Source organism: Calliphora vicina, chromosome 1 (genome assembly GCF_958450345.1).
Source record: "Calliphora vicina chromosome 1, idCalVici1.1, whole genome shotgun sequence".
NCBI lineage: Eukaryota > Metazoa > Arthropoda > Insecta > Diptera > Calliphoridae > Calliphora > Calliphora vicina.
In genome coordinates, this window is record NC_088780.1 from 17,019,595 (window position 1) to 17,071,573 (window position 51,979).

The 51,979-nt window shown below is 26.5% G+C and overlaps 3 protein-coding genes across 6 annotated transcripts; 2 read left to right on the forward strand and 1 right to left on the reverse strand.

Moving 5' to 3' along the window:
- Nucleotides 1-322: 322 nt before the first annotated feature.
- Nucleotides 323-8,497, reverse strand: Dph4 (Diphthamide biosynthesis 4). Its single transcript, XM_065516489.1, has 2 exons — nucleotides 8,247-8,497; nucleotides 323-1,394 (listed from the first exon to the last, which is right to left on the reverse strand). Exon 2 carries the CDS (start codon nucleotides 1,324-1,326, stop codon nucleotides 526-528), a length of 801 nt encoding a protein of 266 aa, XP_065372561.1. The 5' UTR covers nucleotides 1,327-1,394; nucleotides 8,247-8,497; the 3' UTR covers nucleotides 323-525.
- A 711-nt stretch (nucleotides 8,498-9,208) lies between these two features.
- spn-D (spindle D) lies at nucleotides 9,209-16,714 on the forward strand. Its single transcript, XM_065498400.1, has 5 exons — nucleotides 9,209-9,404; nucleotides 9,464-9,570; nucleotides 10,331-10,665; nucleotides 11,288-11,476; nucleotides 16,624-16,714. The coding sequence occupies exons 1-5, from the start codon at nucleotides 9,244-9,246 to the stop codon at nucleotides 16,651-16,653; spliced, it is 822 nt and encodes a 273-aa protein (XP_065354472.1). The 5' UTR covers nucleotides 9,209-9,243; the 3' UTR covers nucleotides 16,654-16,714.
- A 6,239-nt stretch (nucleotides 16,715-22,953) lies between these two features.
- AnxB9 (Annexin B9) lies at nucleotides 22,954-51,602 on the forward strand. 4 transcript variants are annotated; one of them, XM_065499187.1, is made up of 5 exons: nucleotides 22,954-23,071; nucleotides 37,261-37,345; nucleotides 40,819-41,301; nucleotides 41,375-41,782; nucleotides 51,382-51,602. In XM_065499187.1, exons 2-5 carry the CDS (start codon nucleotides 37,316-37,318, stop codon nucleotides 51,433-51,435), a joined length of 975 nt encoding a protein of 324 aa, XP_065355259.1. In that variant the 5' UTR covers nucleotides 22,954-23,071; nucleotides 37,261-37,315; the 3' UTR covers nucleotides 51,436-51,602. The 4 variants fall into 4 exon arrangements, with proteins under 4 accessions (XP_065355259.1, XP_065355261.1, XP_065355260.1 ...); XM_065499189.1 differs by lacking the exon at nucleotides 51,382-51,602 and adding an exon at nucleotides 51,026-51,220; XM_065499188.1 differs by lacking the exon at nucleotides 51,382-51,602 and adding an exon at nucleotides 50,520-50,898.
- Nucleotides 51,603-51,979: the final 377 nt, after the last annotated feature.

Consider the following 51,979-nt stretch of genomic DNA (forward strand, 5'->3'; position numbering starts at 1 on the left):
GAGGGGTATATAAGATTCGGCACAGCCTAATATAGCTCTCTTACTTGTTTTTTAACAGAAGATGCCAAAAAAAAACATCATTGTGATGGAGATTCCTCCATGCCATAAGAGGATCTGGGGGTCTAATATCTAAAGACTGGTGAACTAAAGCCTGATTAAATCCAAAACAGATTAACAAAATGTTTAACATCAAGAAACAACTTATGTTAATTTAAATAAATAATTTAAAAAATTTATAAATAAATACTTCCTTGAAACACTACTACTTTTAAAACTTGTTTTTTCAATATCGCAACTTGGCAAGAAAAAGAAAACAAACGCATTATTTGTGGGCAATGCTTTTTATAAATGTAATAAAATGCTGATTTTTATTGGAATTACAGCAAAAAAAGCAACAAGAAATTGCTTAATCTTTATTATTTTTGTAGAATTTGTTTTTAAAATAAAACAAACAAAAAAAAAGCGAAACTAAAGAATTGATTTCTTTAACATTTCATTACAAAACAACAAAAACAAGTTGCAGTTTCAGCCATTCAATATAATCACCAAAGAACATTCACTGCATTCAACAATCAATTCGCCGCCTTCGTCGTCTACTTCTTGCTCATCATCGTCATCAGCATGATGGTTGTGTTGAACGAAAACAACGCCTTCACTACCAGCAACAGCAGCAGCAGTACTACCACCATTATTTTCCACTTTATTGGGGCTGTTTTTATTGTTTTGGGTGCTGTCTGCGTCATCATCAACACCATTGTTGTCGTTGCTTTTGATTTGTGTTTCACGATGATGATGATGATGATCATGATTGCCTGAGCCGCAATATTGTTCAGCTGACTCATCCACAATATATTGACCGCCACAACGGCAATCATATGTATAAAGATATTTTGTTTCGCTTTCCTCCTCACTTTCCTTTATTATTTTGGGCTCCACCATCACCTTCTGTTCTTCTTCATTGTCTTGAAAATACTCTCCCGTATTCAGTTGCTTTTTCATTTCACTCAATTTAATGTGGGCATAAATATTATTGTGCGTCTGAAATTTATTCAGCAATTGTTCAGCATCATAGTGTTTACGTTTCACAGGGTCTTTCAAACAATTCCAGGCCTCCGTTATGGCTACAAATTCCGAGTTGTTATTAGCTGCCTCATTGCTATTCTTCGTTACTAATTTATTGTGTGTGTTTTCCAATTGCTGTTGCAATTTGTCGGGATGACATTGTAAAATCAATTGTTTATAGTTTGATTTCAATTCATCAGCCGTTGCAGTGTTAGAGGCATTTAAAATTTCATAGAAATTACTAGGTTTCGTTGTGGACGACATGCTTGCTCAATTAATTGCGCTGTTATTCCTATATTTGTCTAAGTGTGATCGTTACTCGGTACGGTGATCTGTAAGTAAGAATAGTTGAGGTTGGGAATTTGTTTTAAAAGGCTTTTTCCATAGTTTATCAAAGTACTTACAGATACGAGTAGAGTGAAATGAATTGAATTTGGAATGAAGACGAAATCTAATGTTTTTTTTTTGTTTTTTTATTTGTTTTAATCCCCCTTGATATATAAACTATAATATGTTTTTAGAGAAATTGCCAAGTCGCGTGTGTAACACACCTTAGCGATGCGATAATAATTTTTAAAAAGGCCATACCTTTATTTTATTTTAGTTGGTTGTTTGTTTGTTTGTTTAATTTTTATTTGTCGTTGTTTCACTACCGCAAACTTTTCCAATTGCTCATCATACAAAGTTTATATTTTATACGTTTTAAGGATTATGTTTGGTTTGGTTTGGTTGATGATAGTATTATGCAGTGTGATATTTTAATGGAAGTTCAATAATAATGGTGACCGACCACTCACTCCTTTTAAAAGTTCAATGGATTTTTTTAACTTAACATTAAAGAAGAAATTCATAACGATGACCATACAGTGGTTGACAAAACAATGGAAACTTTTCCAAATATTTCATTAGTGGCCTAAAATCTGAAATAATTTTTTAAAAAATTTTAACATTTTTGTTGTATTTTATTTGTATAGGTACTTTTATTAACTTAATTTAACAAAAAACAAAGGTCATAATTAATTAAATTCTAAAAATGAGAAAACAAAATTAAAAGATTTTTTCTTTATTACGGCATTGACAAAACAATGGAAACTTAGGTATTATTTTAACAAATATGGTCAATATTTTGTTGGGTATCCCTTATTTTTTATAACTGCTACACATCGACGATGCATTGAACCAATTAAAGAGTCAATGGTCGGTCTCCTTTGAAATATTTTGCCATTCCCTTATAACCGCCTCCGATAAATCTTCCTTCCTGGTGTAATTTTGGTTCCTTATTTTACGATCTACAATTTCCCATAGATTTTCTATGGGATTGAGATCTGGCGATTGGGCAGGCCACTTCAAAACACGTACCTCGTTGGATTGTAACACTCGGTTACAACCCTAGAGGTGTGTTTCGGGACGTTGTCGTGTTGGAATCTCCAAACTAGGGGCATATTTTCCTCAGCGTATGGATACATAACATCGTTTAATAATGTTCTGTATCCTATACCTGTCATGGTATCTTTTATAATATATAATTGGGACCATACCTTGCCCTGAAAAACATCCCCATACCATAATATTGCCACCGCCAAACTTTACAGTCTTATTTGTGTACTTTGGATCTAATCTTTTTCCCTTTGGTCATCTTACGAATGTTCTCCCATCACTGCCACTTAAATTGTATTTGGATTCGTCGGAAAAGAGGGCAATATTCCATTTCTGTATCAACCAGTTTAAATGACCTGGTTCAATGGTTCTTTTTAGAAATGAGTGGCTTTTTCACAGGACGTTAGCAACCAACACCAGCCTCATTTGCCATGCGACTAACTGTTCGGGTACTTATTTCTAATTTTAGGCTATTAACAACCTCTCGAGGAGTTATTTTTGGCAATTTCTTGAACTCTCTCGCTATTAAATTATCTTGTCTAGGAGTAGTAGTCTTACGAGGTCTTCCACCTAAATGTTGAGTTTTTACAGAACCGGTCTCACGAAATTTCTTTATAATTTTTGAAACTGCTGATTTATTTATTGAATATTTGTCACAGATACTTTTTTGTTTTAAACCAGCTTTAAAATCGTTAATTATTTTATTTTTTAAGTCTTCACAAATCTTAACTTTAACCATTTTCGTTAACTTTGAAAAAAGCAATTATGCGAAAAACTTAGAAAAAGAAATTGTGAAAAATTACCAGAATTTAAAAATAAAATAACTGTAAACAGGATGCTTTTTACATCGTTTTTTAAAATATTATTTTCGTTTTACACTTCTTTCTTGCAGAAGTTTAAAAGATTCCATTGTTTTGTCAGTAGCGAAGAAATAGTGAATATTTTTAATTTTGTTCCCTTTTTTCAGAATATAATTAATTATGTTGTTTGTTTTTCAGTTAATTTATATAAATAAAACTATACAAGTAAAATATTTAAATATAAAATTTCAAAAAAAAACCCGGAAAATTGTGCAAGAATTCTCGGGAATTATTTTCTTTAGTTTTATGTGATGTTTTTTGAACTTGACTTTCTCTAAATACTACGGTATTCAATTAATCGGGTTTCAGGTTTAATCGGTTAATCGAGCAAATAATTAATCGAGGTTTAGATTTAATCGGTTAATAATCGGTTAATTTAAAATTATTCGATTAACCGAATAATTTATATTTTCATTTCAAATTGAAAATACAACAACGAATTTTGTATAGGTACAAAAACATAAAAAAATGGCAAATAAGGTATGTATTTGAGATAATTTTTGTAAACATATCGCCTATTTGCTGCAACAACATCATTATTCAAAATCCGTGTTTATTGAACTGAGTAATACAAAATATGAGCTGTTCTATAATCTTTCATATAGTTTTATCAGGTTAGAAAGATATTAAAATCTCCTATTTAAATTTCTGAAATCGCATGACTTGTTTAAGAAATAGTAAAATGTCATAAAATATTCAAAGATATTTTTCTCGAAACGACTTTTTTTGAATTATGACGTTGTTGCAGCAAATGAGCGATGTGTGAGTTTTTTATAGTTTTAGTGAGATCTTCTGAAATAATCTTTTATAAAAAGAATATAATTTAAACGATTTTTTCTTTAGATTTAATAAAACTTTTCTTGGAATAAACTGTCTCGATTGTATATTTTGGAGAAATCAAGAATATTCCTTTTTGGATTGTTTTAGATATTGATTAATTTAATAGTTTCGTTCAGTTATGATAAAAGACTCATTTCAAAAAAAAAGTTTACATGTAAATTAAATATGTCAGTTGTTATACATACTCACTAAACATGTTTATTGGATGTTCAAAAAATATCTAATTTTAATTTGAAATTTGTATTTGAATTGAAATGGAAAAATAAATACAAAATAAAATTTAAAGTGCAAAAAAAGGAATTTCGGTTAATCGGTTAATCGACACAAATTAATCGGTTTATTTGTTATTTGAAAATCGGCAATTTCAAATTATTCGAACAGTTAACCGTCCAAAATTAATCGGTTAACCGATTAACGGTTAATCGATTGAATACCCTACTAAATACGCTTAAAAAAATTTAACCCAAATAGACCAATAAAAAGTTAATTATTCAAATTATTCCAAAAACTCGTGAATGATCAGGGCTGTCACAGAATTCCATTCCTATCGAAAGTGGAATTATTTTAGTATTTTACTTTTTCACAAAGAGTAAACGAAATTTTTTGGAATAAAAGCAGCTTCCATGGAATTGAATTTTCTTTAATACTAGCTGTCCCGACAAACGTTGTTCTGCCATAGCTCACACAAAGTCAATATAATAGTACTCCAAATATGCAATAATAAATTTTTACTTTGTATGGGAGCCGCTGTGCCGATTGTTCCTATATAGGTCAAGTGAAACTAAACCATCCAGGGACCCACTCAAACACACACAACAAATTTCATCGAAATAGTCCCAGCCGTTAAGGAGCAGTTCAGTTACTAATAACACACGTACAGAAGAATTATGTATATACAGTGGTTGACAAAACAATGGAAACTTTTCAAAATATTCCATATGTAGCCCAAAATTTAAAATATTTTTTTAAAATAAATTTTTTTTTTAGTATTTTACTTGCATAGTTTTATTTATATAAATTAACTGAAAAACAAACAACATAATTAATTATATTCTAAAAAAAGGGAACAAAATTAAAATATTCACTATTTCTTCGCTACTGACAAAACAATGGAAACTTTTAGAAAGAAGTGTAAAACGAAAATAATATTTAAAAGAACGATGTAAAAAGCATCCTGTTTACAGTTATTTTATTTAATTTTTAAATTCTGGTAATTTTTCACAATTTCTTTTTCTAAGTTTTTCGCATAATTGCTTTTTTTTAAAGTTAAGGAAAATGGCTAAAGTTAAGATTTGTGAAGACTTAAAAAATAAAATAATTAACGATTTTAAAGCTGGTTTAAAACAAAAAAAGTATCTGTGACAAATATTCAATAAATAAATCAGCAGTTTCAAAAACTATAAAGAAATTTCGTGAGACCGGTTCTGTAAAAACTCAACATTTAGGAGGAAGACCTCGTAAGACTATTCCTAGACAAGATAATTTAATAGCGAGAGAGTTCAAGAAATTCCCAAAAATAACTCCTCGAGAGGTTGTTAGTAGCCTAAAATTAGAAATAAGTACCCGAACAGTTAGTCGCAGGGCAAATGAGGCTGGTCTTGTTTTCAATCGTCCTGTGAAAAAACCACTCATTTCTAAAAAGTCCTGCTCGTCTACAATTTGCCAGGAATCATTTAAACTGGTCGATACAGAAATGGAATACTGTCCTCTTTTCCGACGAATCCAAATACAATATAAGAGGCAGTGATGGGAGAACATTTGTAAGACGACCAAAGGGAAAAAGATTAGATCCAAAGTACACAAATAAGACTGTAAAGTTTGGCGGTGGCAATATTATGGTATGGGGATGTTTTTCAGGGCAAGATATGGGCCCAATTCATATTATAAAAGATACCAACCATGACAGGTATAGGATACAGAACAATATTAAACGATGTTATGTATCCATACTCTGAGGAAAATATGCCCCTAGTTTGGAGATTCCAACACGACAATGACCCGTTGTAATCGAGTAGTTACAATCCAACGAGGTACGTGTTTTGAAGTGGCCTGCCCAATCGCCAGATCTCAATCCCATAGAAAATCTATGGGAAATTGTAGATCGTAAAATAAGTAGCCAAAATTACACCAGGAAGGAAGATTTATCGGGGGCGGTTATAAGGGAATGGCAAAATATTTCAAAGGAGACCATTGACTCTTTAATTGGTTCAATGCAACGTCGATGTGTAGCAGTTATAAAAAATAAGGGATACCCAACAAAATATTGAGTTATTGCAAAGTTTAGACCATATTTGTTAAAATAACACATAAGTTTCCATTGTTTTGTCAATGCCGTAATAAAGAAACCTTTTAATTTTGTTTTCTCATTTTTAGAATTTAATTAATTATGTCCTTTGTTGAATTTGTTAAATTAAGTTAATAAAAGTACCTATACTAATAAAATACTACAAAAATTTTAAACTTTTTTAAAAAATTATTTAAAATTTTATGCCACTAATGAAATATTTGAAAAGTTTCCATTGTTTTGTCAACCACTGTAAATCGCTAAAAAAAAAAGCGATAATTTTAAAAATAACAATCAAAATGTTTAATAGTTGTTTTATTTTAATTAGATTTTCTCTAATATCGTCTCAATTTCATTTCGATAATTCTGTATTTTGCTTCTTTAGAAGAAGTTGAACATTTTTTTCGGAATGAAATCTGCAATTTTCCGAACAAATAAGTGGGTGGTTTAGTTGGCAAAGCTTTTTACAATGACACCAATCTGTATTTTTCAACATTAATATTATCAGTTTTATACTTTAAATTAGTATTGTCCAATCAAACAGTTTTTTATATTTCAAAAAATGCATAAAATTCAAAAAAAACAAAAAAAAAATTGCAAAAGTGCAAAATTTCTTTGCAAACCCACATGGTACCTTCCACTGTGCTAAATTTGTTATAAAACATCTTTTTTTTTTGTAAATAACCATCGTAATTAACAAAATTTTACTTTTGCTTTCGCAACAAGCTGATGGTTAAAATAACTAACTGTTTAAACAAACATTAAAAACAAAATTTAATAATTTCGCTTTTTCCAAATAAATTACTTTTCAATGACTGCTAGTAATTAATTTTGATGAAATCCTAAACAATATTAAACCAACAAAACTAAAAATTTTGAAAATAAAGAGGAAATTGACAATAATTACTGCAGTTTACAAAGAAATTGGGACAAAATGACATTTAAAAACAATTTAAACGAAAAACAACAAAAATCAAATGCCATATGAATGACCGATACAAGGACAGACGAACAGGCAGACGAAGAAAATTTAAAAAAAAATATAAACAAAAAAAACCGACCGGTAGTAACGGTACAGACAAAAAAAAAATAACAAAAAACATACAGCGCAAATGCAAAAGAAAGTAGTGGAGGTAGATAAATGATAGTAAGTGAAGTTGTTGTTGTTGTTTAAGTTGGGGCAAATGTTTTTGTTGTTTATTTGTTTGTAATCTACAATATAAGTTCCTTGTCGACTAGAATAAAAGTATGTAGTGTGGCTTTTTAACTGGATGTTGGGATACGAGAGTACGATATAATTTAAAATACAATGACCTAATTTTAAAATAGCAACATACAGGGAAACTGCTGCTACTGCTTAAAACTCGTAAAATAAGGAACCGAATAAATATCCAACTGAAAAAATCTATAGTAGACAATAAATTTATGGTAGAAAGCAAAAAAATAAATAACAGGAAATAAAGTAAAATAGACACCAAAGCCCCTACTATAATTAAGAAGAGATTTATTTACACCTATCTTGATCTTAGCTTTTTTTTATGCAAATTTTATTATAATAAAGAAATTAAGGAAGATAAATTCTCATTTGTAAACATTTCACAACAAAATGTAGAAAAGCAGAAAAAAACACAATGAATAATTACCACAAGAAATAAAAAAAAATGAAAGAACTCGAAGAAAAAATCCCACATTAATTATTATTAACTTAATACACTTATTTTTAAATGCCTTTCAATGTAGTATTAATTTATTATATATATGTATAGTTGAATATAATATAAACATAGCAGCTAACTAATAGTATTATATGCTTAGGTACTTGCCTTTTTAGGAAATTTCAGAAGAGATCAGTCGTCACACAGACAATTGGAAATATAAATGCAATAAATTCGATATGGTAAAGGCGGTAGTTAATATAGTTTATTTTTGTTTTTAATAAACATCACTTAATTAGTTTTTTCTTTTATTTGTATTAAGAAATTCACACACTTTTTATATTATGTTTGCGAAATAATATAAATTTATTTTGCTTTATTTAATAATTAGTAGTAGCCGTAATAAAAAATAAAGAATCACATTAACTAAACTCCATAAAATCACTTAATAGAAAGACGAATAATCACTGAAAAGAAAATGTAAAAAGATGTGAATAAGAAAACGGTAATTTCACAGAGTTGCAAAGAATTGTACTAAAAAATAAAAACAAAGCTGCCACATTAAATAAATAAAAACAAAACAGAGTAGAGTTGTATTTTTAGGTTAGGGTTTACAAAATAGTAGTAAAATGAAATAGGCTATTTTTAGTAAATTCTCGAATCGGCAAAGCTATTTTTCAATATTTTTCCGAATTATAAATGGCTGGATTCAAAGTAAATTAATAAAGTAGCGACAGTACTACAACAAATACAACATTTACAAAAACCACAAGCAATTTTGTTTTTGGTTTAAGGTCTGAGCTGTCAAAGTTGCCTGTTGTTGTTTTTGCTTTTGGGCTTGTTGTATTTTTCGCCACAACAACCACAAGTGAATTGACAATTCAGACCAAAGTAAAAAAATAGTCAGCTGTTCTACTGAGTCTACTTTATTAATTTACTTTGGCTGGATTGAAGAATCCTATTAGTCCCATAAGAAATACAAGGTTTTTATGTGTAAGGTGTTTAGTAGTGAGCCAGAGTGTGTCTACTACTACTTTTTACAGCCTTAAAGGCGCCTTTTACTTTTTTTGTAATAATTTTTATGAATAAAATTTATTTGGGAAAAATATATTTTAAAATATAACTTTATTTATATACAAAATATATTTCATACAATTTTAGCTAAATGTTTAAGACGACAGCCTTTGAAGTTTGGCGCCATGAACAGGAATTACCCAAGTTAATTACATTGATCAAGGAATTGGATGACAATTTGGCTGGCGGTTTACCTTTGGGTATTGTCACAGAATTGTGCGGAGCTCCTGGAACTGGTAAAACACAATTCTGGTAGGTTTTGTGAGCTAAATAATGATTTAAATGTTTTAATTTGGCTTTTCTATTTGCAGTTTGCAGCTGTGTTTAAATGTTCAATTTCCGGAACAAATGGGTGGTTTGGGTGGCAAAGCTTTTTACATAGACACCAATCAGGATTTTTCACCATATCGTTTGAAAGGTAGGGAATTTCTATATGAAAGTTATTTGAAGTTGATAATTTTAATGTTTGTTTATGTCCAATTAATGAAAAGTTTTTCCGGTGCGTGAAATTTGGACCTCCAGGTTAAGCCATTTAAGCGCTAGCCGCGGCTGCCTCAAGCCCGAAGACTTATTTAAAGATTAATGCTATAAAATTATCTAATGTATAAAGCCAATTGGAGGGGTATTAAAAATCTTTTTCTGTGTTTTATTTTAATTTAAAGTTCTCCGCCTCTATATTAAATCTCCCTAATAAACCATTGGTGTCAAAGTGGCCCTTTAAGTGGACATTTCTGATTTTCATGAAATGTTAATACAGTGAAGCTGGAGTTTGACATACATACCGAGTAAAAAGTTCTTGATTTCGGCAGAGAGCCGTCCATACAGAAAATATACATCTTGATTTGTTTCCATCTTTTTTTTTCTCCAACGGAATTGTTTATGTTGGCTTTGTTGCCCTCCTATATATATAGTCATAATTAATAAGAATAATAACGAATTATAAAGTCGTATGATCCTTTACTGAATACCTATAACCTGTAATTATACAGGCCTATTTCACGATGTCGAAAGAAAAATGATTAGAAAAAAATTGTATGGAAACTATTCGACTCATTTTTCTTTCGACATCGTGCACCAGACAGTAAGTGTTACGAAAACAAAGCTATTGAAGTTATTATCAGATTCCTAACCAATATTCTTATAAAAAATTTAATTTTTTTTTATTTTTTCCTCTACAGAATTAGCTGAAGACATGGAACAACGTTTTCAACACACTTTTAAGAAGCTATACTCCAATATAGCATCACCCTCAGCATCCTCCCAAATTCACAATTTTCAAGCCGGCAATTTATTAAAGAATGTTTCGTATGTCTACTGCACCAACTACACAGATTTAATGGCCATCATACACAATTTTCGTAATATTTTCAAAGAAGATCTTAGATTTAAACTCATCATTATTGATTCGTTTTCATTTTGCATACGTCAGTTGGATGATGTTAAACTGCGCACGCGTATAATTTATGAAATTTTAAATGATTTACAGATTCTGGCTGTGGAATACAATGTGGCGGTAAGTGGTTATAACAAGAAATTTGTAAATTTATTTTGTTTTAATAGTGATAATAAACAAATTTCAATAGTTTTGGTATTTAGTTATTTTAGGATTAAAAATTTCAAGAAAAAGTTGTTAAAACTAATAGTTTTAATACAAAAATATACAGATAATAGCATATCATAAATCCATCATAAACGCAGTTCAAAATAAAAAAAAATCTAACAAATTTTGGACTCCTTTTTATTTTATCACTAGTTGACCGCCCCGGCTTCGCCCGGTAGCATTTACTAATGTTAGTTCTTCAAGCTTCTCCCACATACAACTGCCTGTTCTTATTTATTAGCAAATAAAATATCTAAATTTGTACTGCATACTTTAGGGATCTTTTTTTTATTGCTGTTGACTGGACTCAATTTTTTCCAAGTTTTACCCGGAATTTTTTAATTTTTTTCCTTTACAAACCATCTCCTTAAATTTCGAATCGAATAAAAAAAATCAGCCAAATCGCTTCAGCCGTTCTCACGTGATGAGATGATAGATAGATATTCCATTATTTTGTTCTAAATTAAAAAAAACCCTTTCTTTTTTTATTTATCCAAGGATTTGTTCCCTTAATTAAATTTGATTCTTTTTTCAGGTCATAATCACCAATGAATTAACCACCCGCCACATAGACAACAACTGGATTGTGGCACCTGCCCTGGGAGACTCTCATACCCATAAAATTAATCAAAGATTGATATTATCTCAGGAAGCTGATAAAGAGCATCGTGTGGTGTTGATTGATAAATCGGTTTTATGTGATAAAATCGCTGTACGTTTTAAGGTAAGACGAATTTTACACTGTAAAACTAAATTTAGCAATTATTTGTAGATTAAGGGACCAAACGATTTATTTTTATAGCCTTCATTCCGTTTGTAATTTCCACATTTTTTATTTGCAATCCCATAAAGTGTATAGCTAGCGTAGTCTATACGGCTATGTCCGTCTGTATGTTGAAATCATTAAATTTTTAAAATCGAGATATAAGGTAAAAACCAGTACAACCTCGATTTTGGCCTATTTATACCCTACACCACCATAGTGGGGAGGGTATTATGCGTTTGTGCAGATGTTTGTAACGCCCAAAAATATTAGTCTAACACCCACTTTAAATTATACCGATCGACTTAGAATCACTTTCTGAGTCGATTAAGCGATGTCCGCCCGTCCGTCCGTCTGGTCGGCTGGCTGGCTGGCTGTCCATGTAAACCTTGTGCGCAGAGTACAGGTCGCAATTTTGAAGATATTTCGATCAAATTTGGTACATATTATTATTTCGGCTCAAGGATCAAGCCTATTGAAACTGGCTGAAATCGGTCCACTATTTCACCTAGCCCCCATACAAATGTCCTCCCGAAATTGGACTTTATCGGTCATAAATGTTTAATTTATAAATGTATCTCCACAAATTCCGCTCCAAATAAGTTTTATATATACAAAATTCATGTCACCAAATTTTGTTACGATCGGTCCATAATTAGTCATAGCTCCCATATAGACCCGCTTCCGAAAATCACTTTAACGTGCATAAATCGCTTAAAAATGTTGGTAAACACACAAAATTCAACATAGTTAACTTTAATATAGACATAAATCACACGACCTAATTTCATGGTGATCGGTCCATAATTGGTCATAGCCCCCATATAACCCCACTTCCGAAAATCACTCAAAAATATAAATTATTGAAATTTTAAAAGAAAAAAATTTTTTGCTCTTTTACTTAGTGTAGGGTATTATATGGTCGGGCTTGACCGACCATACTTTCTTACTTGTTTTGATCTACAGTGGTTGACAAAACTATGGAAACTTTTCCAAATATTCCATTGTAGCCCAAAATTTCAAATATTTTTTTTAAATAAAAATTATTTTTTAGTATTTTACTTGTATAGTTTTATTTATATAAATTAACTGAAAAACAAACAACATAATTACATAATTATATTCTGAAAAAAGGGAACAAAATTAAAAATATTCACTATTTCTTCGCTACTGACAAAACAATGGAAACTTTTAAACTTCTGCAAGAAAGAAGTGTAAAACGAAAATAATATTTAAAAGAACGATGTAAAAAGCATCCTGTTTACAAAAATAACTCCTCGAGAGGTTGTTAATAGCCTAAAATTAGAAATAAGTACCCGAACAGTTAGTCGCAGGGCAAATGAGGCTGGCTGGTCTTGGTTGCTATCGTCCTGTGAAAAAACCACTCATTTCTAAAAAGAACCGTTCTGCTCGTCTACAATTTGCCAGGGATCATTTAAACTGGTCGATACAGAAATGGAATACTGTCCTCTTTTCCGACGAATCCAAATACAATTTAAGAGGCAGTGATGGGAGAACATGTGTAAGACGACCAAAGGGAAAAAGATTAGATCCAAAGTACACAAATAAGACTGCAAAGTTTGGCGGTGGCAATATTATGGTATGGGGATGTTTTTCAGCGCAAGGTATGGGCCCAATTCATATTATAAAAGATAACATGACTGGTACAGGACATTAAACGATGTTATGTATCCATACGCTGAGGAAAATATGCCCCTAGTTTGGAGATTCCAACACGACAACGACCCGAAACACACCTCTAGGGTTGTAACCGAGTGGTTACACAATCCAACGAGGTACGTGTTTTGAAGTGGCCTGCCCAATCGCCAGATCTCAATCCCATAGAAAATCTATGGGAAATTGTAGATCGTAAAATAAGGACCCGAAATTACACCAGGAAGGAAGATTTATCGGAGGCGGTTATAAAGGAATGGCAAAATATTTCAAAGGATACCATTGACTCTTTAATTGGTTCAATGCATCGTCCATGTGTAGCAGTTATAAAAATTAAGGGATACCCAATAAAATATTGAGTTATTGCAAAGTTTAGACCATATTTGTTAAAATAATACCTAAGTTTCCATTGTTTTGTCAATGGTGTAATAAAAAAATCTTTTAATTTTGTTTTCTCATTTTTAGAATTTAATTATATCCTTTGTTTAATTTGTTAAATTAAGTTAATGAAAAAATAAAATAAAATTTTCAAAAAAAATATTTCAGATTTTAGGCCACTAATGAAATATTTGGAAAAGTTTGGTCAGAATAGGAAATAAAAAATTTAAACCGAATTTTTTTTTCATAAAAAAAAAAATTTTTTGTATAAATTAGTTTTCACTAATAAAATAAAAACAAACAATTTTGGAAATTTTTTTTTTTAAATTTTTAAAAAATTAAAAATTTTCCTTTTTTATTTTTCAACCCTTTTTTCGCTAAAACCCTTTACAAAAAACGCCAACTTCAAAATCTTACAAAAATTCAAAAATGCGGTGTTTTTTAGCTTTTATTTTGAAACAATTTATTCAAAGTATTAGCCATTGTAAGCTATGACCTTTTCCCATCTTTCTGGCACCATATGGATTCCGTGCCAAAAGAACTGCTCATCTTTTGAAGCCAAGAACTTATCAAGCCAATTTCAGATACTCTGTTCCAAAGTGAAGCGTATCCCAGAGGAAGCGTTCTCCAACGTTCGAAACAAATAGTAATAGGACAGGGCACGGTCTGGCTTATAAAGCGGGTGAGGCAAAACTTCCCAACCACTTCATTCTAAATACTTTTTAACTGGTATTGCTACATGTGGCCGAACGTTGTCATAATGGAATATTACGGTTTCATGCCTAGCCTCATATTCTGGACGTTTTTCGTCGCTTCAAACGAATCGGTTGCATTCGCTACATGTTCCCTTTGATGGTCTGGTCAGATTTCAGCAGCTCATAATAGATAGGACCATTTTGCTACCACCAAATACAGAGAATTACCTTAGCGTTATGGATATTTGGCTTTAGTAACGATTCGGCTGGTTGGCCGGGCTTCACATAAAATATCTTACGCTCGGGTTATCGTAATGTATTAATTTTTCATCGGAAGTATTAATTCGGTGCGAACATGATTTCTTTTATAGCGTTTAAGCATCATTTCAACGTCTTTAAGCTTCAGTTCGTATGGTAGCCATTTTCCCTGCTTTTGGATGAATCCTGCTGCTCGCAAACCTTATGAAATTGCTGCTTGAGTAGCTCCCAATGATTTTGCAAGCTCTTGTTGAGTTTTACAACAATCTTCATGAAGTAATGACTCCAATTCTTGGTATTAAAACTTTTTATGACTGGCTGGCCTGGGCGATCTGTGTCTTCCGTGTCAAAATCACTACTTCTGAACCGAACAAACCATCTCTCGCACTTTGAAACCGATGAAACACATTCACCATAAGCTTTGGTGAGCAATCGCTGTGCTTCAGCGTTACTTTTTTCTAAATTAAAGAAGTAAAGGAAAACTTCGCTCAAATGACGCTTTGTTGGTACAAAATTCGACATTCTCGATGTGAAAAAAAACTTTCTTGTTTACACTATAAATAGGCAACGACTTCTGCAGACGTTGTCAAAACGAGGAGAAGGAGCATTTTTCATCTTCTTTGTCCGGCATTAGGAGATCTACGCTTAAGGTTTCTGGGACATCGTTCCCTAAATAGTTTTTCTGAGCTCTCGAATATGAGGCTAGAGTGCATTAATGCCCTAATAAGGAATAGTAATTGACTAACCAGACCAGACATGAGAATCTCCATAGAGTGACCTAATAACTCATTAGCTATTAATAATCTCCTCTCTCTTTGTTTCTTCAAACCTCTTCCTGTACACTTTTCAATCTTTAAAAAAAAATTAAAAACCCAAGTTTCACCAAAAACTCCAAATCCAAAAAATGCTCTTATAAAATGGATCTTCAAATGGGGACTTCCGAACAGTTGTAGCGGCCATTTTGTTGAAGCTACATCTGTTGTATTGGCAGTCATTTATTCAGTTGGTTTTACCAAATCACTGGCCGTATGTAGCGTTCAACAACACCTTCAAATGATAAAATTGTTTTATAAAAATGGGTGTTCTGTTCGGACAGGGTTCCGCGCCCGAACGACTATTCACAGTGTGGAGGATAAATTTGAGTCTACTGGTTCAGTAAAGAATGAACCATCCCTAAAAAATCATTACAATTTAGGTCGTCTTCGATTTCATTCCACTCTTTTTTATGTTTATTTTATTTAAACCTCTATTAAAGCTTCTAGCCAAATACGTTTTCTTTTCCATTATTTTAACCAACTTAAAATATTGTGCTTGCATCGTAATTTTTAATCTAAAATGTTTGAAAATCATCTGAAAAAAATTTTATGTAAAATTTGTTACTTGTTTTCACTTTTTCTACTCTAGTCGTGAGTAAATTTTCTAACGACAGTTTTTTTTTCTGTTTTGACAGGCAAATACGCCAAACACGATACCGTTTTAACGGGTAGTTTGTAATAGATTTGTATACATAGTCGTATTTATTGGCGTATTCGCCAACCACGATACCATTTTATAAAAACGCTCAATAAACGACACAAAAACGCCAACTACGATAAGGGTGATTGTTTGGTGTGGATTTTGGGCTGGCGGTACATATTCGATTTGAGGGCATGGTCATCTCACATTGTGAACATGCCACTGAGATCGTTCGATTTGACCACGTTAGACTTTTTCATGTGGGGGTTTTTTAAGTCGCAGGTCTATGCGAATAAGCCACAAACCACAGCGGTCTTCAAAGCCAATATAGCATAACCCATGCTATCCTTACATAATGACATCGATAGGCCTTACAAACGAATATAAAATGTCGATGATATCTTACAAACACTTTGTTTTATTAAAATTTAAAGATAGAAAGCGCTTAAAGAAAACCCTTTAAGAACATTCATTATAAATCATTTTGCTAATTTGTTAAATTTAGAAAAAATATTTATTAAAAGGACTCTACTTTTGTTTTATCTAAAAAACAAATTTTTCTCTGATTCATTTACCCACCTGTTGCACAGTGTTATTTGTTTCCAAAGAAATTAACCAATTCTTTTTATCTTTTCATTATTTCTTTAGATAACATCAAATGGCATACGCAGTATATAACATCTTGAAATAATTGTTAAATTTGTAAGGCATTGCAAACAAGTTATAAGATGGAGGGAGGGTGAGTGATTGTTTTTTGTTGTTTAAATAACTAATTTATGATAAAAAAAAATAAAAATAACCGAAATGATACATTTTGATCTGGTTTAGTGTACAAGTATGTAGCCAGTAAGTAGTAAACGTCATTGTTGATTATTCACTAATGACGCATTATGATTGTATTGAAATCCAATGATATGCTGGATAAATGATCACGTGATTGTAAATGAAACTTTTTTCTCGCGCAAATCTGCTCTTTTGTTTTTTTTTTATTTTTAAGAAAGAGTATGAAGAGTGTTTTATAGAAAACTGGAATGTAAGTAGTCATTCAACTTTGTACTGGATGTTTTCAAATATACAATCTCACAACTCTGCCTTGCTCTATGAGATTTAAAGTGGAAAATTCTAATTAATTTGCAAAACAAAATGGGAGACCAGACAATTTTGTTATAATGTTTATAGAGAGAGAGATGGGGAAAAAACAATTGTTTATAAATCTAATTGCAATATCTGTTTTCTGTATTCTCATTTTCAAATTTTCGTTGAGAAAAAAAAAAAAACCTCAACTACAATGTCATTATTTATTTAACTACGTATTAACATGTTTATTATTTGATTCTTTTTATTTTATTGTACGAGTAAATATGTATATGACTGTTTGTGTAATAATTGTTTTATTGTGATTCATCAATATTCCAAGGTGTATCTTTCTTATTACTCAAATCGTTTGTATTCATTTATGATGCTGTTTAATTTCAATTTAAATTTTTTTGTTTATCATTGTAGCTATGCTTAAGAATTTAATTTCATAATTTGTGATTCAAAAAGGAAGTCAAATAATGTGAAATTAGTTTGTTAATTATTTTAATACTATTATATCATTTGTATGTGAGAATTGTTTGGTTTTTTTTATTTTGCTTAGCTTAAATAGTATTCATATTTGTAATTAAATTCAGGTTTGTTAGGAATGTATTCCGTAGACTTTTTTGCATTTTATTAAGAATTTTTAGTTTAAAGAGGGGGTTGCGTAGATTTGCTATTTCAAAATCATAACAAATTGTTGTATTTCTTTGATTCTTATACAGTGGTTGACAGTGGAAACTTTTCCAAATATTCCATATGTGGCCCAAAATTTAAAATATTTTACTTGTAGGTATAGTTTTATTTATATAAATTAAGTGAAAAACAAACAACATAATTAATTATATTCTGAAAAAAGGGAACAAAATTAAAAATATTCACTATTTCTTCGCTACTGACAAAATGGAAACTTTTAAACTTCAGCAAGAAAGAAGTGTAAAACGAAAATATTTAAAAGAACGATGTAAAAAGCATCCATCCTGTTTACAGTTATTTTATTTTTAAATTCTGGTAATTTTTCACAATTTCTTTTTGTAAGTTTTCGCATAATTGATTTTTTTCAAAGTTAGCGAAAATGGATAAAGTTAAGATTTGTGAAGACTTAAAAAAATAAAATAATTAACGATTTTAAATCTGGTTTAAAACAAAAAAGTATCTGTGACAAATATTCAATAAATAAATCAGCAGTTTCAAAAATTATAAAGAAATTTCGTGAGATCGGTTCTGTAAAAACTCAACATTTAGGTGGAAGACCTCGTAAGACGACTACTCCTAGATAAGATAATTTAATAGCGAGAGAGTTCAAGAAATTCCCAAAAATAACTCCTCGAAAGGTTTTTAATAGCCTAAAATTAGAAATAAGTACCCGAACAGTTAGTCGCAGGGCAAATGAGGCTGGTCTTGGTTGCTATCGTCATGTGAAAAAAACCACTCATTTCTAAGAAGAACCGTTCATTTAAACTGGTCGATACAGAAATGAAATACTGTCCTCTTTTCCGACGAATCCAAATACAATTTAAGAGGCAGTGATGGGCGAACATTTGTAAGACGACCAAAGGGAAAAAGATTAGATCCAAAGTACACAAATAAGACTGTAAAGTTTGGCGGTGGCAATATTATGGTATGGGGATGTTTTTCAGTGCATGGTATGGGCCCAATTCATATTATAAAAGATACCAACCATGACAGGTATAGAATACAGAAACATATTAAACTATGTTATATATCCATAAGCTGAGGAAAATATGCCCCTAGTTTGGAGATTACAACACGACAACAACCCGAAACACACCTCTAGGGTTGTAACCGAGTGGTTACATTCCAACGAGGTACGTGTTTTGAAGTGGCCTGCCCAATCGCCAGATCTCAATACCATAGAAAATCTATGGGAAATTGTAGATCGTAAAATAAGAACCCAAAATTACACCAGGAAGGAAGATGGCGGTTATATGGGAATGGTAATAAAGAAATCTTTTAATTTTGTTTTCTCATTTTTAGAATTTAATTAATTATGTCCTTTGTTTTTTTGTTAAATTAAATTAATAAAAGTACCTATACAAATAAAATACTACACAAAATGTTAAAATTTTTTAAAAAATTATTTCAGATTTTAGGCCTCTAATGAAGTTTCCATTGTTTTGTCAACCACTGTATATAGTGTTTGAATAAAGCAATTATTTTTAACCCTTCCCAGGAAAAATTTTGTGAATTTTTGTAATGACCACTAGTTATTTCATGCATTCTTTTGTAAGGAGTGGTGGTTACCCAGCTCATTATTTTATTTACTAGAATAAGTACTTATTTTTATGCAGGCTGGTAATGAACTTTTGCATTTAGCACAGCTATCTAGTGTGTTTGACTGGAAAACGGGAGGTTAGTGGTTCGCCACCTGTCAAAGCCATTAATTTTTTTGTTCATATCATATTCATTTATATGTTGATGTTAAAACTATTGTTAACTTACAATAAAATAACTCGTACATGGAGCAGTGAGTTAGCAGCTTGACTATCAAACACAAGCAAATAATGTGACTGTTCGATTCCCACACAAGGCAATATTTTTTGTGTTTTTTTTTTAGCTACATATTCTTGTTGTGAATTTACTACTTATTTCTCAACTGATTGTAAGTACATTTGTAAGCTTGACCACTGAATTTTTTAAAAATCTTGAACAACGGTAAGTAGTGTTTCAGTCAAATAATAAGTAGTTATCGCTTTGCTCCAATTATACTTGCTGGCTTACTAGGTAAGCAAAGTTTTTGCTGGGTTCGTTTAGATGCAACTAATATTGTGGTTACATGAATATACAATCTTCTATTTATAATGGAAGTTATAAATGGTTTTTTTTCTAGAGGCGGAGAAAATAATTGGAGTTTTAATAAGATTATTTTGTTTCCTCTTAACACGACCTTACAACATAAGGTGAAAGGTGTCAAATTCTTTAAAATTTCGAAATTTTTCTTAATTATATCTAAATCTATCTATATACAGTGACGGACAATACAATTGAATCACTAAATATAAATTCGATTAAAGCGGTAAATATATTAATGCTCATAACGTAAACAATAAATAGAAAAAAATAAAATAAAAAAATAACACATTCTTATGTTAAAAACGATGTCAAATCTAAAAGACTAAATAAAATATGCGACATTCAAATAGAATCAATCAGTCTTTAAATGATTAAAAATAAAAAATCATCATAAGAATTCGTTGTTTTCTTAATATTTTGTTGCATATCAATTATTTCTAATAAAGCATCAAATCTTTTGGGGATTGAATTTAACAAAGTTTCGCATGTAGATCGGGAAATTGCATACCTTATTTCCTGAATTTTCTGCCAAAGTTCTTCCTTGTTTTTCAATTTTTCAGGTCCGAGTTTGTCTTTTACTATTTTCCATAGGATTTAAGTCTGGTTATTGAGACGGCCATTCCATAACATGAATTTTGTTATATAAAAACCATTTTTGGCAAGACCTGACGTGTGCTTTGGGTCATTATCTTGCTGGAAGAGCCATTTTAAGGGCATATTCCATTCTGCATGTGGCTTTATAACATTCTTCAAAATATTTACATACAAGTGCTTATTCATATTTTCTTTAATCCAATAAATTGGACCAACGCAATACCAAGAAAAGCATCCCCATATAATAATATTTCCCCAACCATGTTTAAACGTTTTAGGTTTTTGCCATTTTTTGGACGTCTAACCCATGTCTTATCATCACTACCAATTAAATTAATGGTCGTTTCGTCCGTCCACAACACATTTTGCCAATTTTTTATATTTTCTGGCCCACACCAATCCTTATGATTGCTCCTGGTTTTAAATGAAATATTGGTAGTGATTCTATTGTAATGTCCGTCATTGTATATAAAAATGAAATGGTCCATGTATGTAATGTCATCTCGTGAGAACGGTTGGAGCGAGTTGGCTGATTTTTTTTTATTCGATTCGAAATTTTCAGGAGATGGTTTGTAAAGAAAAAAAATTTTAAAAATTACAGCTAAAACCGGCTTTTTTGAGTCCAGTCAACTGTAATAAAAAAGCTCCCTAAAGTATGCTGTACAAATTAAGATATTTTATTTGCAAATAAATAAGAACAAGCAGGGTTATTTGGGTTGGAGAAACTTGAAGAACTAATATTAGTAAATGCTACCGGGCAAAGCTATAGTTTTGAATAAATTTAATTAACAAATTTCCTACTGAGTTTTTAATTTCGAGTCAGTCCTTGAAAATATACAAATTTCATTTCTCATTTTTATCAAATTACCACGATTTTTCTTAATTTTAAATAAATTGAATAAAAAAAATTTCCTAAAACATCTAAATTTCGAATAATTTTTTATAATTCCAAAACTTTTTAAAAAAGTTCGAGAATATTTTGAAACACAATTCTTTGGCTTTTAATTTCTAGAGAAATAATTTAAAAATTTTAAATTTCGAGTAAATTTTTTTTTTAATTTGTGAACATAAAAAAAATATTGTTTTTTTAATAAACCTGGCCATAACCGGTTTATTCGATTTTTTTTTTAATTTAATTTAAAAAAAATAGGCTAGGTTGTTGAAAATAAATAAATAAAATAAATAAAAAAATAAACTTTTTCACGAATTTCGAGCTAGAGTTTTTGCTTTCGAATCAATCTTTAAAAAATTCCTAATTTCGAATAATTTTTGTTTTTAGTTCGAGAATAATATAAATAGGATTGACTTTTAATTTTTTTAATTTCGAGTCAATTAAAAAAAAATTATTCGAATTTTAAAATTTTGAAATGATTTTCTAGGAATTAAAAAAACTCTAGAAATAATAATAATTTAATGAAAACAAAAGCCAACGAATTTTATTTTGAAATAATCTCGAGATATTTTAAAAAATTCTTGATTTAAAAAAAAATTATACGAAATTTGGGAAAATTTTAATTTTAATTCCTAGAAAATCATTTCAAAATTTTAAAATTCGAATAATTTTTTTTTAATTCGAGAATATTTGAAAATAAAATTCTTTGGATTTTTTGCATTATATTACTACAAAGTTCTCGAGTTTTTTTAATTCCTAGAAAATTATTTCAATAATTTAAGATTCGAAATTTTTTTTTAGTTCTTGAAAATTTCAAAACAAAATTCGTAGGCTTTTTTCCATTAAATTACTATAAATTTTGAAAATCATTTTAAAATTCTTGTAAATTTTTTTAGATCTTGAAAAATTTCAAAATAATATTCCTTTGCTTTTTGCTTATAATGAGAAAATTGTCTATTTTCGATTAATCTAGAATAAATTTATAAAGTCTCTGACTAATTCCAAGTTATTTTATTACAAAGCTTGTGGTTATATGATTATAGCGGCTATTTATGGTGCAGGGTTTTTGGAAATTAAGAGCAAAAGTGAAACATAAATAAGACGTAGGAAAGTTCAAATAAAAAACAACTACTAAACCTTAAAACATGACTCACTTTTGGTTAGAATATAAATAACTAATAAAAACTAAAGAAATCTGTTTGAAAATAGGGGGGGGGGGGTTGGGTTTGGTTCTATGTACTTTGACATAGTTTTTAGCATACAACAAATATTTTTAAACAAACATTTAAAAGACAAACAAACACAAAATTTATTATAACAATAAAACAAACCAGTTTGTTAGTTAGTTCTCTTTTTGGATGATTATAACAATTTTATGCTCTTCTCTTGTGTATAGAAAATGTTGTAGTTGGGCCCCTTTGGGGAGCTGGCACAAATGTAGATACTCAATCTAATGACGTCATTTATCAGCAATCACACTCTCACCGGTACAATACTTGTACTACATAACAATTAAACAAATTCATATACATCCAGTGTAGAGCCGGCATTATATTGTTTGTATTTCAAGTTTTTTTTTTCCACTGCTGCTGCCCTCAGTTCGTTCATTCTCTAAAATTTATCAAAAATAATAAAAATCATGGTGCCAGAGAAAATCGTTTCAGTCTTATAGCAAATTTCAACGCGTTCACATCGCTGGTATATATTTGATATTTACTGGTAAATAGATTTCTGTTTTATTTGATTTTTGTTTTTTTTTATATATAAAAAAAATAAAAGATTTTAGAAAAGACATTTTTGTTAAACAAATAAATTGTGTTTTTCGTGTAGAGAATAATAAAACTCAAACAAAACATTAACAATAAAGTGAGAATAAAACACATAAAGTGCAAAAAATTTATAAATATAAAGAAAGAAAACTGCAAACAAACAAGTGCTAAAAAAAGTATTTAAAAAAAAAAAAAATTCAAATACTACTGATCTTTATATATAAAACTCGTAACATTTTTTCTTTGGGTGCGGCATTTTAAAAAAAAGAAAATGAAATAAAAGAGAAATAATAAAATTCCCAAGAATTTTAATTATATTTTTAACAAATATTTAAAATATATTTGAAATTTTTTGTATTTTTTTTTTTTTAAGAAAATTATTGAAATTATATTTCAATATGTATAATTTTTCGATGACATCATCATTTCAATGTTTTAGTACATAGCTGTAGTGACAGGCTGGCTGGCTGACAGCAGCCAACAATAATAATACAAAAAAAACAACATTCGTGGCTTGTTTTTGTATTACCCACACACTCTTACCCAATTTGTATTTGCTCCAACTTGTTTTTATCTGAGATTTCCATATAAAATGTTTAAAAAAATTCCCCCAATTTTCTTCAGAAATTCAAATTTTTTCAACGTTTTTTTTGTCACTTTAGAAAGTTTCTTTTTTAAAATCTTAGCTTGAAAAAGCTTTTTGATATGTTGTGCTCTTTTTTTGCTCTCTCAAATGACCTAATTAAAGAAAAGTTAATGCATTTTATTATACCTACAAAGCCCAGCCCATAGTGCAATGAGTTTCTGGATTGAAGGGCAGTATTGAAAATATGAATCACTTTTCCAAGTTAATCAATATAATTTTGAAACCTAAATTAAGAAAAAAACCTTCAATTTCGTAAAAATCATTTCAAAATTTCAAAATTTTTTATTCAGAATTTTTCAAAATAAAAAAAAAATATATTTTAAATATCGATATTTTTTCTAATTTCGAATAAATTTCAAAAATTTTTAATTTCTACTTTTATAATATTGATTCAAATATTTAAAAATTCCTAATATTAAAGAATTTTTTTTTCAAATCGAGAATATTTCAAAATAATTTAAGTCCATGTCAAATTTTCTTAGCAAATTTCTAACAAAATAAATTAAGAATTGAGAATTTTTCAAAATAAAAAAAAAAAAATATTTTAAATATCGATATTTTTTCTAATTTCGAATAAATTTCAAAAATTTTTAATTTCTACTTTTATAATGTCGATTTAAATATTTAAAAATTCTTAATTTCGAAGAGTTTTTTTTTAAATCGAGAAGATTTCGAAATAATTTAAGTCCATGTCAAATTTTCTTAGCAATTTCTAACAAAATAAATTAAGAATTGAGAATTTTTCAAAATAAAAAAAAACAAAATATTTTAAATATCGATATTTTTTCTAATTTCGAATAAATTTCAAAAATTTTAAATTCTACTTTTATAATATCAATTCAAATATTTAAAAATTCTTAATTTTGAAGAATTTTTTATTCAAATCGGTAAGATTTCAAAATAATTTAAGTCCACGTCAAATTTTTTTAGTAATTTCTAACAAAATAAATTGAGAATTTTTCAAAATAAAAAAAAAAAATATTTTAAATATCGATATTTTTTCTAATTTCGAATAAATTTCAAAAATTTTTAATTTCTACTTTTATAAAATCGATTTAAATATTTAAAAATTCTTAAATTTCGAAGAATTTTTTTTCAAATCGAGAAGATTTCAAAATAATTTAAGTCCACATCAAATTTTCTTAGCGATTTCTAACAAAATAAATTAAGAATTGAGAATTTTTCAAAATAAAAAAAAAATATTTTTTCTAATTTCGAATAAATTTCAAACATTTTTAATTTCTACTTTTATAATATCGATTCAAATATTTAAAAATTCTTAATTTTGAAGAATTTTTTTATTCAAATCGGGAAGATTTCAAAATAGTTTAAGTCCATGTCAAATTTTCTTAGCAATTTCTAACAAAATAAATTAAGAATTGAGAATTTTTGAAAATAAAAAAAAATTTTTTTTTAAATATCGATATTTTTATCAAATTTAGAATATATTTCAAAAATTTTGAATTCTACTTTTATAATGTCGATTTAAATATTTAAAAATCCTTAATTTCGAAGAATTTTTTTTTCAAATCGAGAAGATTTCAAAATAATTTAAGTCCAAATTTTCTTAACGATTTCTAACAAAATAAATTAAGAATTGAGAATGATTTCAAAATAATTTAAGTCCACATCAAATTTTCTTAGCAATTTCTAACAAAATAAATTAAGAATTGAGAATTTTTCAAAATAAAAAAAAAAAAATATTTTTTCTAATTTCGAATAAATTTAAAAAATTTTAATTTCTACTTTTATAATGTCGATTTAAATATTTAAAAATTCTTAATTTCGAAGAATTTTTTTTTCAAATCGAGAAGATTTCAAAATAATTTAAATCCATGTCAAATTTTCTTAGCAATTTCTAACAAAAAAAATCAAGAATTGAGAATTTTTCAAAATAAAAAAAAAAATATCGATATTTTTTCTAATATCGAATAAATTTCAAAAATTTTTAATTTCTACTTTTATAATGTCGATTTAAATATTTAAAAATTCTTAATTTCGAAGAATTTTTTTTCAAATCGAGAAGATTTCAAAATAATTTAAGTCCACATCAAATTTTCTTAGCAATTTCTAACAAAATAAATTGATTATAATGGAATTTCATCATTAGCTTTCAGATTACTTATCTTATTTTGAAATGTTCGGGGTTGTCATAGAATCCAATCGTTGTCGGAATCGGTTTTGAAAACGAAAAATTTGTTTTATGAAATCTAATGTAATTTTTTGTTTAATCGATAAAGAATTTAATTCTAGATCGAATACAAAACCGATAACTTTCGATTTCACCAAAGTTTTCAAAACCGATTCCGATAATGATTGGATTCTATCGCATATCGTTATTATCGATATTATCGTTTGATAACCATCAAACTAAAATAAATTATTCGAAATTAGAATTTTTTAATGATTAAAAAAATATATAGCCTGAAAATTTAATTGAGTTTACATTTACTTTTAAAGTTAAACGAAATTCAAAATACTTTTATAAAATTTTGAAACCTGAATTCTGAAATTCTGAAAAAAAATTATACGAAATTAGGAATTATGAAACGATTTTTACTCGCAATTAAAAAACTCTAGCTAAAACATTAAAAAATATATTAGAGTAACCGATATTGGCTTGAGCCGTTCATGGCCAACTCAAATTTTCTTAAAATTTCAATATTTCCAAGAATATTTAGAAAATTTTTAAATTCGAACATAATTCTTCTAATTAATTTCAAATTCTTAAACAAAAATTCATTTTTTTATAAATTTAAGATTTTTGGAAATTTAAATTTTTTTTTTTTTTTTAACAAATTTTCGACTATTGCGAAGCTAAAGTTTTTTAATTAAAATTCATAATTTTGTAAAAAAAAAAAATTTTAATTCGAGAATATTTCAAATTAAAATTCGTTAAAATTTTTGTTAAATGACGTGAAAATTTTATAAAAAAAAATTTGAATTTGAATAAATGTTCAAACAGTTTCGAAATAGAATTTTATTACATTCGAATAACTAATTCAAAAAATTCCTGAAATAGTATTCTTTGCAATTGTTTTCATCTTTGTATAATTTCAAAAAAACATTGTAAATTTTAATAATTTTTCGAATATTTTTGAGGTAAAGTCCTGATTTGGAATAATTTTTTTTTTTACTTCGAGAACACTTCAAAATAAAACTCTTTTTCTTCGAATAAAACTCGTTGAAAATTTAAAATTTTTAACTATTTTTTTTCGCCTCTCAAAATTCCTTAAATTAAACTAAATTTTAAATTCGAATAAATGATCGAATATTTTTGAGTTAGAATTTTGTTAGAAATTTTTATTTCAATAATTAATCTTGAAACAATTGCGGCTTGTTTGTGTAGCTAAGTAAAAAAAGGGATGGCGAAAGTACTAAATATTAAAACAATTAAATTTATTTATTATTGCGTACTTTGTTCCATATAATTATATTTAAATAAACTGATTTTCATTTTATAAAACAAACTGCATTCAAAATATTTAATTGATTTTTTTTTACAATGAACGTTTGTTTGAAACTAAAATTGTTTATACATTTTACGGCAATTAGTAAATGTTTATAATTTAAACAAAAACTATAATAAACCTATTTCCTAGTATAGTTTTCTGTTATTCATTCTATTTTATTTTAATGTTAAACAAACAATTGCATGAGAATTATGATGACTCATTCATGTTTTCGTTTTAAAATCTTTTTTTTTTTTTTACTTTCATGTGTTTAGCATTAATTTGTTTAAATATTAAAGTATTTAACTTGTCTTTTTCTTTTAACATTTTTATTTAACTTAGATAAACAGAGTTTTGTTAAATTGAAATATTATTAATAATAATCACGAGTTGTATAAAATATTCTGGAAATTACCAAACAAAAATATTTATGTCATATGAATTAGCATATTTTTGAGTTATGGTCTACTGAAAATTAACAACTAAAGGCTATTATTTCTAGTATTTTAAGAAAATTTTTTTAAAAAAGGGAAAATTCGGAGAGAGAGAGTAATGCAAATTTTTGCCTCTTTGCAATTGTCATTATTATAATATTCAAAAACAGTTTTTATACCCTTCACCTTCGTGAGAAGGGTATTATAAGTATGTCATTCCGTTTGTAATTTCTACATTTTTCATTTCCGACCCTATAAATAATATATATTCTGGATCCTTATAGATAGCGGAGTCGATTAAGCCATGACCGTCTGTCTGTCTCTCTGTCTGTTGAAATCAATTTTCTGAAGACCCCAGATATCTTCGGGATCCAATTCTGTCAGACATGCTTTCGAGAAGTTTGCTATTTAAAATCAGCAAAATCGGTCCATAAATAACGGAGATATGAGCAAAAAACCGGGACAACCTCGATTTTTGACCTATTTTTGATCTATATCTGGATTACTAAGTCATTAATATAGACAATATGGATATCTAATGATAGATATTTCAAAGTCCATTGCAACGATATAGACAAGGCTATAGTAAGTTGGACCTACAATGGGTCAAAATCGGGAAAATATTTTTTAACCAGAATTTTTTTTTCATCAAAAAATTTTTTTTGTCATACATTTTTTTTCCAAAAAAAAAATTTTTTTAAATTTTTTTTTTTAAAAAATAATTTAAAAAAAAAAATTTTGAAAAACAATTAAAAAAAAATTAAATTTTGTTTACCTAAAAATATTTAAAAAAATTTATTTTAAAGTATAATTTGGTGAAGGGTATATAAGATTCGGCACAGCCGAATATAGCTCTCTTACTTGTTTTTTGTTAATTTTGTTATCATTTTGTGTACTTTTTTTAATTAAACATGATTTTATTTCTTTATATTTTTTATCTAGAGAAATGTGAGTCTAATTTTCTCCATGCAATAGCATTTGACTGATTACACAAGTTAATTTTATTTCAGTGTATTTTTAACAAATTGTGTGGTTTTATAAATAATTTCAAGTGAAACTGGTGGTTTGTCGTTGTTTGAGTATTGAAATGTCTATGTATTTTTTGGTTTTGAGTCACGTCATTTTAAAAATATTCTTTATAATTTTTTAAAGTTGTGTTTGGTTAAGTACCGCCAAAATCTCCATTTTAATTGTATAGAAAATGGGTTTTAAAATGTCTTTTATTTAAAATATTTAAATGAAATTAAAATAGTGAAAAGTGGGAACAAGCGCCACCTCTATCAATTAAATTATTGGGTGTATGACTTAAAATTGCGGTATTTACAATAGCTGACGTAACTTTTGTGTCAACAAAGCTTCAAATGCGGGAAGTTTTGCTTTTCTTCTTTAATTTGACCGATTTTTAACCGAAGCTTATGGGCTGAATGTTTTGTATCGGCACAAATTGGAGGTATTACTCCATAAAGATTAAAAAAAAAACTCAACAAGAGCTTGCAAACTCATTGGGAGCTACTCAATCAGCAATTTCAAAATGTTTGCAAGCATCCAGCATTCATCCGAAAGCAGGGAAATTGGTTACCAAACGAATTAACTCTTTGCGGTTGGGTGGTCACTTTACTAACCACCTTTTCTATAGTCTTTAAAAAATATTTTATTGGCATTTTGTTAAACAATTAAAGTTTTTTGAAGTCATAGTTTATGTTTTCTTTGGAAAACTTTGCCCTTAGGGTGCTCTGGTTGAGTGGTCACTTTACTAACCACCTTTTCCATAGTCTTTAAAACATAGTTTATTGGCATCTATTGCCATTTTGCTAAAGAATTATATTTTTTGAAGGATTTGTTTATGATTAGATAAATATATTAATTTGATTTTCACGCATTCAATAAAAAAAAGCACAGAGTGTTTATTGTTCATCGAATTCAATGGCGCTTTGCTATTTCGTTTGTTTGGTCATACAATTTAGTCAAAATGAATAGATTTCAAAAAAAATAATGAAAATAATTATTTTTACGGCCAACCTCCACGTTGGTTAGTAAACTAACCACCTCACTCCACAAAAAACATTTGAATGGTGGAGTTTTTTATATTTTGATTTATTTTTTCTTACTTTTTATAATAAATTAACCTTGATTAAAGTAAAAATTGTTTTGATTTTAAACTTATACACAAAAAAACCGTAGCTGAAAGAGTTAAAGCCGAGAGCCCTTGAAATAAGATTTTGTATGTCTGAAATGCTGCTTGAACGCTATAAAAGAGAAACATTTTTGCACTGAATCATTAATTGCGATGAAAAATGGCTATATTATGATAAACCGAAGCGTAAGAGATCGTATGTGTGGCCCGGCCAACCAGCTGAATCGACACCAAACACACCAACACACAACCAAACAAACGTTTAGTTGTATAAAAAACAACAACAACGCCAAAAGAAACAAAAAACAAAAAAAAAACCAAATACACAAAGCTTGCACACCCAAGCATACGTTTTGTTGTTTTTTTGTCAAAGCATTGTGTTTTTTGATGAAATTTTCAGAGGTTGTCTCGGATTTTTGCTCATATCTCCGTTATTTATGGACGGATTTTGCTGATTTTAAATAGCAAAATTCTCGAAAGTATGTCTGACAGAATTGTTGAAGATTTGGATCCCGGAGATATCTGGGGCCTTCAGAAAATTGATTTCAACAGACAGACAGACAGACAGACGGACATGGCTTAATCGACTCCGCTATCTATAAGGATCCAGAATATATATACTTTATAGGGTCGGAAATGAAAAATGTAGAAATTACAAACGGAATGACAAACTTATATATACCCTTCTCACGAAGCTGAAGGGTATAAAAATTATAATTACTTTTTGAGATAATTGTGTGTTTTGTAATGCATGCCTTGAGGCACTCTTGCAGGTTAGAGGGTTAAGTAACAGAACGAAACACGCAAAAACCTGTTTTTAAGAGAGAGCTCACCAAATTTCGGAGGCTGGAGAGCAAATGGAAGCGCTTACAGCCACAGTACGATCAGTTGTGATTGTTACAATTGTAATTTCAATTTTCTGTAACCCCCTGTCTATACCTGATAATTTTTTATCATGATAAACTTCAAAATGGTTGTCAAGATAAAAAATTATTAGGTATAGTCTCCATTTATTATTATTATTGCTTCGTTATGACAAAATTGTTACTGCTTTTGCTGAGACAACTTTGTTTTGACAACAAACGTCATTAATTGTTATGATTAATATTTGTCAAGTATAGACAGGGGGTAAAGGAAAATTTTATAGAAAAAATCTGTTTTTTTTTTTTTGGTTTATTTTAATATAAACATTATTTAAATCGATTTATAGATTTTTATACCCTTCACCTTCGTGAGAAGGGTATATATAAGTTTGTCATTCCGTTTGTAATTTCTACATTTTTCATTTCCGACCCTATAAAGTATATATATTCTGGATCCTTATAGATAGCGGAGTCGATTAAGCCATGTCCGTCTGTCTGTCTGTCTGTCTGTCTGTCTGTCTGTCTGTCTGTCTGTCTGTCTGTCTGTCTGTCTGTCTGTCTGTCTGTCTGTCTGTCTGTCTGTCTGTCTGTCTGTCTGTCTGTCTGTCTGTCTGTCTGTCTGTCTGTCTGTCTGTCTGTCTGTCTGTCTGTCTGTCTGTCTGTCTGTCTGTCTGTCTGTCTGTCTGTCTGTCTGTCTGTCTGTCTGTCCGTCTGTCTGTCTGTCTGTCTGTCTGTCTGTCTGTCTGTCTGTCTGTCTGTCTGTCTGTCTGTCTGTCTGTCTGTCTGTCCGTCTGTCTGTCTGTTGAAATCAGTTTTCTGAAGACCCCAGATATCTTCGGGATCCAAATCTTCAATAATTCTGTCAGACATGCTTTCGAGAATTTTGCTATTTAAAATCAGCAAAATCGGTCCACAAATGGCTGAGATATGAGGAAAAAACCAAGACAACCTCGATTTTTGACCTATTTTTTTACCTATATCTGGATTACTAAGACATTAATATAGACAATATGGATATCTAATGATAGATATTTCAAAGACATTTGCAAAGACGTATATAAGACCATAGTAAGTTGGACCTACAATGGGTCAAAATCGGGAAAAAAATTTTGAACCCGATTTTTTTTTTTTTTTTAAAATTGAAAAAACAAAAAAAAAATTTTAAATTTAAAAAAAAAAAAATTTAAAATTTAAAAAAAAAATTTTTTAAAATTTAAAAAAAAAAAATTTAAAATTTAAAAAAAAAAAAATTTAAAATTTAAAAAAAAAAATTTTAAATTTAAAAAAAAATTTAAAATAACAACTGGAAAAAAAATTAAATTTTGTTTACCTAAAAATATTTAAAATTTTGAAGTATAATTTGGTGAAGGGTATATAAGATTCGGCACAGCCGAATGTAGCACTCTTACTTGTTCTTCTACAGTTTCTCTTGGATCTGACAAACAAACATAATAATAAATTTAATTTGTCAGATTTCTTTTTTTTCTCAGTCATGGTTCTTTTGTTATTGTTTTATGGTGTTTCTTTTATCTAAACAAACATAAAATGTATTTGCATGATGTCATCATCATCATCATGTAAGAAAAATTTATGTATTTTTTTTTCTTCTTTCTTTATATATTTACACTGCTATAGATATAAACAAAAGCAAAACGTAATTGTCTACATTTGATAGTAAAATGTACAAGGTATATAAAATATATTGTATTCAAAATGACTCCCACTAGAAACTAGTGAAAAGTATTAAAATTCTGTAGTAAAATTTTCACCAACATAGCACGCACTATATTTTCTGTAACATTTATTTACAATTTACAATTTTAAGTGCAGAGAGGGTCTCTGTCAGCTGCATGGAAATATTTCGGTGATTTTACCAAAAACTTAGTATATGCACGAGTATATAGATATGAATATATGTATATAAACTTTCACTTTCATTAGCTTTACAGTTATATCCAAATGTACACGTTGTTAATACTGAGTATTTTATGTATATATCCAAAATATATAGTATATACAGTATATAGTAGTATATAACAGATGCGAGTACATCTAAACTGAGAGTATTTTTATATATAGAGCGAATAATAATACCTTGAACTTGTGTATATGTACTTTCTAAAAGAAAACCGTAGCGAGCAAGAGCACAGAAATGCAACATAAATGTGAAAGAAAGACAGACAGACGTCACCACCACCAGCACCTGACTTTCAAAATACAGTTTATATAGCAAAACATGTTTGCAAAAATATGCAAATTTTTAAATGGTTTAATATTGAATTTGTTCATTTTGTGTCTGGATAAAACCATACAACGGATGAATCTCTATTAAAATACATAAATCAATGAAATATTAATAATATTGGTTAACTAACAGAGACAGGGAAATGAAAGTAGTTTATTGGATTATTCAAAGCACTTCAAGGGTTTGAAATAAATAGCTTTACTGACTGTTTCTCTAAATGCAAACGAACATTTTCTTTCTTATTTTATATTGAAATTGTTTATTTTCAAATGAACTTTTGAAGTTTAAAAACCTTTAAAGAGAATCATAATTTCATTTGGAAAATTCCAAAAATTCAAATTTTTTTATTTCGAAATTATGTTAGAATTTTTCGAACATAGAAATTATGCTAAATAAACCAAAAATTAATTGAACATACAGAAATAACCTTAAAAACATAACAAACAATTTTTTTTGAAATTTCGAAATTAAGTTCGAATTTTTCGAACTTACAAAAATAACCTTAAAATATATAGAATTGCTAAATATAACAAATTCTTGTTAAAAATAACAAAAAAATCTAGTTTTTAAATTTCGAATTTTTTGGTTCAATTTTCGAACATCTGAAAATATCTCAAAATTTTATTCAAATTTTTCGAACATAAAAAAAAGCATTTCGGATATTCAAATTAATACATAATAAGTTAAAATGGTAAATTTAGTTTGCAAAATTTACATTTTTGAAATTTCGAAATTAAGTTCGAATATTTCGAACATACAGGAATTGACTTAGATTTGCTCAAATTAATAAAAATAACCTTGTAATGCATTAAAAATAACAGATTTATTTCAAAAATTGCATAAATACACTTTTTTGAAATTTCGAAATTAAGTTCGAATTTTTCGAACAAAACAAAAATTAACCTTAAAATGTGTACAATTGCTAAAAAATAAAAAATTCTTGTTAAAAATAACAAATAAAATCTAGTTTCGAGATTTAAAATTTTTTGTACAATTTTCGAACTTTTCGATAATTTTTTTAAAATTTTTCGAACATCCAAAAATAACCCAATACGTTTTATTATGACTTAATATGAGTGAAAATACTGAATTTATTTTAAAAATTTCAAATTATTACGTTTTTGAAATTTCGAAATTAAATTCGAATTTTTCGAACTTACAGAAATTAACTTAGATTTGCTCAAATTAATAAAAATAATCTTGTAATGCATTAAAAATAACATATTTTTTTGAAAATTTCATAAATTGTACACATTTTTGAAAATTCGAAATTATGTTCGAATTTTTCGAACATACCCAAAAATTGCTAATAATTTTAATAGCATGGCAAATAACTAATTTAAAAAGAAAAGTAAAAAAATCACATTAAGAAATTAAGTTCGAATTTTTCGAACTTACAAAAATTGCCTTAAAATGTGTAAATTCTTGTTAAAAATATAAAAAAACACAATTTTCAAATTTCGAAATTAAGTTCGAATTTTTCGAACATTCCAAAATAACCTTAAAATATTTATAATTCTTATCAATATCGAATTCTTCTATTTAAAATGATAAATTCTTGTTAAAAATATCAAAAAATACATAATTTTCAAATTTCGAAATTAAGTTCGAATTTTTCGAACATACAAAAATAGCCCAAAAATTGCAAATAACTAATTTAAAAAGAAAAGTAAAAAAATCACATTTTTTGAAATTTCGAAATTAAGTTCGAATTTTTCGAACATTGAAAAATAACCTTAAAATTTTTATAATTCTTATCAATATCTAATTCATCTATTAGAAATGATAAATTCTTGTTAAAAATATCAAAAAATACATCATTTTCAAATTTCGAAATTAAGTTAAGAATTTTTTGATTGCTCAACACACAATTGTTATTGCTCAATAACAATTTTAATGAAGAAATCTACAAAAATAAAATTTTTCGAAATTAAGTTCGAATTTTTCGAACTTAAAAAATTTCCTTACACTGTACAATTGGTAAATAATAAAAAAAATCTTGTTAAAAATTACAAAAAACAGTACAAAAATTGCTATTAATTTTAATACCATGGCAAATAACTAATTTAATAAAGAAATCTAAAAAAATCACATTTTTTGAAATTTCGAAATTAAGTTCGAATTTTTCGAACTTACAAAAATTGCCTTAAAATGTGTATAATGGCTAAAAAGTAACAAATTCTTGTTTAAAATAAAAAAAACACAATTTTCAAATTTCGAAATTAAGTTCGAATTTTTCGAACATACAAAAAAGCCCAAAAATTTGCAAATAACTAATTTAAAAAGAAAAGTAAATGTAAAAATATAAAAAAAACACAATTTTCAAATTTCGAAATTAAGTTCGAATTTTTCGAACATTGAGAAATAACCTTAAAATTTTTATAATTCTTATCAATATCGAATTCTTCTATTAAAAATGATAAATTCTTGTTAAAAATATCAAAAAATACATCATTTTCAAATTTCGAAATTATGTTAAGAATTTTTTGATTGCTCCAGAAATGACAAATTTAATGAAGAAATCTACAAAAATAACATTTTTCGAAATTAAGTTCGAATTTTTCGAACTTAAAAGATTTCCTTAAAATGTGTACAATTGGTAAATAATAAAAAATTCCCCTTGTTGTGAAATTTTTAGATGGAATTTTGTAAACAATAAACAGCTGTTACGAACAAAATCAACTATTGTGAATGTAAAGTTCATCGTGATATTCCCGATTGCCATTTTCCCTTCGAGGGAAATGGATATTTCATGGGAACAAAATTTCACATGTTATTGCCGATTAAAAATTACAAAAAACACAATTTTCAAATTTCGAAATTATATTTGTATTTTTCGAACATTCAAAAATAATATTAAAATGTGTATATTTCTTATAAATATCTGATTCTTCTATAAAAAATTAAAAGTTGTTAAAAATACACATTTTCAAATTTCGAAATTTTTTTCGAACATACAAAAATAGCCCAAAAATTTCTGGAACACACACAAATAATCTTAAAAACATTAGAAATAACAAATTTAATAAAGAAATCTAAAAAAAAAACATTTTTTCAAATTTCGAAATTAAGTTCGAATTTTTCGAACATTGAAAAATAAGCTTAAAATGTGTATAATTCTTCTAAATATCTAATTCTTCTATAAAAAATTAAAAATTTTTGTCAAATTTCGAACATTTAAATTTAATATTTAATTTAACTTAAAAAATTTCCTTAAAAATTATACAATTGCTAAAAATTATAAATTGATGTTAAAATTAAAAAAACACACAGTTTTAAAATTTCGAAATTAAGTTCGAATTTTTCGAACATTAAAAAAAAACCTTAAAAAGTGTAAAATTCTTATAAAAATCTAATTCTTCTTATTAAAAATTCTTGTTAAAAATACAAAAATACACTATTTTCAAATTTCGAAATTATGTTCGAATTTTTCGAACTACAAAAATATCCCAAAAATTGGTCGAACACACAGAAATATCCTTAAAAAACATGATTTAATGATTTTTTATTACATTTTTGAAATTTCGAAATTAAGTTCGAATTTTTCGAACTTACATAAATAACCCTAAAAAGTCTACAATTCTAAAAATAACAAATTCTTGACTAGAACGTACAAAAACTTTATTAAAAATGTTAAAAAAATCTTTAAAGAGAAACAATATACATATGACCATTTGACATAATTTTGAACTCCAATTTTTATACATTTTAAGTATCAATTGTTGTTATATTAACTTAAATTTTGATCTAAAGTTTAGGCATATTGATTTTATTCTATGAAACTTCTAACTAATACTTTCCTCTGCTTCTCCTCGGCCATGTCAATTGACCTGTCATTTTCAAACATGTTTCATTTTAATGAATATTGACTTTTGTGGGCTCCTGTTTAATTGATATAATATGAGGCGCCTTAAAACCTAACAGACATTGTCGCTGGCATTATGTATGACAACACACTATTAGTTTAATTTTATGGCAAAGAAACATGAACAAACCTTTAAACTAAAAAAAAAAACAACTAAAAGTTTATTATACTTAAAACAAGATGAAATTTATGAGGGTTAGTTTTCAAGGCCTTCTTTTTTGTTTGCACCCAAACCATTCAAAAATAAAATCATGATGTAATTTAATAATAACCATAGAAATATACATGAACATACTATTTATTTTACATACATTCGATACAAGCTGACTAGGAGCAATCTCACAGTAATTGTAGGCACTTTAAACATTGTATGTGGGCACTTTATTAAAATGTTTTCTCAGATTTATTTTTATTATACTAAAAGTATTTTATTTAAGTATTAGTAATATGATTAATAATAGTTAATATTAATAAGTTTTTTTCTTTTCTTTTGATTACAGCTAAATCTTTTTTAAACAAACCAAAAACTAATTCCCCCCAAACAAACCAAACAAAATGAGCTCTGCTGAATACTATCCATTCAAGGTAAATATTAAAAAACATATAAAATTCAATTAAATAACTAAATGATATCATTGTTATTTAAAGTTAATTAAAATAGCTTTAGCTTAAGATTTAACATAATTTTCTATAACTTAAGAGGTAATTTTGTAAAACACTTGAAAAATATTTCCAAACAAATTAATGAAAACTCAAAAAATGTATTATGAAAAATTTAATCAAAGTGAGACAAAATATTTCAAATATTAATTGAGAAATTATTAAGAAATCTCTATAAGTTCAAATGAATCAATGAAACAATTTAAAATTTCGAAATTATTCGAACAAAAATAACCTTAAAAACTGTATAATTGCTAAAAAGAACATATTATTTTGCTAAAAATCTAAAATTCTTGTTAAAAATATCAAAATACCTTATTTACAAATTTCGAAATTATGTTCGAATTTGTCGAACATTTGAAAGTAATCCAAAAGTTGCTCCAACATGCAGAAATAACCTTAAAAACATTACAAATAACGATTTAAAAGAAAATTCCCAAAAAAATAGTTTTTTGAAATTTCGAAATTAAGTTCGAATTTTTCGAACATTCCAAAATTACCTTAAAAACTGCAAATTCTTAAAAATAACAAAATCGTCTTGCTAAAAATTCAAAATTTGTATTAAAAATATCAAAATTCCTTATTTACAAATTTCGAAATTATGTTCGAATTTTTCGAACATTTGAAAGTAAGCCCAAAGTTACTCTAACATGCAGAAATAATCTTAAAAACATTACAAAAAACAAATTTATTGCAAAAATTCTAAAAAAAAAATTGGTTTTTGAAATTTCGAAATTAAGTTCGAATTTTTCGAACATTCAAAAATTACCTTAAAAACTGCCAATTCATAAAATAACAATTCCTTCTTGCTAAAAATTAAAAATTTTGGTTAAAAATATGAAAAATTGCACAATTTTAAAATTTCGAAATTATGTTCGAATTTTTCGAACATACTAAAATGTCTTAAAAATTCCTTAAAATAACTTAAAATCTTAATCTCATTATGTAAATAGCAAAAATTATACATTTTTAAATTTCGAAATAAAGTTCGAATTTTTCGAACGTTCATAAATAACCTTAAAAAGAGCATAACTCTTAAAAATAAAAAATTTCTTGTTAAAATATATTTTTTTTTGTTAAAATATCAAGAAACCACAATTTTCAAATTTCGAAATTATGTTCGAATTTTTCGAACTTACAAAAATAACCTTATAATTCCTAAAAACAACATATTATTTTGCTAAAATTGTAAAATTCTCATTCAAAATATCAAAAATCTAGAATTTTTAAATTTCGAAATTTGAGTTCGAATTTTTCGAACATACCAAAATAACCCAAAATTTACCTTAAAAACATTACAAATAACAAATTTATTGCAAAAATTACAAAATAGTTTTTTGGAATTTCGAAATTAAGTTCGAATTTTTCGAACATTCCAAAAGTATCTTAAGAAGTATGAAAAACTTAAAAATAACAAATCATTGTTGTTAAAAATTAAAAATTCTTGTTAAAACTATCAAAAATACACAATTTTCAAATTTCGAAATTATGTTAGAATTTTTCGAACATACGAAAATAAGCCAACATTTACATAAATAACCTTAAAAACATTTGAGATAAAAAATTTAATGCAAAAATTCTAAAAATAATTGTTTTTTGGAATTTCGAAATTGAATTCGAATTTTTCGAAGATTACAAAATTACCTTAAACAGTGTGTAAAACATAAAAATAACAAATTTATGTTGTTAAAAATTCAAAATTCTTGTTAAAAATATAAAAAATACACAATTTTCAAATTTCGAAATTATGTTCGAATTTTTGAATATACAAAATAACGCAAAAGTTACTCGAACATATAAAAATAAGGTGAAAAAAACATTATAAATGTTAAATTTATTACAAAATTCTGAAAAAGAATGTTTTTTTTTTTGAATTTCGAATTTAAGTTCGAATTTTTCGAACATACGAAAATAAGCCAAAAATAGCTTGAACATATAAAAATAAGGTCATTATACATTATAAATGTTAAATTTTATTACAAAATTGTGAAAAAGAACGGTTTTTTGGAATTTCGAAATTAAGTTCGAATTTTTCGAACATACGAAAATAACCCAAAAATAGCTTGAACATATAAATGTTAAATTTATTACAAAATTGTGAAAAAGAACGATTTTTTTGAATTTCGAATTTAAGTTCGAATTTTTCGAACATACGAAAATAACCCAAAAATTGCTCAAACATATAAAAATAAGGTTATTATACATTATAAATGTTAAACTTATTACAAAATTCTGAAAAAAACGGTTTTTTGGAATTTCGAAATTAAGTTCGAATTTTTCGAATATAGAAAATAACCCAAAAATAGCTTTAACATATAAAAATAAGGTCATTATACATTATAAATGTTAAATTTATTACAAAATTCTGAAAAAGAACGGTTTTTTTGAATTTCGAATTTAAGTTCGAATTTTTCGAACATTCCAAAATCACCTTAAAAAGTAGGCAACTGCTAAAAAATAGTTTTCAAAGATAAAAATAGATATTTTGTAATTTATTAATTATATTCTTGCTGTTCTTTGCCTTACAATAACAAACCAATTAAAGCCACCAACCTTTTTTTAAAGTTCAAGGTTTTATTTTTGTACAAAACAATTTTGAAGTGGCCCTAATTAAAATGTATAATTAAACGATTAAAATCTACGCATTAATAATTAAATTGAACAGCCATTTTAATCATTTTCAAGTATCTACTACAGCTGTTTTATTGTTTGGTTCCTTTATGAGAGTTTAATTACATTCCGAGGTGGCCTACTAAATTTTTTGGACATATTTTTTATCATTCAAAACATCTTATCTTTGTGTCATCAACAACACATTTCATTTAATACTAAAATAAAAAAAATACAAATTAAATAAACATTAATAAAAGTAGATAGTAATGTTTGATTTACAAACAAAAAGTTTACGATATTATTGCTGAATGTTATTTTTAAATAAATTGCTTCATTGCAAAAGGGAAAAACATTTAAATATGTATGTATGATTCATGTTTGTGTGGCAGTGTGAGGTTGGAATTTTCGAAATTATTTCTGTATATTTGTTGTTTCCTAGTAATGTTTTTTAAGAGCTGGTTAAGAATATTAAATAATTATTTCAAGTGCATAATTCTGTGCACAGTTTATTTTTATATTTATATTACTGTTTGCATTTATAATTGTTGTTGAGGGTTTGGTTTTAAATCAATCATAAAAGTATTTAATAATACTTTTAATGGTTTTATTTTTATAGAAATATAAAATGTATCGAATGAGTTAGAAAAAATTCTTGATAATTTTAAAACAAATATGTTAAACTAAGAAAAATATTAAGATTTTCATAAAAATTTCGAATTTAAATGAAAATAGTTTCTCAAAAATTTAAAACTTTTATTGACTTTTTCCATTCTGCTTTTCTTTAGTGCACCCCCACTGTCTATCCCGCTGATCCCTTTGATCCCGTCGAAGATGCCAGCATTTTGCGCAAGGCCATGAAGGGCTTTGGCACCGACGAAAAGGCCATCATTGAAATTTTGGCCCGTCGCGGCATTGTTCAACGTTTGGAAATCGCCGAAGCCTTCAAGACCTCCTACGGCAAGGATTTAATCTCTGAATTGAAATCCGAATTGGGTGGCAAATTCGAAGATGTTATCATTGCTCTCATGACACCCCTGCCACAATTCTATGCCCAAGAATTACACGATGCTGTAGCCGGTTTGGGTACCGACGAAGAAGCCATCATTGAAATTCTCTGCACTCTGTCCAACTTTGGCATCAAGACCATTGCCCAATTCTATGAACAAAGCTTTGGCAAAGCCCTAGAGTCTGACTTGAAGGGTGACACCTCCGGCCACTTCAAACGTTTGTGTGTGTCTTTGGTGCAGGGTAATCGTGATGAAAATCAAGTAAGTAAAATTATTATTCTTTTATTTATTGTAAAGCAACTAATTCCTTTTTTTTCTTCTAATTACTAAAAAGGGTGTCGATGAAGCTGCCGCCGTTGCTGATGCCCAGGCATTGCATGAGGCCGGCGAGGGCCAATGGGGCACCGATGAATCAGTATTCAATTCCATTTTAGTCACCCGCTCTTATCAACAATTACGCCAAATCTTTTTGGAATACGAAAACTTGGCTGGCCACGATATCGAAAAAGCCATCAAACGTGAATTCAGCGGCGCCGTTGAGAAAGGCTTCTTAGCCATTGTCAAGTGCTGCAAGTCCAAAGTTGATTACTTTGCTGAACGTTTGTATGATTCCATGCACGGTTTGGGCACCAAGGATAAGACTTTAATTCGTATCGTTGTCAGCCGTTCGGAAATCGATTTGGGCGATATTAAAGAGGCATTCCAAAACAAATATGGCAAGAGCTTGGAATCTTGGATTAAGGTGAGTTTTAGTTTTGTTTTGTTTCCTACTTCTACATTTATAATTTACATATGTATATTTGGTATTGTGGTGTTTGGTTCTTTCCTTATTCTTTTCTATATCATACTAATTTTGAACAAATTTAACGTACGTTTCCAATGTTCCTTTGTCTGATTTATGTTTTTTTTTTCAATTTCTATTAAAACAAATTGCATGCTTTAATAAATTAACTGTAGTTGGGCTTTTTATCAATGATTTAAAACGAAAAAAGAGAATGATAGAAAAAAGCTTGGATAAATTGAGATAAATACTTTAAAAAGATGTTGGAATTTATTTAAATATTTCTAAAATTCGAAATCATATTCGAATACAAAAATATAAATATTGAAAATTCATTTGAAAATAACATAATAAATATTAAATATTTTTTAAGAAAGAAATTTGGTCTTAAAATTAAAAAAAAAAATTTAAATAATTAAAAATCCATTTTTTAAATTTCGAAATTATGTTTGAATTTTTCAAACATTGTAAATAAAACTTTAAATAATTTCAATCTTATTTTTTTATTTTTTAATTTACAAATAACACATTTTCAAATTTCGAAATTATGTTCGAATTTTTCGAACATTCTAAATAAACTTAAAAAGTGTACAAATCTTAAATTATGACAAAAAAATTAAGAAAAAACACATTTCAAATTTCGAAATTAAGTTCGAATTTTTCGAACAAAATTAAAAAGCACTGAAAAGTGTTAAAATGTAAAAATCACTTTTTAATTTCGAAAAATAATTTAAATTACATGATTTTTAAATTTTGAAATTAAGTTCGAATTTTTCGAACTTATAAAATTGCATTGAAAAAATGTTGCAATTGCTAAAAGGCCAAATTCGGTTAAAAATTTGGTCGAAATCTTTGGAAAAATCTTCTTTTAAATTTCGAAATTAAGTTCGAATTTTTCGAACATTCCAAAATTAGCTTAAAATGTGGAAAAATTACAAATTCTTTTTAGAATTAATTTTGTATTACGAAATTATGTTAAAATTTTCGAAAAATAGCTAAAATTGCTTGATTTTCGAATTTCGAACTTAAGTTCGAATTTTTCGAACATTCAAAAATTTATATCAAAAATGTAAAAATTACATTTTCATTTTAAAATTTTCAAAAAATAGCTAAAACTTCATGTTTTTAAATTTCGAAATTAAGTTCGAATTTTTCGAACTTTCCAAAATTAGCTTAAAATGTGGAAAAATTACAAATTATTTTGTATTACGAAATTATGTTGAAATTTTCGAAAAATAGCAAGATTTTTGAATTTAGAACTTAAGTTCGAATTTTTCGAACATTCAAAAATTAGCTTAAAATGTGGAAAAATTACAAATTTGCTTTAAAATTAAATTTCTATTTCGAAATTATGTTAAAATTTTCAAAAAATAGCTAAAACTGCATGTTTTTCAAATTTCGGAATTAAGTTCAAATTTTTGAACATTCAAAAATTACATTAAAAAAGTAATTTTTAATTAATAATAACATAATTTCGAAATTATGTTAAAATTTTCAAAAAATCGCTAAAAATGTATGATTTTTGAATTTCGAACTTAAGTTCGAATTTTTCGAACATTCAAAAATTAATATCAAAAATGAGAAAGTTACATTTTCATTTTAAAAATTTTCGAAAAATAGCTAAAAATGCATGATTTTTGAATTTCGAACTTAAGTTCGAATTTTTCGAACATTCAAAAATTACCTTAAAAAGTGTAAAAATTACAAATTTGTTTTAAAATTAAATTTCTATTTCGAAATTATGTTAAAATTTTCAAAAAATCGCTAAAATTGCTTGATTTTCGAATTTCGAATATTTCGAACATTATAAAATTTACAAATTCAGTTTAAAATTACTTTGAATTTTCGAAAAATAGCTAAAACTTCATGTTTTTTAATTTCGAAATTAAGTTCGAATTTTTCGAAGATTCAAAAATTGTCAAAAAAAAAGTGTAAAAATTACCAATTAATTTCTATTTCGAAATTACATATGTATGTTCCAATTTCTCTTTTTTTTAATTTCGAAATTAAGTTCGAATTTTTCGAACATTCAAAAAAATTATAAAATTTACCAATTCATTTTAATATTAAATTTCTATCTCAAAATTATGTTCGAATTTTTCGAACATTAAAAATTTACCTTAAATTTGTATTCGAAACTAGGTTTGAATAGCATGATTTTCAATATACGAAATTATGTTCGAATTTTTGGAACAAAATGTATAAAAATTACTTATTTATTTCAAAACAATTAATTTTTCGAACATTATAAACCTAAAATAACAAATGTCGTTTTTAATAATATTGAAAACAAAATCATATTTTGACATTTCGAATTTTTCGATTTTGAATTAACTTAAGAAATACTTGCTGAAAAGGTTTCAAAATGTTTTCTATTTGCCAAAAGGTTGGGGGGATAGGATTTATTAACATAGGCCTTAAATGAAATATGCCTGATCTAATACAAAATTTTTATGAAAAGTTTCATTGAAGACAAATATTAGAATACAGACCAATAAGCATTTTCGCTGGAATTCAAGTTGAAAGCAAGTTCAATTCAAGCCTTGAATTACAGTTGTATTACACTTTATTTCAATAGCAAGGCAACATAAATTCAAGCCATATGTATTTTGTTGGAAAAATATTTAATTTTTTCAAATATTTTTCAAGTTTAAAACACAATTACATTTGCATTCAAGTAAAATTCCAAAAATTCCAATTCAAGTGCTTGAATATTTGGGGCTTTGGTGCTTATTGGGAGTTGTTTGATTTTCAATACCATGATTTATTTTTTTCTAAATGTAGCACAATTTAGCCCTTTTTAATGTTTTTTTTTTCTTCATTAACAAATTTTATTTTATTTTCTTTTTGTATTTCAATGTTGTTTAATGTGCTTTAAATACATAGTTTTAAATTTAAATAAAAACAAAAATGTTTTATAAACATTTACAATTTCTTTTATAAAAAACAAACAAAATATTTTTTCCTTAACGGTGCGGTTACTTAATAAAACTTTGCAGGCCCTGTTTTTAATTTGTTCTCTATTTCTACAAACAATTAAAAAAAAAATCTTAATTTTTTTGCAAAAAATTTCAACAAAAAAAAAACTGTTTAATTAAAAAAAACTCATTCGTTATTTGCAGGGCGATACTTCTGGCGATTACAAGCGTGCCCTATTGGCGATTGTTGGATACTAAAACTTAAAAAGATAACAAAAAATCTCAGAAAAGAAAAAACTGCACAATTTATTATTATTTTTGATAAATAACTTAAATTTAAAACAAACAAAAAACAACTACAACTAAAATTAAAATTAAGACCTTAATCTGCCTTGAAAAAAAAAGAAAAGAAAAACAACGCAAAGTTCAAAACAACTGAAATCATATTTTTCTCAAATCGAATACAATTTTTTATACAAAATTTTTTCTCCTTTAACACTTAAATAAATAAATAGTTGTAAAGTTTTTTTTAATGGGTAAAAAATTAATCATTAAACTAAATAATGACAAACTAAGCAAAATAATATTTGTACAAAAAAAGCCCAATGACATTTTTTTTTTTAAATAATAACTATATATGTATACAGAATAAAGTTAATCTCTTACATTTCTTTTTTTTTATATATATATATATATATAAATATATCTAAATATTTCCTATTGTTGTATTTGTTTTTTATATAAATATATATAAATGGTATCTTAATATCTTTATTGTACTACTTTTATATATAGTTTTTTTATATTTACTTCATTTCGTAATGCAATTAAGTATTTGATCTTAATTATCTACTGTTTCCGTAATCACTTTATTCATCTTGTTATTTTTTATTTTATTTAAACATTTTTTTTTTATTATTTTAAAATATGTATAAAAACATAAAAAAACTAAAAACAAAATAATACAAAAATTATTAAAACAGTAAGAATTTGATTTTTTTTTATTTTTAACACTAAACGTTTAGCACTATTGTTTTAATGTTTACAGAGTAGTTTGAACAATACGTAGACGAATTACACAAACTAGAACACAAATAACTGGGATCTTTAAACATTTCAATTAATAGAGAAATTTTGAGACTTAAGGCCTGTTTCACGATGTCGAAAGAAAAATGATTCGAAAAAATTTGTATGAAAACTATTCGAAAGAATTTTAAAAACTGATTTGTTTTCCATACAAATTTGTTCGACTCATTTTTATTTCGACATCGTGGAACAGGCAGTTAAAGTGGAAAAGGTTTTAAATTCTTCAAAAATAAATAAAGTGTTTGAAACATAAGTTTTTGGTAAATATGTAGTTTGAAATTATTTTTGAATATTTCAAATACTGAAAAGTGTAAAATTTTGAATATTAAATGTTGAAAAATTCAAAAAATTTTGTTTTAGAATTTCGAAATTATTTTTAAACATGGAAAAATATTCTAATAATTTTAATATAATATTTCCAAAACCCATCAAGCATTTTTGATTTTGAAAATTTCGAATTTACTTGCAATCTTTAGAACATGGACAAATTAGCCTCCAAAATTTTAAAAAATATTGAAAAATTTCGAAATTCTTTACAAAAATTTAAAACATGGAATGTAGCAAATGTCTAGAATACTTATTTTACAATTTCGAAATTATTTTCGAACATTTAACTACTTTACCAATCATATAGAATTGTTGAAAAAATTTTATTTAAAGATTAATTGTAAAAAATTCCAGAAAAATACTAAATTTACAATTTCGAAATTATTTTCGAATTTTTCGAACATTAAATACTTTACCAATCATATAGAATTGTTGAAAAAATTTTATTTAAAGAAAAATACTAAATTTACAATTTCGAAATTATTTTCGAATCTTTCGAACATTTAAAAATTTTTCCAAATCATATAGAATTGTCGAAAAAATGTTATTTAAAGATTAATTGTGAAAAATTGCAAAAAATATGAAATTTCGAATAGAATTTAAAAAATAAAAAAAAAAAAATATTGAAAAATATAATTTTATAATTTCGAAATTCTTTACAAAATTTTAGATTTTTTAGAAATTATTTTCGAATTTTTCGAACATTTAAATACTTTACCAATCATATAGAATTGTTAAAAAAATTTTATTTTAAACATTAATTGTGAAAAATTTCAGAAAAATACTAAATTTACAATTTCGAAATTATTTTCGAATTTTTTCGAACATTTAAAAATTTTACCAAATCATATAGAAGTTGAAAAATTTTTATTTTAAACATTAATTGTGAAAAATTGCAAAAAAAATATGAAATTCAGAATTTCGAAATTATTTTCTGATTTTTCGAACATGGAAAAATTACACTTAAAGTTGTACAATATTACAATTTCTAGCATTAATTAACAAAAAATTCAAAAAAGCCTTAAAAATTTAAAAAAAAGTGAGTTTTTCGAACTTCGAAATACTGTTGGAATTTTTCGAACATAAAAAATGTTTAGCAAAAATTGTAAAATTTATAATTTTTAGCATTATATGCCAATAAATTTAAGAAAATATTAAAAAAGTAGGTTTTTAGAATTTCGAAATTAACTTCGAATTTTTCGAACATGGAAAAATCACACAAAATATGATAAATTTTATAATTTTTAGCGTTTTTAACAAAAAGTATAAAAATATATGAAAAATTAATACAATTGTGAATTTTTTTGAATTTCGAATTTTTCGAACATAAAAAATTTTCAGCAAAAGGTGTAATTTTAAATTTTTAGCATTATATGCCAATAAATTCAAGAACATATTAAAAAAAGTAGGTTTTTAGAATTTCGAAATTATGTTCGAATTTTTCGAACATGGAAAAATCTCACAAAATATGACAAATTTTATAATTTTTAGCGTTAATTACCAAAAAAGTATAAAAATATATGAAAAATTAATACAAAAAATTATGTTAAAATTTTTCGAACATGCACAAATCACACAAAATTGAGATAATTTTTATAATTTTAGGCATTTATTAATAAAAAATTTGAAAATTTGATTTTTCAGAATTTCGAAATAAACTTCGAATTCTTCGAACATTTAAACATTTCACCAAATCATATACAAATTAAGTACTTTCATCATTAAATGTGAATAAAATTAAAAAATAGTATTCATGAAATGGTTTTTTAGAATTTCGAAATTAACTTCGAATTTTTCGAACATATGCAAATCATGTAGAATTGTTATAAATTGAATAATTTTCAAAAAGTATTCAAAAACTAGCTTTTTAGAATTTAGAAATCAATTTCGATTTTTCGAACATGAAAAAATTTAACCAAATAGTAATAATTTTGCTAATTTTTAGCTTTAATTAACAAAACGGTAAAAAAGTAGCTTTGTAGAATTTCGAAATTATTTTTGAATTTTTCGAACATGTAAATATTTGAGAAAATCAATTTTGATAATTTTTAACTTTACTTAATAAAACAGTAAAAAAAGTACCTTTGTAGAATTTCGAAATTATTTTCGAATTTTTCGAACATGTAAATATTTGAGCAAATCATGTAGAATTGTTAAAAATTAAGTACTTTCATGATTTAATGTGAATAAATTTTCAAAAAGTATTCAAAAACTAGCTTTTTAGAATTTCGAAATCAATTTCGAATTTTTCGAACATGAAAAAATGTCACCAAATTGTAATAATTTTGGTAATTTTTAGCTTTAATTAACAAAACGGTAAAAAAAGTACCCTTGTAGAATTTCGAAATTATTTTCGAATTTTTCGAACATGTAAATATTTGAGCAAATCATGTAGAGTTATTAAAAATTAAGTACTTTCATGATTTAATGTGAATAAAATTTCAAAAAGTATTCAAAAACTAGCTTTTTAGAATTTCGAATTTTTCGAACATGAAAAAATGTCACCAAATTGTAATAATTTTGATAATTTTTAACTTTAATTAGCAAAACAGTAAAAAAAGTACCTTTGAAGAATTTCGAAATTATTTTCGAATTTTTCGAACATGTAAATATTTGAGCAAATCATGTAGAATTGTTAAAAATTAAGTACTTTTATGATTTAATGTGAATAAATTTTCAAAAAGTATTCAAAAACTAGCTTTTTAGAATTTCGAAATTATTTTCGAATTTTTCGAACATGAAAAAATGTCACCAAATTTTAATAATTTTTTTAATTTTTAGCTTTAATTAACAAAATAGTAAAAAAAATACCTTTGTAGAACTTCGAAATTATTTTCGAATTTTTCGAACATGTAAATATTTCAGAAAATCATGTAGAATTGTTAAAAATTAAGTACTTTTATGATTTAATGTGAATAAATTTTCAAAAGGTATTCAAAAACTAGCTTTTTAGAATTTCGAATTTTTCTAACATGAAAAAATTTCACCAAATTGTAATAATTTTGATAATTTTTAGCTTTAATTAACAAAATAGTAAAAAAAAGTAGCTTTGTAGAATTTCGAAATTATTTTTGAATTTTTCGAACATGTAAATATTTGAGAAAATTATGTAGAATTGTTAAAAACTAAGTTCTTTCATGATTTAATGTGAATACATTTTCAAAAAGTATACAAAAACAAGCTTTTTAGAATTTCGAAATCAGTTTCGAATTTTTCGAACATGAAAAAATGTCACCAAATTGTAATAATTTTTATAATTTTTAGCTTTAATTAACAAAATAGTAAAAAAAAGTACCTTTGTAGAATTTCGAAATTATTTTCGAATTTTTCGAACATGTAAATATTTGAGCAAATCATGTAGAATTGTTATAAATTTAATAATTTCATGATTAAATGTGAATAAATTTTCCAAAAGTATTCAAAATCTAGTTTTTTAGAATTTTTAGAAAAGTATAAAAAATTGATAAAACTATGAATATTTTCAATTTCGATAATATTTTTCGAAATTTTCGAACAAGAAAAAATGTTACCAATGTAATAATTTTTAGCTTTATTTAAAAAAACACTAAAAAAAGTATAAAAAATTGGTAAAAACAATTTTTCGAATTCGAAAAACTTCGAATTTTTTTTTTTGAATTTTTCGAAAATGCAAAAAAAATTTCACCAAATTGTAATAATTTGTAGCTAAAAAACACTAAAGAAAATTATTAAAACTATGAATTTTTCGAACATGAGAAAATGGCACCAAAAAGTGTTTCATAAATCAGTTTGCTAATGTTGCTGCAATAAACATGTTTCTAGCAACATGTTGCCTAGCGAATGTTTCTAAAGATTAACTGAACTGTAATTAAAACTTTTACTAAAACAAAATTAAAAGGATCTGTTAACATTATTAGTAATGAATATTTTTATATAAATAGTTTTTCTTATTTAATCTTTCTTTTTATAATAAAGCATGCCTTTCTTTATAACCTTAATTTCTAATACTCTTCCATGATGACATTTTTCTACTAATTTTCCTAAAACCATTTCTATTTAACTTTGGCTCTTCAAATCAAATTTATGTTTTTTGTCACAACTGTTTCCAAATCATTTCATTTAAAAATATCAAATTTGGCTGAACTAGAAAAAAAAAAACATTTCAAAATTTTGGTTTTCGTTACTTTAACAATTCATGTCTTCAAAACACATCTACACAATTTAAATAACCAGGGGTTTGACATATTTTAGAAACATATTTTTAAAAAACCATGATAATCACTAGAAAATTCAACACTGTGTATTTTCCTTTTTCTTTTTTTTCTTCCTTCTCATTTGAAACATTTAAAAAAAAAACAAATTTGAAACATGCAAATAAAAATTTACAGGAAGATTTGGAAACCGATATTGGTTACATGTTAGAGACTCTGGTGGCTTGGTAAACAAAAATCAAAAAAACGCCCCTCCAAAACACAGCTTCCACAAAATAAGAAAAAGCCAAAAACAAAAACAGATATCCAAAATCCATCGAAAAGAATGTTGTATTTAAATCTACATATTTTAAACAAATTAGCTAATATTAGTTACATGTTTTGTAGTAAATTGTGTGCAATATTGTATTAAAACAAGTATTTTATTTATTATGATGTCCCTTAAAAATGTAATTGTTTGTAAATCGGTTTTGAAGATTGTCTTTAATGTACTTTTTTTAGTTTAATGATGTTCAAAATCAAGTGCCTTTTTACAGCTTAAATTAACCAAAATTTTTTTTTTTAAACAAAAATAAAACAAAAACTTTCCCTATATCTAAACTACAAAAAAAGGAGTTTTATTTAAAATTTATCAATAAAAGAAAACTACAACAATTCTTTTTCTATTTTATTTCTTTTTGCAGGGTGATTTATCTGGTGATTATTGTCGTGTTTTGGTTGCCTTAGCTTCTTATTAATTAATAATAATAACTATAATCTCAATAAATTAATAATAATGTTAAATTTTTATTTACTTATATATTAAACAAATAAATTTGTTAAATGTTTTGTTTTTTATTTTCCCAAAATAATATTAAAAATCTTTAACATAAATCCTATTTTGTAAAGTGTTTTTATTTTAAATTATTGGCAAAGGTTATCACTCACAAATTCAATCATCATCATTATTATGATCCTTGTTCTTTGTGCCCTACAATCATATTTCAATAAATTCCTTCAATTAAGATTGTTTTTTTTTTTTGATTTTTTTCTTTTACAGGACGATTTAGACGGTGACACCGGCTATGTTTTGGCCACCTTAGCTTCATATTAATATTTGTTTTTTTTTAACATTTTGTTAATGTTTAACATTTTTCAATATTTTCCCAAATTGTATTTAAAGTATTTTAATTAATTTATTTAGTTTTTTTTTCTTGCAGAATATGTAACTAATTTTTAGAGATTTTTAAAATCATTAAAACAAAAATAATAATACTCTTACTTAATTGATTTGTAAATCTAATAGTTAATAAAAAGGTAAGTAAATATTTGTTTAAGAATTGGCTTAAATGTATTTAAATTTTATTAGCAACATGTTGCAGCATGTTTTTATTTATTTAATCATTAAGTTACAATATTATATCCAAAAGTTCATCGGCTCCTATTATACTAGGATCTTGTCATCTTCGACCGCTATCCGAGTTACATCCAGACATCAAGTGACAGCTGGACTACTGGGGCCAAATTACCACATTCGTGATCGAATGTGCTATCGTATCGAAAAATGATGGCGTCTCTGTGAATGTCGTTCATACGAGCGGCGATCAAATGGATCCTGCACATACCTCTATATGTTCTCCTCGTATTTCCGAAGGTCC

Excerpts from the sequence above, each read along its gene's own strand:
- AnxB9 (XM_065499187.1), top strand. The coding sequence starts at position 37,316 with ATGAGCTCTGCTGAATACTATCCATTCAAG. Across the intron at positions 37,346-40,818 it reads CTGAATACTATCCATTCAAG|TGCACCCCCACTGTCTATCC; the intron begins GTAAATATTAAA and ends GCTTTTCTTTAG. Across the intron at positions 41,302-41,374 it reads GTAATCGTGATGAAAATCAA|GGTGTCGATGAAGCTGCCGC; the intron begins GTAAGTAAAATT and ends ATTACTAAAAAG.
- Dph4 (XM_065516489.1), bottom strand. The coding sequence starts at position 1,326 with ATGTCGTCCACAACGAAACCTAGTAATTTCTATGAAATTTTAAATGCC.
- spn-D (XM_065498400.1), top strand. The coding sequence starts at position 9,244 with ATGTTTAAGACGACAGCCTTTGAAGTTTGGCGCCATGAACAGGAATTA. Across the intron at positions 9,571-10,330 it reads TTCACCATATCGTTTGAAAG|AATTAGCTGAAGACATGGAA; the intron begins GTAGGGAATTTC and ends TTTCCTCTACAG. Across the intron at positions 10,666-11,287 it reads CTGTGGAATACAATGTGGCG|GTCATAATCACCAATGAATT; the intron begins GTAAGTGGTTAT and ends TTCTTTTTTCAG.